General features: G+C 42.1%; 2 protein-coding genes across 8 annotated transcripts; both read left to right on the plus strand.

The window, feature by feature from the left end:
- The first annotated feature begins 2313 nt into the window (after window positions 1-2313).
- On the plus strand, window positions 2314-2903 carry LOC118557014 (protein myomixer-like). The gene has a single exon (XM_036125876.1). The coding sequence runs from the start codon at window positions 2663-2665 to the stop codon at window positions 2885-2887; it is 225 nt and encodes a 74-aa protein (XP_035981769.1). The 5' UTR covers window positions 2314-2662; the 3' UTR covers window positions 2888-2903.
- A 3-nt stretch (window positions 2904-2906) lies between these two features.
- Window positions 2907-60250, plus strand: LOC105916020 (spectrin beta chain, non-erythrocytic 1). 7 transcript variants are annotated; one of them, XM_036125868.1, is made up of 34 exons: window positions 2907-3517; window positions 4181-4267; window positions 11374-11511; window positions 15786-15932; window positions 17383-17574; window positions 20392-20478; window positions 20662-20780; window positions 21360-21474; window positions 21546-21623; window positions 21714-21829; window positions 23176-23338; window positions 31331-31476; window positions 31580-31673; window positions 33313-33462; window positions 33678-33827; window positions 34780-35036; window positions 36449-36584; window positions 36714-36905; window positions 38764-38916; window positions 39699-39916; window positions 40199-40370; window positions 40495-40650; window positions 42671-42994; window positions 43206-43325; window positions 49522-51483; window positions 53331-53450; window positions 53534-53608; window positions 53690-53776; window positions 53853-53944; window positions 54069-54160; window positions 57166-57229; window positions 57319-57509; window positions 57791-57949; window positions 58034-60250. In XM_036125868.1, the coding sequence occupies exons 1-34, from the start codon at window positions 3014-3016 to the stop codon at window positions 58297-58299; spliced, it is 7122 nt and encodes a 2373-aa protein (XP_035981761.1). In that variant the 5' UTR covers window positions 2907-3013; the 3' UTR covers window positions 58300-60250. The 7 variants fall into 7 exon arrangements, with proteins under 7 accessions (XP_035981761.1, XP_035981763.1, XP_035981765.1 ...); XM_036125870.1 differs by having other exon boundaries at window positions 54069-54154; XM_036125872.1 differs by having other exon boundaries at window positions 36714-36845.
- The last annotated feature ends 11839 nt before the right edge of the window (window positions 60251-72089 follow it).

A 72089-nucleotide genomic window follows, 5' to 3' on the forward strand; every position in this document is an offset into this window, starting at 1 on the left:
TTTGATGTACTTTGATGGGATATGGCGTGATAGACTAACAAAAAGCAGAGCTATGAAGTAGGCAAGGCAAGGCAAGGCAAGGCAAATTTATTTATAAAGCACAATTCAGTACAGAGACAATGCAAAGTGCTTTATATGATTAAAATATAGGAATAAAAGCAAGTAGGGATAGAATGTAGAAACAAAAAAGAACATTTAAAAACAGTAAAACAGTTTAACTGGAACATTCAAAGGCAATTTTAAACAAATGTGTTTTTAATCTCGATTTAAAGGAACTCAGGCTTTCCGCACTTTTACAGTTTTCCGGAAGTTTGTTACAGATAAGTGGAGCATAGGAACTAAATGCTGCTTCTCTGTGTTTGGTTCGTGTTCTAGGTATGCAGAGAAGGCTGGAGTAGTAGAAGTAGAAGTAGAAGTAGAAGTAGAAGTAGAAGTAGAAGTAGAAGGATGATGATTCATGATTCCTTCTAAAGGTTTTCCAAAAAAAAATAAAAAATCTTTTATTTGGAATCAGCCCCTTTTCCTCTGAAACACCAAAATAAAATCCTTCGCAAACCAACTGCCTTCAGAAGCCACCTAATTAGATAAAATAGAAGGAGAACAGCACAACTGTAGACCTACCAAGACATGGCTAGACCACCGAAACTGTAAAGCTGGACGAGGGCAACATTAATCAGAGAAGGAGGAGCTGCAGAGCTACTTTTACTATTTTCACTGTCTACTTGCAGAATGCCGTGTCTGAACGCACCATCTCGATGGCAACACATGGTGGTGGCAGCTCCATGCCGCGGGGGATGCTTTTCAATGGAAAATGGAGCTAAATAGAAGGAGATCCCAAAAGATAAACTATCAAAGGATACAAACGAATATGCTTCCAGAAGCGCAACGGACCCTACACACACAGCCAGAACCACAACAGAACGGTTCACATTAAAGCATACTCACACATTAGGGTGGTCCAGTCATTCTCACAGATCCTGCGCATCCAATCTGAGACGAAGCTTGGAACTATTTTACGGTAGAAGAATGGGGGGAATTTAGTCTGTGAGAGATGCAAAGCTGGTGGAGGCACGCCCTGAAAGGACAGAGAGATGTAATTGCCTTCCAGTGGTATTGACTCATGGGGAGTCAGCATGTGCGTGTCCTACGCTTAGGTTAACTTTTCATTCTAATAGTCAATAAATTTACACTAGAAGCACAATACGCACATGTAATGCGCATATTTACACTGCGCGGGCTAAATTAGATTGAAGTTCTACTTTCGGATGCGTATACACTCCTGTTAGGCAGGGAATAGACGGGAAAACAACATCCTGCGTCCAAGTTCACTTCCGAAAAGTGTCCCAAAAAAGTCGAGTCTCAGCTCGGCCACACGGTGGTAGAAGTCACCCTGTCGACGCCGCTGACTGATGCGATGCACCCGTTCCTGCTGAGCTCTTTGCCTTTCCTCTCGCAGCAGTTCGTCAACTGGAGGAAGGAAGGCCGAGGCGCGCCGTCGACTCGGTGCTCTTTCCATGTGGCGATGGCTCTTTTCAGAGCAGGAACACGCGGCTGTGGAGCGTACTTTGCAGCGTCTGGTGTACATTTACGCGCTAACGTTACGTGGCCTCCTTTAGACACAAAGGCCCGACAAAAAGGAACTGACGTGTGTGTTTGCAACGTGATAAAACGTGAAAACATGGAAGAAGCATTGATACCTTTGGTAATAAGTCAGCCTGCTGGGAGTTTTAGTTCACTCGCGCTGCTGCGAGACTTCTCAGGCCAGGTGCTGAGGTCAAGTCAGAGGGCAGCGGTGCCAAGAGTGAGAGTTCCTTTTAAGGGAAAAGGCTCTCACCAGGGGGAAGCACTTTGCTCCATCTGCTCCCTGCAAACATTTTCTCTGCTGTTTGCACCCCCCACCCCCCCACACCCCTTACACACACACTCATGATACTGTCAGTAGCAAACCTCCTCTGTTATTTCAATCAGTCAGCCCAACATTTGCTCCGCTGAGCCCAGCCACCGTGAAGGAGTGGTGGGTTTCATCATCTGCTGGTCCCCTCCTAGACAACCGGCCCACACTTGTCACGCCTAAGCCGCTACGCCTCGTTTCAGCTGTGACCTGCTCTGTGACAACTGCTCCTCTGCTCCGGGGGGGGTAAGGAGCAGGCTTGGAGTCGGGGTCCGTCACTCCCGGACCGACGGGGATACCGTGAGCCTCCGACGCGCGCTCCTCTCCGTTCGTCGCCTTTGTCGTGTGTGCTGCTGGCGCATGAGCCCGACACCTTCGGGGCTAGAACCTGTTCCTCGGGCACTTCAAAAGCGGAGGTAAGGGAGAGGCAGCGTGGGAAGTGTGTGCGTGATTCAGATGAGAGGCATTACCTCATGGAGGACAAGCTGAGACTGAAGGGGTCTAACCGAGGTGACTAGCGCTGACGCCGTTGCTCTCTGCCTTTTCTGCTCGGGTTCAGAGGGAAGTTTTGACAGCCAGGCTTTACAGCCCCCCCTCTCTCCGCTCCCCGTTCTGTCACTCCTGACAGAGAGAGAGAGAGAGAGAGAGAGAGAGAGAGAGAGAGTGAAGAGGTGGTGACTTCATCCCTTCTCCTGACAAACCCTTCTCTCCCCCTCCTTTCCCTTTTTTTTTTTCTTCTCCCAATACTTTTGCGCAGCGCAGTCAGGCAGCATGCCAGTCCTCCTCTTGCTGCGCTCCCTGGTTATCAGGCTCCTCAGCAGCCGACTGGCGGGCTCCCTGGCACAGTTCCTCAGGAGAAGCCTCTCGACAGGCGCTGCCCACCTCGGCACGGCGCTGCGGCACGTCTGGGAGCGCGTTCGATCCCAGGAGTCGAAGGAGGCCATCCTGGGCTGCGTCCTGTGCATTCTCAACATGCACAAGAAGGTGGAGAACTGATCTCCCCCTCCCTTTGCTCTCTGTTTCGGCTTCCTCGCAGCCGAGCAGAGGCCGGACAGCTGTTTCAGGAGAGAGTCCGAGAAGGGATCCTGTTTTGGACACGAGTGAGTTTGATTTTCCGCCGGGATGTCGGAGAGCATCGTGAGGAAGGTGCAGCCCTTCACCATCGGGACCAGGCTTTCCGTTCCTTCTGTGACCAAATGCCAGGAGTTGCCCCCGAGTTGTCTGCCCGGCGAGGCTCTGGATAATTGTGTTTTACAGCACAACTTGAACTCGCTCTACCTCAGCAGGTCCCAGGTCCGTGCACATGGCTCCCATCTTGTGTTGCCGATCGTTGACCAGGCAGCCCCCATGAAACTCAACCCGGAGCACGTGGCGGCGGAGGACCACCTGAACCAGAACGTCGCCTCTCCCTCCGCCGTCTCCAGATCCATTAAGAAGATCACGATATCTGCGAGCAAAGAACAATCGGACACCAAGACGGGTCTGGGACCGGCCACAGGCTCCTCGTCTGGAAACAACAACAACAATAACAACATCAGCAGCAGCAGCAGCAGCAGCACTCTAGATCAACATCTGCCAAGGATTGTGGGAGTGAGCTGTGAAAACAAGCCCCACTCTCAGTTTAAGGTACAAACGACGGTATTACTTGTACTCACTGATGTTCTACATTTTTCAGAAACAGATAAATCAGTACAATTTAATCTGAAAATATTCAATATTTATGTTAATACATAAAGAAAAGCAAGAATAAAGTAAGAACATTGAGAGAAAACATTTAGTTACCTTGAAATAAATGTTTATCCAAAATAAGACACAAAGATTTTGGAATTATCTTTTTAAAAATAGCCAATAAAAAAGTTTACATAGGTTTTATTTTGAAAAAATATCACAGACAATTTAAAAAAAAACTTCACATAAAAAGTAAAGTAATAAAAGTAACAACATTAACTTAAATCAATTATTAAAATTTGCTATACATTAACAAAACATAAATGAAATAATTGTTGACAAAAATTAATACCTATGATAATAATAATAATAAAAATGTTAAATTAATAATTGTGAGCTATAAATAAATATGTCATTGTATCATATAAATAAAAAGGAAACAATTTTACAAATGACAATCAAATATTACATTAATATAATAGATATATATATTATGATTATATAAAGCATTTGTCGTAACATGAGTGTAATGCAGTTTTGAGACTTTCTTTGTCTGTTTTACCCTCTTTTCTTTAACAGTGTGTTGAAAATTTTTACTCTTAACTCAAATTTGACTTTTAGGTTTTACTCAGCAAAGAGGGCAGTGATGAACTTCAGCCTGCGCAGGGACAAGCTTGGACAAAATTAAACAGAAAGAAATCAATCGAGGTACGTTCACTTTAATTTAACACATGCTAGAAAAACATTCATCTGTTTTAATTTAACAAATATGTGCGCAAAGTTCAAACAATGAAATATTCGGACTCCCACTGTGATTTTCTTGTTCTAAATTCAACATTTTTACACATGAAAAAAATATATATAGGATTTACCGAGCATAAACAGACATCAGAAAAGACAGCCATGGACTTTTTTAGGGGTTTTGTTTGTCAGTAAAGAATTTAAATCTCACACTGGAGACATATTTCTTGTGAAAGGTCTCATAAAGGCTGATTGATTTCATAAAACTGTGTCTTTGCCAACATTACAAAATCTCTTGGCGTATGTACTTTGAATATCCACAATAACATTTAACTTCTCCTGTCAAGTTGTAGTTCAATAAATGGACCTCTCACATTGGGAAAAAGACAAACCTGGCAGTGTGTTCTTTAAAGTGGCGTCAAAGTGCATGTTGAGAATGAAGTGCCCGGCTTCCACAGGTCTGGAAGAGGCAGGGCTTACTGGAAAACATGAAGTCAGGGAAGATGTTTCTAAAGAAAAAAAAAAAAAACTCACTGAGGTGTGTTAAAACAACATATATATATATCCTCAGCTATGGCATCATTTCCCTGTAATCTAACAGATCATTTTGTTTTCTCTCAGAGCAACTGGTGTGTTTTTCTTCCATTCTTGTGTTGTTCATAAAAAACTGTGAAGCAAAGAATTGCTTGTAAAAAAAAAAAAAAAACATTTTTTGTGTGTGTGTGTCTTCACACACATGATGAGTTTACATGAAACTGATCCGGAGCTGTTCGTTCCTGCTTCCTTCTTGTGCCCAGATGTTTCCTGAGGGGAGAGAAAGAATGCCCTAGCCGCCACTGTTACTGCGCCAGCCTCGCTCAATTCAATTCAATTCAATTCAATTCAATTTTATTTATATAGCGCCAAATCATGAAACATGTCATCTCAAGGCACTTTACAAAGTCAAGTTCAATCATATTATACAGATTGGGTCAGATTATACAGATTGGTCAAAAATGTCCTATATAAGGAAACCAGTTGATTGCATCAAAGTCCCGACAAGCAGCAGTCACTCCTGGGGAACCGTAGAGCCACAGGGAGAGTCGTCTGCATTGTACATGGCTTTGCTGCAATCCCTCATACTGAGCAAGCATGAAGCGACAGTGGGAAGAAAAACCACCCATTAACGGGAAGGAAAAACCTCCGGCAGAACCGGGCTCAGTATGAACGGTCATCTGCCTCGACCGACTGGGGTTACAGAAGACAGAACAGAGACACAACAAGACAGACAAACAAGCACAGAAGCACACATTGATCTAGTAATCTGTTCTACATTAGATGGTAGTAGCGGGTGAGCCGTCTTCTCTGGATGATGTCACAGTTAACAGAACGCCAGACCAGGTGTACCTACTTATGAAGAAAAAGAGAGAGAGCAAAAAGTTAAAAGCTGAAATGACGACAGTCATTTCAATGTAATACAATGCAAAACTGGAGAACAGTAGACTGAAGAACAGTAGAAATCAGTAGAGTGAGAAAATTAGACCCTGATGTCCTCCAGCAGCCTAGGCCTATCACAGCACAACTATAGAGATAGCTCAGGGTATGAGCCACTCTAACTATAAGCTTTGTCAAAAAGGAAAGTTTTAACATTAGTCTTAAAAATAGATAGGGTGTCTGCCTCACGGACCAAAACTGGGAGTTGGTTCCACAGGAGAGGAGCCTGATAGCTAAAGGATCTGCCTCCCATTCTACTTTTAGAGACTCTAGGAACCAGCAGCAGACCTGCAGTCTGAGAGCGAAGTGCTCTGTTAGGAACATACGGGGTAATCAGAGCTCTGATATATGGTGGAGCTTGATTATTAAGGGCTTTATACGTTAGAAGGAGAATTTTAAATTCTATTCTTGATTTAACAGGAAGCCAATGAAGGGAAGCTAAAATTGGAGAAATATGATCCCTCTTGTTGATTTTCATCAGAACTCTTGCCGCAGCATTTTGAATCAGCTGAAGACTTCGAACTGCATTTTGTGGACTTCCTGATAGTAAAGAATTACAATAGTCCAGCCTTGAAGTAACAAATGCATGGACTAGTTTTTCAGCATCACTCCTGGACAGAATGTTTCTAATTTTGGCGATATTCCGGAGGTGAAAAAAGGAAACTCTGGAAACCTGTTTAATATGGGATTTAAATGACATGTCTTGGTCGAAAACAACACCAAGATTTTTAACTTTATTACCAGAGGCCAAGTTAATGCCATCCAGATTAAGGGATTGATTAAGAACTTTATTTTTTGAAGACTCTGGCCCAAAGATTACAACTTCTGTCTTGTCAGAATTTAAATGCAGGAAATTTAAAGTCATCCAGCTTTTGATGTCATCAAGACATGACTGCAGTCGAAGTAACTGATTGGATTCATCAGGATTTATGGATAAATATAGCTGAGTGTCATCAGCATAACAGTGGAAATTAATCCCATGCTGTCTGATAATTTTGCCAATCGGAAGCATATATATAGTAAATAGAATTGGTCCAAGGACTGAACCCTGTGGTACTCCACAAGTGACCCTAGAGTTTGAGGAAGATTTATTATTAACATGAACAAACTGGAATCTGTCCGACAGATAAGATTTAAACCAGCCTAATGCTTTTCCCTTAATCCCTACAGTATGCTCAAGTCTTTGTAGGAGAATATTGTGATCAACTGTATCAAATGCAGCACTGAGATCTAACAGGACAAGTATAGACACAAGTCCATTATCTGAGGCCATGAGAATATCATTAGTGACCTTCACCAGAGCTGTTTCAGTGCTATGATGAGCTCTGAAGCCTGACTGAAACTCCTCAAGTAGGTCATTACTTTGTAAATGTTCACATAGTTGATTAGCAACTACTTTCTCAAGAATTTTAGATAAGAAAAGAAGATTAGATATAGGTCTGTAATTTACTAACTCATCTTGATCAAGAGATGGTTTCTTAAGTAAAGGTTTAATAACAGCTACTTTAAAAGCCTGTGGTACATATCCATTTACCAAGGATACATTAATCATGTCTAAAATAGGACCACTGATCAGAGGGAATACCTCCTTAAACAACTTGGTTGGGATTGGGTCTAACATACAGGTAGAAGGTTTAGATGAAGCTAAAATTTTAGATAGCTCAGAAAGCTCTACTGCTTTTAAACAGTTCAGACACTGCGCAGGTTCTAAGGATTCCTCCAATGCTGCCTCACTTACTGAGGATGAGGTAATCATGTTTGGGAGGATGCCAATTATTTTATTTTTAATGGAATCAATTTTATTTATGAAGAATCCCATAAAATCATCACTGCTAAGAGCTAAGGGAATGGATGGATCAACAGAGCTGTGGCTCTGAGTAAGTTTGGCAACTGTACTGAAGAGAAATCTAGGATTATTCTTATTCTCCTCAATTAATGATGAAAAATATGCTGCTCTAGCTCTGCGAAGGGTCTTGTTATACAACAATAGACTGTTCTTCCAGATTAGGTAGGATTCCTCTTGGTGTGTAGAGCGCCATTTTCTCTCCAATTTCCTAACATTGTGCTTCAAGGAACGCAGCTCTGAATTAAACCAAGGAGCCAGCTTCCTGTGAATAATCACCTTCTTTTTCAAGGGAGCTACATTGTCTAATGCAGAACGCAATGACGAAGTCATACCGTTTACAAAGACATCTATTTGTGAATTGGAAGAAACAACATTGCTGCTATCTGCAGGGCATTTCTGCAATACGGAGGATATTAAAAAGGGGACAGACTCTTTAAGTTTTGATACAGCATTATCCGATAAAGATCTACTATAATGGAACCCTCTTTTGGGGGTGGAGAACTCAGTTAGATTAAACTCAAATGTTATTAAAAAATGATCAGATAGGACAGGGTTGTGAGGAAATACTGTTAATTCTTCACAATCAATGCCATATGTCAGAACAAGGTCTAAAGTATGGAGCCGAGAGTGCGTCGGTTCATGCACATTTTGAGCAAAACCAATTGAATCTAGGATAGTTTTAAAGGCTACACTAAGGTTATCACATTCTGTGTCAACATGGATGTTAAAATCACCCACTATAATAGCCTTATCAGTATTTAACACCAAATCAGATAAGAAATCTGACAACTCATCCAAAAACTGAGTGTAAGGGCCTGGTGGACGATACAAAACAACAAACAGAAGAGGTTTTATTGCTTTGCAGCTTGGATGAGGGAAACTGAGGGTTAAATGTTCAAAAGAACTGTAGTTATTAATTGGCCTGGGACTAATTAATAAATCAGACTGAAAGATAGTTGCCACTCCTCCTCCTCTTCCCACAGATCTGGGAATGTGGAAATTTGAATAATTGGAGGGAGTTGACTCATTTATACTAACGTAGTCCTCTTGTAGCCAGGTTTCTGTGAGACAAAACAAATCAATCTGTTTATCAGAAATCAATTCATTAACTAACAAAGTCTTTGGAGGGAGAGACCTTATATTTAATAGACCACATTTAGTTGTTTTATTTTTAGGTTCAAGGTGAACCGTATTGATTTTTATTAGGTTTTTATGATTTGTTCCTTTTAGATAAGTTTTTGATCTGTTAAGTTTTGGCCGTGGGAAAGACACCGTCTCAATAGGATAATGGATGGGTAACAGTACAGAAGCTGCAGAGAGGTGTGTTAAACTACGGCTCTGCTTCCTGGTCTGGACCCTGGATTGTCAGCATTTAGGAGGACTAATAAATCCGGCCAGATTTCTAGAAAGAAGAGCTGCACCATCCAAAGTAGGATGGATGCCGTCTCTCCGGATCAGACCAGGTTTTCCCCAGAAAGTTCTCCAGTTATCAATGTAGCCCACGTCGTTTTCAGGACACCACCTAGACAACCAGCGGTTGAATGATGACATGCGGCTAAACATGTCATCACTGGTCAAATCAGGCAGGGGACCAGAGAAAATTACGGAGTCCGACATTGCTTTAGCAAACTCACACACCGAAGCAACACCAACTTTAGTGACCTCCGATCGGCGTGATCGGGTGTCATTACCGCCAGCGTGAATAACAATCTTACTGTATTTACGCTTATCCTTAGCCAGCAGTTTTAGGTAAGATTCTATGTCGCCCGTTCTGGCCCCTGGCAGGCATTTAACTATGGTCCCTGGTGTCTCTAGTGCCACGTTTCTGACTATTGAGCTCCCAATAACCAGGATCGGCTTCTCAGCGGGTGTGTCGCTGAGTGGGGAAAATTTATTTGAAACGCAGACGGGTCGGTGGTGAACTGGGGGCTGAAATCTAGAGCTATGCTTCCTACGAACTGTCACCCAGCCGGCCTGCTTACCCGGCTGCTCGGGTGCTTCTGGAGGACCACTAAGTGAACTAACGCTAGGTCTATGTGGCTCCGCGCTAGCAGAGGGGCGGCTATCAGCTGGTCTTTCCATAGCACGGAGCCGGGACTCTAATTCTGACACCCTCGCCTCCAAAGCTACAAAAACACTACATTTATTACAAGTACCATTATCACTAAAGGAGGCAGAGGAATAGCTAAACATCTGACACAGAGAGCAGGAGATAAGGGGAGACTTAGTCAGAGACGGAGAAGCTGAAGTAATAGTAGGAGAGGAAGCCATTGTGGAGCTAAGGCTAGGCTAGGCTAAAGCTAGGCTAGCGCCCTTCTACCACGCCAAGAGAGCAAACCGTGAAACACGAGGAGTTCCCAAGCGTGATGTGCAGCAACAGAAAATGTTTTAAAAGTGCTTATGTGTTAGAAACAGATGTTACAGCAAAGAGATTAAAGATAAAAGCGAGAGAATCTGGAGCAACAAACCGTTGCTCACGCAGTGAAAACAGGAAGTGATACAATACGCCTTACCGCAAACAGGAAGTGACGTCACAATACTCTCTGGCTGGTGCTGACAGTGGAGCTTTGTTTGGGGACAAACCCGCCACACGCTGCGATGTCTTTAGGACAGGGCCGGCCCAAGGCAGAACGGGGACCGAGGCAGACTCTGATTTGAGAGCAGTGTCGGTTCTTTTATGAAGCCCAGGCTGAGCGTGCCCCTACTTCTGCGCCCCTTATATGGTTTCTCCCCTCTAGCTAATGTAAATAAAGGTTCCGGATTTGTTGAAAAACTGTGAAACAGCCCTTTAGTTTAATGAAAATTGTGGCTAGCCATACTTTCAAAAAATGCTTAGACTGTCCGTGAAGCAGGGGCGCACAATCTTGGACATGCAAACGCTGTATCCAATAGAAAACTCGGGGTGCGCTTGGTGAAAAGGAGCCCTGGGCAGGGTTACTGTTCAAATGAGCTCACCAGAGTAATAGAAACAAAGAAAAAGAACTACAGACATATTTAGCAAACTATCATGAAACCCTTTTTGAATTGGTACACATTACACAGTCATCAATTTTATTTAAATCCATCATTCATATAAATGTTTTATTTGGTAATTTAGCTTAGCAAATCTGCTTTTTCGAAAACATCGATTTGCTCTTCTGTAAGTAAGTAAGTAAGTAAACTTTATTTCTATAGCACTTTTCACAGACCAGGGTCACAAAGTGCTGCACAAGTTTATAAAAAATAAATTAAAACAACATACAGAAACAGTAAAACACAGTATTGAGCTAAAAAAACAAGTCAATTTATACCTCCATTAAATCAATTTCCACTTCCCTCAGTTTCTTACCTTGAAACAAACCATTTCGTAATAACGCACCCAAACCATGACCTATCCAGCTTTACTTTTCACAGAATTTAATCATTTAAGAAAATGCTGAAGGGATATTGAAGGAAAACCTGAATTCTCGCTCAGAATGCAAGGGTTAAAAATCAGGCACTCTTTGTTGCCCCCTGCAGGGCTGGAGGCCCAATGCAATGCCTTATTTTGCTTATGGCTTCAGACTAGCTTTATTTTATATCAAAAAGGTATAATTATGTCAGATCATTATAAACATCCTGGTGTTTGAAAGTGGAAAGCAGGAAATAATTTCCACTCATATCAACAGGATGATTTATGTTCAGTTTTTTTCTGTTTGTTTTTTAGGTTTTTGTGTGTGTTTTTTTTTAAACTGTTGCTACAGTTTTAACAGCTGTGCATCTTGTGGTCATGCAGATTTCAGCACCTGACGTGCAGAAAAAAGAGGTTCTGAGGAGAGAATGCCATCAGCAGGATGAAGCGCTGGCAGCTGCTAAAGCTCACACTGAACGCTTCACTCAGCAAAACTCTCTCTTCAACAAAGAAGCACTGCAGGTAAAACATGTAAAGCAAACACGTATTATGAACTTTATATGCTTTTTGTTCTGTACCGAGCGCCTCTTAGAACGTTTGGATCTTTATGTGAAAAAATTCAGAAGATGTAAGGTTTATACAAGACATTCACTTCACGAAAGCCTTTTTATTAGCTTATCAGGATCTCTAATCTCCCCTGATGGAAAGAAGGTGCCGTAAGTTCATCTCAAAAACATGAAGTAATGCTTCTGAGATTAAATCAGAAAGGAAGCTGCCTTCCGCATGACCCACTAGTGGGAACAAAATATGTACTGGTTCTTATTTTGTCTCAAAGAACTGTGTGAGCCAGGCTCAGCCGAAGGAGGGAGGGGAAGCCGCCACAACCAATTATTTAGGGATGAGATCATTGTTTGGCTCCATCTCTTCACGCCTATGGCTGAGAGAAACTCAGCCAAGCAGCGCAACTGGTTGTGTTATCTCACTGCAGCATCCCCTTCAGAGCGCACACAAGATATTTTCATGGGGTTCGACACAGGGACCTTCTCTCCAGCGTTTCTCATCAGATCTCCGTCGAGCAACCGTTCAATCGATAGGCAGTTGACTCCCAAACGCAGGAATTTCATTTTAGACGTGTCAGCTGAAGGGAACATGAGGTATTGCTGTGCTGAAAGCAGCTCTGAAGCACATTGTTAACGTTAACAAGCTTGAGCAACTTCTTTTTTTTAGTGTATGTGCTTTTTATTTTGATGATGGGAGAACAGCTTGTTTTGCACTGTTTTAGATGAAAATGTTTTATTATTGCAGCGTCCCGTTGCTCTGAAAGTGGAAGTGAGATTTCCATTCAGAGACGTTTAAAGGCCCCTAATGGTTCACGCTAAGAGGGAAAAGCAGGTCACCCTAATGGACAAACGTATCCTTTTCTGCAGCTGCTCTGCAGAACATCTCGACTTTCACCGCATTACGTTTCCGCGATAGAAAACAGCGGAGAAACCTAAACTCCCACTTTAGTTTAAGCCAAGTCGTGTTACTTGACGGCTGAAAAATGTATGTAGTGTTAGACGTTTTTCAAGGGGAAAAGATTAAACTTGTTAAAGGGGATTTTTTTGTCCTGACTTTTTCCAAACAGAGATTTTCAACTGGGTTTGTACCTCTTGTCCACATCCAACCTGTTTCTTTTCTCAAAAAACATCTGAAAATTACAACAACAACAAAAAAAACAACCACCTTCCAAAGAGTTATTAAAAACTGGAGATCATGGCGGAGGCTGGAGAATGACGCCACACCTGAGTTAGTCTGAGTGACTGTGCTACCTTCTGTTAACGATGCAATCCAGCAAAAAATATTTTATCTCCAGTTTATGCATTCAAAAGTAAAGGAACGTGTTCGCAGACAGAACCTGCAGAGAACAATGTGGGCCTTCGGATTTCATGCAAAACATGACTTGAGAGATTAAAATCGTTCATCCATGTACATTTCAAACCATATAACCACAGCAGGAATACTCAATATGAACTCAGGGACAAAGGAATTAGTTGCAAGTTGGGAAACCTGTAGAAATTGCTAATTGTTTTAATGCTGACTACTGTTGCTCGGATGTCACTTCCCATTGTGCGCCCTGACTTCAGAGACAAATAAATAAATAAATAAATAAATAAATAAATAAATAAATAAATAAATAAATGAATAGTAGCTTTCACAACTTTTTAAATGCGAGGCATCTATGTTGTGTGTTGAACTTGCTTGAAGAATCACAGCTGTTCTGGTTGTTATTTATTCTATGCTGCGTTCTAACAGGAAGGAAGTGTTTATGTGAGCTTCCGATGAGTTGTTTCACAACAACCCGCTGGCACGCACAGAAAATCTACAACCTCTGGCTAGTAAGCATGTTTCTTCAGCGCAGAACGGGGAGATTTACTTTGTTGCCGGATGGGATTGTCAAGCATAACAATTAGCAACTCCCAGCATTAACCCACTCGTCTCTTGTGTAATGTCTTTAGCAGATATGAGCTCCAACAACTCATTAAAAAAATTTAAAGAATCAACACAGGAGAAAGAAACAACGATGCAGAGGCCCGCTTCACACATGCTACCGGTTGCTTCTGCTCAATAAACAAAACAATAATGAAGTTGTTTTTATAGGTTACTCGTCATCTGACTCGCTTTGTCCTGATCATCTTTTCATTGAACTTAAAAGTTCAGCTAAGGATTTAGGGCAAAGCGTAAACTATGTCAAAGACAACAAGAGCTGCATTGGTTTTGACAGAAACTTTAACGGCTCTAGGCTAATTCGTCCTCCGCCAATACGAACCCGAATTTTGTGACCTAAGTCATTTTGCTGTGTTCGACTTCTGTGTCCTACTCGTTAATCAAATCACTTCGTAACATAATAATCAAATATTCCATTTCAGCTCATTTCTCTTGGTAGCAACCAAATAAGCATTTTCAGGAATTATAGCGATAGATGAGAACAGTGCTTAAAAGAACAACACCCCTGATTAAATCTAAATAAATCTGTGCCACCTGCCGACTGTCTCTAACCACATTTGCCTACTGAAGTTTAGTTTAAATCATTGATCTGAAGTAAAAATGGGTATTAATCGATACATAGTTCCTACGAACTATGTTTTGACCGTTTCTTATCGTACACAAAAAGTGAGGTCTGAAGCGAAAGGCTACAAAATGACCAACACCAGTCTTTGTACTCGAAGTTCTGATTTTCCAAATTCATGTTCGGAAATACGACAAGCGTACATCCAGATTATTGGAATTTCAACAGGGAAAGTCGGAGCTCACGAATCAGCCTTGAGTTTTGCATCCAATATGGCTGCAGTGCAACTACAACACAGTGAAAGTTTCCTTTGTAAACTTTTTATTAGCGCCTCTGAAGGATTGTTTCTTATTAAAGCTGTTTTACACATGGCATACTACTGAGAACATGTTCCTTCAATGTTTGGACGCGTAAAATGGAGATAAATTTATTATCTGCTTGTATTATGACAAGTAGTTAGAGGAAATGTGGGATTTACTAATTGTTTTTAATGCTAAGTAGCGTTTAGAACCTGCTCAGTTCAGTTGTGACTTCACTCTCACATCTAAGATCTGCTCCTTTTCTTTTATATTATATTATATTATATTATATTATATTATATTATATTATATTATATTATATTATATTAAATTATATTATCACAGCGTGTTTTGATTGGTAGAGGCTGGCACGCTTTTTGGCAAACTGAGAAAAAAAGCATGGTGAACTAGGGCCTTTTTTTTTTATTGTGCTCAATGTTGTGAAACTTTCAGTTTGGCTAAAGTGTTTTCTCAAACATTTATTTTGGCGGTGATAATTCAAAGCAGACAACTTTGCTTTCCATTTCTTGTGACTAGAACCAAACCTAATTGCACATTTTGATAAACAGTCCATTGTTGCGGAGAGTGGAGAGGAAGAAACAAGCGAATCATAGACTTCCTGCATGAGGTCATTATAATGCCATGGGAACCATTGTGACCAGATATGGCCAAGCCTGTTTTGTCAAACTGCTTTCCCTCTGTTCAACACAGCAATATTTCTACTGCCTGGGGGGGCTTTGTAAAGTTAATAACCCCCTTTCTCTGGAGATGAGGAACATCACGCTTTTAATCATTCATGTGTGCACTGCTGATATCAGAACAAGGGTAAAATTGTCTCCTTGTTTGGTCCAAAGCTTTATGACTTAGTTATGACTTTAACCTGTATTTGACAATCTAAAGCGAGGTTCTGCTGACTTTATCGGTGTTAAGGTTCATGTCGGATCAGCCTGACAGGAACAAGAATCAAAGCTGATGTATCAGACTTTTGTGTGCATTTTGAGACTTAGGTGGCTCATTGACTTCCACGCCGGGTTCTCTTTGAGAAAATAAACAGGCTCTTTCAGACTTTTCACATTCTGGCCACCTAGTTTGGCGGCCTTCTGACTTTATACATAACGATAGAAAAAAGCCGCTTTTTTAAGACTAAGACTTATGCAACAGAGTCCGAGCTCGGGCCAAGACAAACCTCCGCTCCACGTAGCGTGACACTGGAGAACAAGAGGGTGTTTTTGATGTTCTCGAACGGTTGTAACAAAGCTGGGCGGAGAGTAAAAAAGAAACCTGGTGGATGGATTTGTAAAACAGGTGACGGTTATTTAAAATGGGCTGCAGTGGTAAAAAGTAATGGTCCTAAAGTGTTTCCTACCTAATGATAAATGAGTCACTGCATAGGCTATAATGAACATCTGAAACAGTTTTTTTTTTCTTCTGTCTGTTGTGTAATGTAGGCAGAAGCTTGGATCCAAAGCAAACTCCAGGACCTGAAAGATGGATGTAATGTTCAGTACTGCCCCCTGCAGGACTGGGAGGAAGCCTCGCAGACTCTTCAGAGAGACCTCAAAGATTTTGAGAACACCCTGATTCAGCTCAACCAGGTAACAAGCGGCGCGCTCCCGTTTTCAGTATGAGTTAACAGCACAGGAATAACATGTTCTGGTGGTCCGATTAAATGCATCAATGTGGTGTAACATGACAAAAAGATTGTAGAGCCTTGCAAAAGCATCCTTGAGTGTTTTTATTTGTATTTTCTCATTACGTATTATATATCCCAAACTTTATTGTATTTAACTAGGATTGTATCTGATAGATCAACACAAAGCAGCACCATTAGTAAGAGGAAGGTAAATTATACACATTATTATTTTTTTTTTTATCTTTGTTACACATATTTACTTCAAAGAATTTCATACATTTGTGTTTGGCGCCCTTTATTCAGATACAGATATTTAAAGCTGACCCAGCCAGCTGCCTTCAGAAGTCACATATTTAGGAAACAGTTCTCTGCATCCTAGTTTACACACACAGTGGCTGTCCACCTAAACTGACAGGCCGGGGAATTACAAAGAGAGACAGCCAAGAAGTTCTCGCTAGCTCTGGAGGAGCTGCAGAAATCAACAGCTCAGTTGGGAGAATCTCTTGACAAGAAAACTACAAACCGTCGTTGAAAGTACGCCTCCCGTTGTGGATGTCACGGAAAACACGTAGAAGAAGGAACTCTGATGGGAGTAGACCAAAACTTGACCTTTTGTTCTACATACAAAATACCATCGTTCAACAACACACTCTGCCCTTTATGAATCATGATGGTGGTATTATTGTCACAGTTGATGGGAAGATATATAGAGCTAAACACAGGACAGACATGGATGAAAATCTGCAGGAGGCAGGGGCAGAGGTTCTTTATCTAGCAGGATAAAAAGCCATCAACATAAAGCCAGATGCTTTATATTCCTGTGTGTCAGAGTGTGGAAAGGTCCAGACCTAAATCCTATTCAGAATCAGTAACTGGTCCTGAAATTGTCTGTTTTCTGACATGCTCAATAATAATAATAATAATAATAATAATAGGAAAAATGTCCCTAGATGTATAGAGTAAGTTGGGGCAAAAGGTATACTTACAGCACAATGTAGTTTTACACACTATTGAAACAGAGGGGCAGAATTTAAAGGCAGGTCGCATTTTTCCATAATTCAATTTGTAAAAATATTGAAACACATCTATCATTTTCAACCTACTCCACGTTTCTGCACTACTTTGTGTTTGTCTCGCCCTTAAAATCCCCCCAAGATACATTGAGGTTTGCGTAACTTATATTATATACATTCTATGGCCACCTCTACTCTTCTAGCTCCAGTGTGATGTTTGGAAAGTTTGAATTGTCACAATGAATCGTCCCTCCGTTGGTACACTGACCAGTTAACCGTTAAGCATGTATCAAAGGCACAAGTGGCAGGTTCACAGTGTTAAACGTGTCCTTTCACTTTCCAACGCTTGTGTTGCGGCCTCTACCTGCAAATCAAATAAACAGTCTTGTTTCTTAAAAGCTGGGCGAGCAGTTGATCTGCAAGCTGAACCCGACGTCTGAGCTGGTGAAGAAGCAGCTCAGCCACCTCCTGGATCAGTGGCAAAACCTGAAGCAGATGGCCGCAAATCAGACGCGTGCTCTAGGTGGAGCCAGGAGCCTGCAGGAATTCAACCAGAAGGTGGACAAGCTGGAAGCTTGGATTAAGGAGAAGGTAGAAAGTTGAGACCCATGTTGTTGTTGTGTTTTTTTTCTCTTTTCCTGCTTAATGACATATACACAAGGGCAACAGGACATGCAAATAATAGTGAACGAATAAAATGCCTGGTCTTTGTTTTATTTCTGGATGTTTGTTTTCTCACAAAGAATATTTGGCCTATTTTTTTCAAAAATTAAAATGTGTCATTTGTTGTACCGACCCGTTCCCCTCAACACAATCTTTCACTCTTGCCTTCCTGTTTTGCAATTTATCCAAACAGAGCAGAGTGGAAAGGCAGAGTTAATGAAGCACTTCAACTGTAGCCATTATAACAAAGGCACTGGGCCCACAGGCAGATCTTACTCCACACACAACCTAATCAACAGCTGTCAAGATAATTGGCACAAGAGCAGCTCTTGCTAATACAGGAAGTTAGCTCAGTATCCTGAAGACATTTCCTTTTTTTTTAATGTGTATACTCACCGTTTAAAACATCTGCCTGTAATTATATATAAGGAAAACCTTCATGCGGTACATTTTCGGCCCGTGTTTATCGCTCTGTTCCTGCCTGCGTCAGGCACGAGGGAGCGAGGGATGGATGATGAATCTGTGGGAATGTAACCAAGGAGATTAATTGTGAAAGCTATGAAACATTCACCCTGGAAATGGATGCATCCTCTTTTAAAAAAAAAAAAATACTCTCATCCTTCACTTCATCAATCAGATTTAGACTTTCTCCCCTTCGTTCTAAAAACAGTTCAGTTTTGAACTTTGCACGCTGCATTTGAGGTTTTTATTCATGCAGTTGAAGGAAATATTATTGGACATTCAACTTCAGTGATGTTTATCACACTGTTTTTTTTGCCATTCACGAGAGTTTGTAACAATTTTAACTCAATATTTGACAACTCATTTTGGAGATTTGATAGAGATAATATAAATGAGTGGGGTTCATTGCAAAGACCTACCTTTCACATATAGTTAAAGATTAATAGGGTTAAAGATCAGGGCCATTAAAAAGGCTTGATGTGAGCCTGCTTTCCATTCCAAAACCGGTTCTGAAGCTGAAGATGTTTCAGATCCTTGTCCTGTTGGAACAATCAGCTGCGGCCATGTTTCTGCTAACTTGAGGAAAAGTTATGGAACATGGATAGTGCTAATTCTAATATTCCCACAGCATGATCCTGCCACCGCTATGTTAAAACATTGGTAAACAGTCACTTTTAAATGTCTCACCTTGATTTCTCCCATCATAAATCTTCATTATTGTGGATCAAGGTTTGTCAAACGAACCGTTTTCCACAAGTCCTTTGATTTATCCAGGTGGAGAGCAACAAGTGTAATTAAAACTTCAGAGTGTCAGGCTTTGGAGCAGGGACTTCTTTCAGACTTCAGTCCCTCTCAGTTGATGATAATCTCACTTTGTTCAATTCAATACAATTCAGTTTTATTTATATAGCACCAATTCATGAAACATGTCATCTCAAAGCACTTTACAAAGTCAAAATCAATCATATTATACAGATTGGTCAAACATTTCCTATATAAGGGAATGTTGATTGCTTCAAAGTCCCGACAAGCAGCATTCACTCCTGGAGAAGCGTAGAGACACAGGGAGAGTCGTCTGCATTGCCCATGGCTTTGCAGCAATCCCTCATACTGAGCAAGCATGAAGCGACAGTGGAAAGAAAAACCACCCATTAGCGGGAAGGAAATGCCCTTACCTTGGGCATTGGTTTTACAGCAGCTCCTCGTTCAAGTCAAGGCTTAAGTCGTGCCGAAAATCAATTTCCTTTTATCTAATGTGGCGGTTTGGGTCAGACGGACAGAGTCAATGGTCAAGGAAAATACCAAAAATACATCCCAACTGGTTTTGGAAAGGATGAAACTGGTTAATATTGTGTGTCTGAAATGGCATCACCCTTATCAACAAGAAACCAACCAATTGAAATGAACTCTACCAAATCAGCCAAGAAGATTGATCAAATGTCCAGACCCAATTGGGCAAAAGGTTTGCTAATGATTACAAAAGGAGCGAAGCCGGGGCGCGACTTGCTAAGGAACCGTTAACCAAGTAATAATGGGGGTGTATGTATATATTTGATCCTTTGTGGACTGGAAGAAAATCTACAATAAATTAAAACTAATCAATATATTGCCTGTTTTGTTGAAGATGGACATTGTGTGATCTTTAAGCCCCAGAAAAAAATGCTACATATCAATCAGATAAAGACACATTTACCCCATAAAAAGAAAGTCACGCGGTTTCTTACGTTTTCTGAAGCCAGTTGTTTTTGTGGAAGAAGAAAAAACTTACTCTTTGCTCAGCAGCAGCAATGGTAGAGCAGTCATTCTTTCTTTGAAAATGTTTGCTTAAATATTAAGGCAAGTCTAATAAATGGATGCACTCAAGTCGGCTTTTGAGTAAACTACTTCATCTATTTAGTGGCCCTGTGATTTTGAAACAAATATATAAAAATAAAAAAGAGAAATATATTGTTTTAGTTCTAAGAAGATTTGAATTTGTCAGTAAAGATCTCACCCTAAAAGATTGTGAGAAAGCGACCATGTGCATTAACTGCATGTGCTGATGAGTCAAATGTGCACGAGATCCATCTAATGGCCGCTAATGGCCCCCAGGCTGCACATTAAAAGCCCTAAAACTAACGGCACGTCCATGTCTGGCATGACTGAATGTGAAACTATAGAACCCTGTTTCATCTCTTTCTTGCTGCAGAAGTCATTTTTTTTGTCACTGTGTGTTGGAAAATAAATGATTGCTGGGTTTCTTTCCAAAGCCACATCTATAAACAGTGACGTTTTGTGTGACAGAAGGAAGAGGAGCAGTCTTTGCTGAGTGTCCTGGGAGGAAATGTTGACAAAATGCAGCTCACCAGGAGGATCCTTGATCTCAAACAGGTCAGTATTGTAAAAAAAAAAAAAAGACAATTTAAAACAGTGTATAACTTGCACTGACTAAAGCTTCATGCCAATGCCTTCTGAACTGGTAACGGCTTTGGTCATAGTTGTTGCACTTTGTAATGTTTCCGTCCGTGTCTGATTGTAAGCAGAGCCAATGCCACTGCTGTTTCTCTTCTTCAGGATGAGCAGCTCCACCGGAACCTGCACGAGGAGATCAACAACCTGGCCCTGAAGCTGGAGAAAGTCGGGAAGGCGGATGGCAAAAACATCACCGTCAGGAAGAAGCACATCAACAAAATGTAGGTTTGTGCCTCGTGCGAAACACAAATGCTTCCTGTAACCCAGGGGTGTCAAACCCATTTCTAAATCGGGCCACTTTGGCATCATGAAGTCATTAAAAGGGCCGGTTGCACGTGTATAGATGATGCATTTGATTTCAGAATTTAATTTCTCTTCACATAGAAGTATAAAAAATGCACAGTAACATAAAAGTAGCACCCTTATGCCCAGTTTATACAGTTTATCTACAAAAAAGGTTGATATTGGGATCAGTTGCACTTTAAACTCATCATTCTGCATCGTTTTTTTTCTCTTTTTGGACATTTCGGGGGTTTTTAATGTGTTGTGGGAAAACTTACATCTGGTGGCAGGATGCTGTAACTACAAAAACATTTGCTACAGGAGGCATAATTTTAGCCACTTTATACACTTTAAAAGTATATATGCCTCTACTTTATGACATGCTATGCCTTTTTTGGCTCTGGGAGGGCCGGATAAATTGCCTCGATGGGCCAGATTCGGCCCAGGGGCCTTGAGTTTGACACATGTGCTGTAACCTATTCAGCCTAAACGCTGAGGGCTTAATGTTCGTTTTGCAGGTGGCTGAAGGTCCAGTCCTATCTGAAGAACTGCCACGAACATCTTCAGGTGGCGCTGGAGATGTCCTCTTTTTACCAGCAGGCTGATAACACCTTGGATGCCATAAACAACATGGTAAACCGGCAGAAAGCCTAAATCTTGATTACGATCTGAGACCCACTTACTGACCGCGTTCTCGGTTTTAGAGGAGAAGCGTGCTCGCCTCCAAGGAGCTGGACGGCTTTGGTGACAGAGAGGTGCGCGACATCGCCAGCCAAGTCATGGTAAGAACAGAGTTTTCCGTTTTCTTCGGCACGTACCGGATCGTGGCGCCGAGGCCTTCTCTGACTAACCTGCAGGCCTGTGTGTGGCAGATGCTGGACGTGAGCGTCTCACAGCTGCCCGCCCTCCACCCCGCCGTGGCGGCCAGCGTCACAAAGAAGCAGGCTGAGGTGAAAGACTGCTGGGCGCTCCTCCAGAGGGAGCTGAGGTACGCCAGCGCTGACGATGAAGCTTTTTTGTGTTTTTTTGCACTTTGGGGTGTAAAGCTACACATTTCTGTAACGACTTAGAGTATTACGTCAACTCTGCTACTCTGATTGGCTTTCCTTTTTTTTTTTCTTCTTACCATTAAAACGATGACATCATCTCAGTCAGTCGGTTTTGTTGAATCTGTGATGAAAAAAAAAACATTTTAAGAGGAATATAGTGTAACTTGGTGGAACTAATGTTAGTTTAATAGCATAAAGTAGAGTATTCAGACAATTAAATCACCGGGAATTTTAGCCCAGTCAGAAAAAAAATCTCTGTTTAAAGCATCTAATCACTGCGCCGTCTTAAACCAACCTATAGAAACGACTCTCCGTTTATTATCTGCCACGTGAACTGGAATCTGTTACAAATGTGATGCAAAAGAATGATAAAAAGAAGCAGTTTCTCTCCAAATAGATCCAGTGTTCCAAAAAAAAGTAAAAACAAAGCAACTGGACTTGTTTTCCGTAGTGAAGACGTTTCGCTTCCTCTCCAGGAAGCTTTCTCAATTCAAAAAGTCTGGAGTAACGTGGAGTAACAAGCTTTACTCCAGACTACTCCAGACTTTTTGAATTGAGAAAGCTTCCTGGAGAGGAAGCGAAACGTCTTCAACTACGGAAAACAAGTCCAGTTGCTTTGTTTTTACTTTTTTTTTGGAATGACCATGACCTGGATGACTGAGAATCTTCACCAGCATAGATCCAGTGTTGTTTATCGGAGCTAAACAAGATGGACAAAGTGGACAGACTGTTGGATCGGGCTTTCTGTCGGCATAAAATAAAATAAAATGGCAGCGAGGGAAGAAAGGTAGACCTGGATATGAGAACAGAGGAAAGAAAAGGGGAAAATGCGAGAAAAGCAAAGAAAGGCAAGAAAAGGAAGTACAATGACAAGAAAGGAGGCAGAAGAAAAGAAATGGAGCAAATAGGAAAGGGAGCAGTTGAACTGAAATGGGACAAAGGCAAAAGAAATGGAGCAGATGAAGGAAAAATAACTAAAGCAAAGAAAAGGGAGCGAATAACATCAAAGCAAAGGGAGAAATAATGAGTTACTTTTTATTGACAAATGAGGGTTTTGAGAGATTCTTGACATCCTGCCTTCCAAACATTTCTCAGAGTGAGAGCCTCTCACGAGAGCGGCCTATCTTTAGCTTCCCAACGCGACATCATTTCAGCCGTTCTATCAGCTTTTTTTTGAGAGGAAACAAAATAAACAAGGGTAGAAGACCTTAACTGGAGCTCCCCGCCGGTCTCTGAGGCCCCCCGACTGTCAGCGCCGCAGTAACCCTCCCCGCTCCTCCTGCAGGAGCGACAGGACGGCACACTCCCCCGGCGGTTCCACTTTCACCAGGGAAGACGGCGACCTCCCGACCCCGGCCCGAGAGGCCCGATGCATCACGGGAGCCGAGACACACGGGATGATGGGAAAAGAGGTGAAAGAGGAGCAGAACCGGCTGAAAGGCTGCAGAGTGAGTAGTGCTTGTGTTTTTTAGCGCGGCTCATGAGGGAAGAGAGCTGAGCTCCATCAGAGCTGGCAGGAGATAAGATCTGCCTCCTCGCTTCAAAGTCTGTGGCTGCAGCAAATGGCTCACTTTGTCTATTTGTTTGGAAAATGCCCCCGATTTACAGCCCAGGGAGTTTTTTTTTTTTTTTTTTTTTTTCCAAAATAAGGTTTGACAAATGAGCTGTGGAGCTGTGACTTCTGGTTTTTGGCAACAAACACACGCCGCTGGTTTTCCATCCTCTCCAGGAACTTAATTGCACTTAAAGGCATCATGTGATGTCCCGGTTTAGAGGCTTCCCTTCGTCATCCAGTCGGGATAAATTCCCCCTTTGGCTCTGAAGCGGCGCAGAGCACGGCTGCATGTTGTGGAGCACCGTGTAATTTTACTCGACCTCTGCTAGTCTTCGCCCTAATCTGACAAATAAAACCCAAGTCTGGAACTGTCACTAACGCTGCCCCGTAAAAGTCCTAGGAAGAGCCTTTAGAGGGGTTATTTATCCTGGCACAGGAATACCTCAAGTTTCCACTGAAAATATCAAGTTGTGCCTTTTTCTGTATGGTTAAACAGAGGGCCGGGGATAAATGGGTTGTTCTGTTAGGCCCCAAATTCTGTTTAAAGGTTAATATATATATATATAAATATATCCCTTCTGTCTTAAAACAGTCATTTATTAATACCGTATGAATAACATTTCTGCGAGTCGCCCACTTTCAAGGCATGATTTACTGAAACTTTATTGAACATGAGGGTGCTCCTACAGTAACCCCAGAGCTGCCCATAAACCTACAAGGAAGTACTCTTGGCCTCTTTTGAAAAAATAAGTATCGGAAAAGTATGTGGTATGTTAAAAACCAGTAATTATGAGTATTTTTAGTCTTTCACATTTGCCATTTAAGATGCTTTATAATTTGCAGCAGAAAGGGAAAGAGAGCATTTGTGTCCAAGACAAAGTTATCCCCCTTAGTGCACTTCTTTAAAGCTGGCAGCTGTTTGTTGCATTTATTCTGGGAGAAGATTATTTTGGGTATTGCACAGGTCTGGATAAGTTTGGAAAAATCTTTGTGTTTCCAGACATTGTATCCTCCTCACTTTTTTCTAAAAGTTGGACATATCTGTCTGTCTGTTTAACAATCTGTCGGTCCATGTGTATCTGTCTGTTTGTCCCTCCAGTTATTCATCCATCCATCCATTTTTTATCCATCCATTTGGGCTTTTAGCTGTCTTTCATCTGTCCTAGCATCTGTTTTTTGTCCAATCAGTTGAATTGGAATCAGTTGGCCCATCCATCCATCCATCCATCCATCCATCCATCCATCCATCCATCCATGAATCAGATGGCCCATCCATCCATCCATCCACCCATCCACCCATCCATCCATCCATTCATCCATCCATCCATCCATCCATCCATCCATCCATCCATGAATCAGTTGGCCCATCCATCCATCCATCCATCCATCCATCCATCCATCCATCCATCCATCCATCCATCCATCTATCCATCAGTTGGCCTATCCATCCATCCATCCATCCATCCATCCATCCATCCATCCATCTATCCATCAGTTGGCCTATCCATCTATCCATCCATCCATCCATCAGTTGGCCTATCCATCCATCCATCCATCCATCAGTTGGCCTATCCATCCATCCATCCATCCATCCATCTATCCATCAGTTGGCCTATCCATCCATCCATCCATCCATCCATCCATCCATCCATCCATCTATCCATCAGTTGGCCTATCCATCCATCCATCCATCCATCAGTTGGCCTATCCATCCATCCATCCATCCATCCATCAATTGGCCTATCCATCCATCCATCCATCCATCTATCCATCAGTTGGCCTATCCATCCATCCATCCATCCATCCATCCATCCATCCATCCATCCATCTATCCATCAGTTGGCCTATCCATCCATCCATCCATCCATCAGTTGGCCTATCCATCCATCCATCCATCCATCCATCCATCAATTGGCCTATCCATCCATCCATCCATCCATCAATTGGCCTATCCATCCATCCATCCATCCATCCATCCATCCATCCATCCATCCATCCATCCATCCATCCATCCAGCCATCCATCGTGTTTTCCCTTGTTTCTCTGTCAAAAACATATTGCTAAGCGAGTATCAATGGGTGCAATGTCTCAAAGGAACTGTTTGAAACTTCATATTTCTTGCCTAAAGCGTGAGGAATTCACACCTTTGTTTGCCAAAAATACATTCAGCCCATTAGATGATGTCACATTCCAGTAGATGCCCGCACCTTAGGCCGTGGGCCAGAATCTGTACGGTGACTTTTCGTATGAACTGTCAGGGGGCAACTTTCTTGCACCGGGATAAGTTGCTACACATAGCAGTGATCTCAAAACACCAATGTTCCCACGTTTTCACTTGCACATTAAGAAGTTATAGCCGATAAAAAATCTAAACTGTGGCGCTCCAGTCCAATAAGTCACGTGATTCGATTTTTGCTGCTCAGCCAATCCGATCGCTGTATTGTCAGCTGAGCGAGTTTACCACGTCATCATGGCTGCGCCCGTAAGATGGTTGTTTCTGTTGTGTCTGTTTCCAGACGAAGAAAGCCCAATAATAGCATTTTGTGGCGCCACCTGGCAGAGATCTTGATGGCAAGAAAAAAATAAATAGCCCAGACCATCCATCCATTCATCCATCCATCCATCCATTTTCTAACACGCTTATCCCTGCGTTCGCGAGGTGCCGGTCCCTATCTCCAGCTGTCAATGGGCGAGAGGCGTTGTATAAACTGGACAGGTCACCAGTCCATCGCAGGGCAGAAATAGTCCAGACTTTTGCCCAATTTACTGTGATATCACCAAGACCTGCTGCGCTAGGATAGCACAGGTGTCGTTGTGCCAAACGACTTATCCCCGCCAGAATTTGTATTCCCTGCACCAAGAGCGCATTCAGCTGGAAGAATGAATCTAGTCAACTCCGCCTCATTTCCAACCTATTAGGCGTGGAAATGAGGATGTTTTACTTTTCTTAACGAAATATAGCAATGGTGTCGTTACATTATCGTTCATCCATCCATCCAGTATAATACGTTATGAGAAAGAAAACGGTCATTTCCAGATGTGTCACGAAAATATTAGCTTTATGTTATTAGATTGTCGAATGTCTGTCTGCTGAAACCAAAATCCACCTTCCTAAGTCCATCACAGCTGTCTGCTGGTTCTCTTTTTTTCTTTTTTGGTAGCTAAACCCGCATGAATAGATTATATAAAGCGGATTTCACGTGTGATCAAATGAACACTGAATAAAGGCACAGACAAAATTATCAGATTTAATAAGATTTTAATTCAACCAAGAACCTTATCGAGATATTAACCGTATTAAAAAAACGAGATATGTCTCTTTTAAAAATAGAACAACGTATTAGGAGTTTAAAAAAAATAAATTTCATTTTACTAGAATGTGATGTTTAAAATATTTAGACTTCACAAAGCTGGAGGTTAAAACTTTTATTGATTTCAAAAATACAATACAAAATTCTACAAATTCCGAAGGGGATAACTCGTTTGGCACAACGAGTTTATACAACGCGTCTCACCCATTGACAGCTGGAGCTCGGCACCAGCACCTCGCAAACCCAGCGGGGATAAGCGTGTTAGAAAATGGATGGATGGATGGATGGATGGACAGATGGTCTGGGCTATTTATTTTTTTCTTGCCATCAAGATCTCTGCCAGCTGGCGCCAGAAAATGCTATTATTGGGCTTTCTTCATCTGGAAACAAATGCATACAAACATCTTACGAGCGCAGCCATGATGAACTGATGAACGCGCACAGCTGACAATACAGCGATCTGATTGGCTGAGCAGCAAAAATCGAATCACGTGACCTCTTGGACCGGAGCGCCACAGTTTAGATTTTTTATCGGCTATAACTTATTAATGTGCAAGCGAAAACGTGGGAACATTGGTGTTTTGAGATCACTGCTATGTGTAGCAACTTATCCTGGTGGAAGAAAGTTGCCCCCTGACAGTTCATACGAAACTTCTTAAGGAAGCGTCCTACAGATTCTGGCCCACGGCCTACCTCACGTAGATGGTAATCCTAGACATGCTAGAGGTCATAGAGAGAGTTTAAAGAATCACAATGACACATGAGGGAGAGGGGAGACGGTAAAATATGGATTTATCACAACTTCAGTTTTCCTCCCATGATTTTCTGATACAGTCCAGCCCAAGTGTCTGTGACATTTTCCACTCCTATCCCCCCCCCCCCCCCTCCCCTAAACCTGGTCTGGCTCGAAAGATGAATGCTAAACTGTCCCAGTCTTATCATCCGTGTACCTATGAGAACATGCCTCACTCAGTAGTCCATGCATCAGTGTCTCTGTGATAGCAGTAGTTAAGGCCTCTTGTTTCTGCAGGTAAACATGGCTATCGTCTGTTACTCTGGCTAATTGTGGCCAGATGCTGCGGCTGCAGACCAGATGGGCTTGGCGCTAAATGATAGTTCTTGGCTGACATCACCTCAGAGTAAAGAACAGCAAGGCGCGCTCTGGGGTAGAAAGGATGAGCAGAAAACAGATAAGAAACTACATTTGCAGAGTGAGGAGAAAGTGAGCTTTAATGAGACATGGTCAGGTTTAATGTTACATAACAGCATCACTGTAATGCAGACCACTTAACACCAAATCACTCATTTTTGAGCAGGAGCCATTGTGAACGAGGCAAGAAAGAAGCAAACATATTAGGTTGGGAAACAAACTGTTAAAATCAATTAAAATATACTAATTTCTGGCTCGCTCTGCAAATAAATGGGCTGACAACATCCTACTGGGAGATTCAGGTATATATTTTTGGTCTTATTTAGGAAGGTATTGCCCTTAGTGAATCTTCCAATCAGTTTTTTGTTTTCAGAAAATTGCAGTTTATATCAAAGGTCCTTGATGAACCAACAATTTTGTCTGTGTTGTATGTAGGTTGTTGTTTCAGTTCAGATTTCATTCATGTCTCTTTACTATCTGTGCATAGCAACATATTGGTTAGCTTAGACTGAATTAAAACCTCTTTAATAGGTTTAAAATGCTTCCAAAATTAAAATTGTTGATTAAACATGTTGCTTTCAGAAGTATAACTGTTTTAAACAAAAATAAAAAAAAAAAAGAGTTTACTAAAATACACCCATGAGCAAAATATGATAATAAATAATAACTTTAAGAAGTTGTGAATCTATTTTTGCATTAGTTGTTTTCAGAGTAGACTGTAAAAAGGCTGCTTGGATGCAGAAATCCTCACAGCTGCACTTTCTCAGATTCATGACGGTGCAAACAAGCCGGTCTCTGTGGCTTTCTTACAGCGCAACCTTTACCAGGGAAAATCATGAAGTTAAGTCTTAATTCGTTTGGTTTTCCAGATTAAATGACCAATAGGTTATGAAAAAGGTGTTTAGGTAAAAGAGTTGTGGATTCTGTCTTATTCATACAATGCATCGTTAAGTAAAGGAAATGCTTTGTACAAGAAAATCACTCACCCTTGTTGTTCAAAAATGTATTAATGTTATATTTAAAAGTGGGGGAGCCCATGTCAAAAATACAAAATCGGAAAACTCTAAACATTTTTAAGATGCATTAAATAGTTTTTGTTTTCTTCAAATAGTTTACTTAATTTATAAACAATATATTGTTCATTTACGATGAAACTAATTAATTTTAACTAATTAATTTTACTGAAATAAATACAGATTCACTATTTTGCAATGATGGAAGTGTATCTTTATAATTTTTTAATCAAGGATTTTTATCAGTCACAATAATAGATTTTTATAGATAATTTGTGTAGGTAATGTATTGATACATTTGTGTTGCTATATTTTATAACCTGTTACTATCTTAATTTACTTATTTAAAATGTACAAATAATTGCAAATCTTTGATTGCTTAATATTGTCACAGTATGTATTTTACATTACATACTGTCACTACATACGTATTACTATTATAAATATTCTATTTGGTGTATTTGCGCAATATGTTTATTTAATGTGTATTTTATTGTGGCAGCTTTATCTAGCACAAATTTCCCATACGGGGACAATAAAGTATCTCACCATTTATCTCTACCTAGTACTGCCACTCACAGAAATAAGGTTCTTGGTTCAAATTCCTCTCAGGATTGGGGGATTTGCATGATCTTTCAGTTCCAGTTTCTTCCCACGGGTCGTGCGTGTTAGTTTGACCGGCCAATCCAGTGTGCATGAATGGTTGTTTGGGTGTGTGTTGATGCAGCGACAGCCTGGCGAGCTGCCCAAAGCGTGCCTTGCCTCTATCCCATTGACTGCTGGGAATAGACACCAGCAACCTGAATAGGACAACTATAGAAAACCATTACAGCTAATTTAGTTTGTGGAATCATTTTAAATAATTTTATCAGGTTACCTTTTTTTTTTAGTAAAATAAATAAACAACTTCCTGCCACAACAGATCACCACATGTATGACCACAGCTGCTTTAATGGTGAGGGCTGGGCAGAGGGAATTAAAAATGGTTATTTTTCACAGACAATGTCTCTTTTACATCATCAGAGCAGCATTTAATTCATTATGTAATTTTTAAAACAGTATGAATTCAGTCGTCACTCAGTACCAGCGTCTTCACAAACATATAGAGCTATAAATGTGTTGATGTACTGCGCTGTCTGTATTGTGAAACAGGTGCTATATGGCCTAAAGGAGAGCCCTGCAGAGGATAGTGAGGGGAACTGGGAAGGTCATTGTAGCATTTACTATGCTGCACAGCTTTCAGCAACATTATGACATTTTACCTTTCCAGTTAGAAACACATCCCTGAGACTTTGGGAGGAAACCGTCTTCCTAATATGAGATATTGTCGAAGCATCCGGTAATCATTTTGTGGAATGCGGACAGACTTATACAGCAGCTGCAAAAAAAGGAATGTTCCCCTTACACGTTTCCTCTTTTTTTTTTTTTGCTTTTTAACCATACCCTATTGTTCCAGATCAAACACATTTTATTATCAGACAAAGATAACTTGGATGAACACAAAATTCAATACTCAAATTCTGGTTTCATTTGTTAAAGGGAAAAAGCTATCCAAACCAACCTGACCCTATGTGGAAAATAATGACCGGCCTAAACCTCATAACTACTGGTACCATCTTTGTTCACCACCAACAATATTAGTGTTTTTGTATTAATTAATGAGTCTTTTGTATCACTGAGTGAAATTTGGCCCATTTTTATTTACAGATTTGTTTTAATTCAGCCACATCGGAGGATTTACAGGCATCAAAAGCTAGATTTATGACCAGACTTTGACTAGACCACTTCAAAGTCTTCATTTACTTCTTTTTTTATATATATATATATATATATATATATAATTCAAGGCCGGACTAGCTGGTGTGCTTCAAATCTTGCTGTATGAAACAATTATATTCGCTTTGTCACAAAATGATGGTCAAGCGAATGCTCCTCCAGGATTTTTAGGTAGGCAGCAGAAATCATTGTTCCATAATCCTTTTGTAACAGTTTGCAGACTGATAGATGTCATGATTTTTTTTTAGATTAGGGCATGATGTGTTGCTTTTTGAGTTGTTCTTTGCCTCTTCTTCATGTAGCCAGACAGGTTCCATTTAAGGTATTCACTGATTCAACAGTTCAGGCAGTAATCGGGCCTGGGCGAGGCTGGTGACAAACCATTTTTAATAAATTTTTTCCTGTGTTGCAAATGTTTTCTTTATTTTCCACACTTTGGGACAATACAGGATTATCTTTTTCTGTTGTATTAAGGTGAAGTTTTTAAAAATATTAAAATGTGACAACAAATGCAATAGCAGAAGAAATCTGTAAACGGGCAATTGTTTTTTTCACAGCACTGTATGTCATGTGATCAATATCAACTACGTTGCTCATGTGCATGGTAACAGAAAGTTTGACTCTTTTGTCTACAGAGTATTACTGACTGCAACAGCGGTGGCCAAACTCAGAGCAAGCAACGAGAGGAACACCAATCAGTGAACCACAGTTCTTCACCAGAGGGAGATGACTCACTCGGCATAAACGAAGCCATCAGCAGACATGAGCTGAAGGGGGAAAGGTGACTGCTCAGCCTGACTTCTCCCCTTATGACATAGAAGAAAAGATCTTTATGTAAAGTTAGCCATAAGTGGAGTCACATGTCTGTGTTTTCTTTGCAGTGGAAAGCCGAGAGCCGAGCCCGGGCTTCCTGCCGGCCATCGTGGCCACCCACAGCTTCACCTACAGCTCCAGAAGTTCACGTTGTCTGCAGACAAGGTGATCACATTTCTCTCAGATACAGCTAAAAATTAGTTATTAAAACAATAGAAGCACAGCATTTCCACTCTTTGATCAGTTGTCATGCATGCATAAAATAAAAAAGTTGCTTCAGAATAATCTCTTATCTTGAATTCTTGTCTCAACTACTGAAAATATATTCAAATATCTAACAATAACTTTGCATAACATTAGTTTGATCATTGCTTGATTCTCTGGCCATGTGATCCACTCAGCCTTAACACATTTATCTCTGGGATATTCGATCAATTATTCAGATTTTATTTTTTAGAGATCTTTTAATTCAATCTAATTAAACCGAGAGCACTTTTACATTAAATAAAATATGAAATAAGCAGACAAACAACTAATCAGAGCAAGAATTGCTAAGTTAATAAAATAGTGATTATCACACAGCAAGAATAAAATGTCAGAAAGTGTAGAGCTGAGGAGAGACATTTGCAACAGAAAACACTAGAGACAAATGTAAACAACATTAAATAGTAACAGTCTGGAATCCTAAGTACACTCAAGAAGTTTATCCATAAGAACTGAATAATATTTAATTTACTATGAAATCAAAATACTGCTGAAAACAACATAACTGTAATAAATACATTTTTAAAATGTCTTAAAGGTGAAGGCTGTATGGTTGTACTCTTAGCTTTGAGGACAGATATAGGGGCTTTCTAAAAGATCTGAAGCGCTTTTACAGTAAAATAATAAAAAAAGAATAGATCAGGTAAATAAGTTGGACTAAAACCATTAATCATCTTAAAAACCAATAAAAGCACCTTAAAATCAGTCAAAATGCAGAACTTTTCATTTGTAATGGACACAAACACAGAGGATGACACTGCTATAAGTTAATAAAGATAAGTTAATGGGGAACCACAGTGAGAACAGGACATGGAGCACGGGCAGCATAACGAGAGGAACCAGTAAAGAACAATGAAAACTAGTGATCTTATATACTGAGGTAAGGGTGGAGAATTACTACCTAAAAGAGATTATCTTAGTCAGAGAGATTTGAAATAGCTGTGGAGGACAGCAAGACAGGGACAAAGGGAATGGGGATGATAAAAACAAAAGGAAAACAAAGTCAACACAGAGGAGCTACAAACCAAGACAATACTAAGATGAGAGAAGTAGCCGAAAAATAGAGGAAAACAACAAATAAGACAAAACTAAACCCAAAGGAATAAACTCATATGGCAAGACCCAAACTTTAGACTTTTGACAGCTTTATTTGTCATTTTGTATGCACAAAGTGCTTACAGAACAAAATTTCGTTTGCATACAGCTTGAAAAATCACAGTAAATTGCACTAATTTTCAGGATAAAGATGCAGATGCAAACAGCAAACAAAACAAATAACTAACAATCAAAACTCAAACACCTGAGAGAATGACACAGGTAGGGAATGCGGAGCTCCATATTAGTCATTCACACCATTAACACCATGTGTACGTAGCCGTGTTTAGCTCTAATCGTTTCGCAGGACAGGTGTAAAAGCCAAAAAGACCAAATTGCATCTGGATCGGTTTCTGTTGTTTTGGTAACCAGGTTACCTTTCTGTGTCGTTTTTTTTTTTTCTTTTCTAAGCATTCAACCATTTTTTCTCTCCTTTCCTTCTCAGACGTTGTCCTGGCTGAAAGACAACGTTTCCATGGCAACACAGGTGTGTTTGATGGCAAGCTCCGAGGGGCTGGAGGCAGCCAGAAAATGTCAGCAGACCCTTGAACAAGAAATCCTCAACAACAGAGCCAGGATAGAGGTGGTCAAAAGGGTAAACGGAGGCACCGTCATCACATTCCAAGTTTAAAACACCAGCTGCCGTTGAATAGAAATGTGCAGAATCCTTACAGGCGTTACGTAATCTAGATGCTGAGCGGACATTCTGACAAAAAAAAAAAAAAACACACACTCTTGGATACATTTCAGAATCTAGATTCCATTTTTGAGTTATCACATGCATTCATCTGTTGAACGTGAAAACCTCAGGAGGGTCACGGGCTGGTCCGTGCACAGCACCCAGGCAGCGCAAAGATTGAGGAGTTCCTCAGCCAGCTGGAGGTCCTGTGGGAAGAACTGAGGAGGAGGCACCAGAGGAATGCTGTGTTTCTGCAGGCCTCCGAGAAGCTGGGCTTTAGAGTAAGATTCATTTTTTTTTTTTTTAAAGAAAAAAAAAAATCCCTGAACAGATTGTTCTCTGAGGTCATACTGTTCCAGTAAGATTTATGGTTATGACAGAATATTCTGGATCCGTTCTATCACTATCAGAACTAGCATAAGAATGCATTAAGAATTGCTATCATAGCTAGCAATGCACAATCTTTGATATTTTAATGCCTTGACTTGCAAAGAAGAATGCATACAACAATTTATGTAGTAAAAAAAAAAAGTATTTCTACCCAGTGTCAGCAGGTGATAGAAAATATATGATATATTGGTGGTGGGGGTAGTTGTCTGTCCACAGTCGCTTGCACTCTGAATTTAAGAGCCATCGCCACTGTGAGGTGGCCGGGGAGCTTGGCCACCACTCCCCACATAAGTAGATGTAGATACTTTTGCCAGCCACTCTAATTCCTTTAGGGGTTAAAAAAGGCCACACATCTGATTTAAGGCCTTGTTTCAAACCAGGAGCTTGCTATTTTGAAGCACGTCTTTAATGCCGCTGTTGTTATCTTCTTGCTCTCTGACTTTGTTCTTATTTCATTGTGCACTGCAAAAACGGATCTAAAAATAAATAAAATATTCTTCAAGTTAGCGTATTTATGCTTGATTTGAGCAGGTAAGTAAGATCATCTGCCAATGGAATGAGTATTTTGACCCCTAAAATGAGATAATTAGACATACTGCGCTTGAAATAAGATGATGGAGATGAATTGTTCCTGTTTTAAGTCCAAAAATCTTATTCCATTGGCAAATCATCTTATTTACCTGCTCAAATCAAGGACAAATACACTAACTTTAAGAACATTTGACTTATTTCTAGTTCTGTTTTTGCAGTGTGCTCTAGGTCTCGTAAAAGTTCAAGAAGCCTCTACATCTCTGCAAATACTCTTCTGCACGCCCACGTTTTCTCTGCTTCTGTTGTGCATAGGTGGTGAAAGTGCTGCAGGCCCTGGGCAGCCTGGAGGCTTGGCTGGAGTCCGTGGAGCTTTCCATGAAGGCGTCTGCGTTAGCCGGTGACCCTGAGACCATGAGCAGGGCCGAGAGGGAGAGCTGTCTGCTCGAGAAAGAGGTGGCAGCACGCGGTCTGGAGCTCAGCGTCCTGAGGCAGGAGGTGGAGCGACTTCACGGCCACAGTCACCCCCACACGAGGGGATTGGCGGCACGCATGGAGGCGTTGGAGAGAAAGTACGTTTCACAGAGAACGAGGTCGGGGTTAGCTGCCCGATTGTTGTCATCATGGAAGAATCATGTTATGGATTTGAACCCATCAAGGGGAATGACGCTGGCAGTTTCTTCCAGTCACAAAATACAACGCGTCACCATTTTCCAAGACATCACAGGTTTGGGTTTGCCATGTTTGCAGTTCAACATGGAAGGATTTATTCATCAAAGTTCAAACGCAAGACAAATAATGTTACCCTATAAACCAAAAAAATCTATAAATACCCACAGATCTCATGAGTTTAAATTCCAACCAAACTGAAAAAAAAAAAAAAACATTCTCCGTGCTCTCATTAATCACTCAGAGTGTATCAAGTAGCATGTTGGAAAACTCAGCTTCACCTTGTCTTTATAAATCCACCATGACTAGACGCCGTACTCTCTGGCATGCGTTTGAAAGACTAGCCGTAGTCATTGCGACTCACAGTATTACCTAATTATGTTGACAGGTTTACTGGATGTACCTGTGGCTATAAACTGAAGGTCAGACTCTGGAAAAGAGAGCACTAAACTGACCAAAGAAAATAAAGACATGGAAATGTCTCAGTTTAGGTGTTCCCAGGGTGGGGGTGTTGGATTGGGCAGAGATTACCGCTTGTGTAGTCCAAAAGGCCATTGGTGCAGATTTAGGACTAGCTACACTTATTGGGTTAAAGGCCTGGGTTAAAGCGTGTAAGAGCCTTTAAAATTAATTAATCTTTCATTGCGGCAACATTATCTCATGCTGAAATACTTTTAAATAAATGGTCAAGTGGGTAAAAGAAATCGTGCATTAAGAAGTAACTGTTTCATCATAACTATTTGCGGGGATATAGAAAATCTGACCAAATGAACCTACGGTGCACCAGACGTATGATGTTATAAATCCACAGAGCTGGATCATGTCGAAATGACAAGAATGATCAAAACGATTGCATAGGAAAGGACTGTGGATGATCTAGAGAGATTGTTCAGAGAAAATGAAATTAACTATTCACAGCAGGGTGTTTATAATTGTAGTACACACGAGTATGTAAAAATGTTATTTATTCAGTGTACAATTACGCTGTGCAGTAAAATAAGAGTGAAGAAGACACTCAACGAGCAGCTGTAGGACACTTGGAATGATGTTGATGTTAAAAAAAGAAGATATTTAAGGCACTCCTTTAAAATAAATCATAATTGCACATGTAAACTCTGCACGGATAAGGTCCTCCGGGCCCTATGGTGCAGGATGCACTCGCATGATGCATGAGCTATGATAATGTAAGCATTGCTGGAGCATGGAAACGATCGGCGCATAAACTGTGTCTTTTATGTGGTTCCTCTGAATGTTTTTGACAGTGTAGCTGTAGCATGAAGTTAACGCCGCATTGCTACCGTTTGTGTTTTCCCAGGTATCACTGTGTGCTGAGTGCCCTGACCCAGCAGAGCTCAGAGCTGCAGGACACGCGCATGCTGACTGAGTTTCTGGAGCATCTGGAGCTGGAGGAGAGCCAGGAGCTCGCTGGGCGACAATATAATCTCGACCAGGTAAAAAAAAAAAAAAAAAATCGTCTTACAAGAGGCAGATCTGAAATTCTCAGGTTTATCTTCAGCCACAAGCCCACGGTGAAATATTTCCCAGGTCACTCTTCTCAGTTTTTCGTTTGTGTCCAACAGCCTCTCTGTAGTGACTTTTCCTCAGTCCCGTTGCTTGGACTCCAAAGCGGTGGAGTGGGAGAGCCCCTGATAGAAACTATGGGGGACCCTGTGGAAGAACTGCGAGAGGCTGTGGAGATGCTGAACGACACGGTGAGGGAAAGAGGGCGATCACAAAGCCACGATCACGCCATCCAGGAACTGCTGAGCAAGGTTAGAGGAGGGCTGGTGTTTAAATTGGGAAGTTGCATCCAAAGTTTATGTTTTAGGAGGTTAAAACCCTTTTGATTAGATCCAAATGTTGTAGCAATAAAGTTTAAACGGTGTTGAACAATTTTCAAGTTCCATGATCTTTAATTGAACCACTGTTTAAAGCACACTGCACCTTAAAATAAGTTTTTTTTGTTCGAATTAAGTTATTTTTGGCATGTGTATAAAAGTATCACGTTCACAGATGCCAGGAGGAGAAGCCATGACATCATTTAGCAGGGATTTGCAAAAGTATTCATACCCCTGGAAGTTTTAAACAGTTTGACTTGTTGTCACAACAAACTTCGTTATATTTAACTGGGATTTTACGTAACAGAGAAACACAAAAAGAATGTTTAAAACAATTTAACAAACAAAAATGTAAAAGGTTTTTCATGCATTTGTTCAATTTATTAGAGGGTGTTTGCAATAGTACGTCAGCGAACGGAGGAATACTCACACAGGAGTACTGGAGGGACGGGAAAGCAATTTTTTTTGTCTTTTTTTGTGCAAATTACCATTTTCAGCTGTTGTAAAATGTGACAATGAGAGATAAAGAGATGAGAGGAAGAATGTTGCCATTAAGTATCATTATTGCTAGCCCGTGCTGCACTAATTGTTGAAAGAAAACCAAAAACTAAGTCCCATCTACAGTGTTGACACAAGCCGAGTAGGGGACACAGCAATCGTGGAGAAAAGGGCACTCTGGTTGGAAGAGAGCGAAAAGTTTGGCCCGTATGAAAAAAAAAAAAATTGTTAATGAAAAATAGCAGCAGCTCACCCTGGGCACACCAGCCCCACTGTGAAACACAGTGGTGGCAGCATCATGCTGTGGGGATGCTTTTCTTGTGACTCCAATCAAGTGGATGTGAAAAGATTGGGAAACTGATGTTCACAGACTTTCTCCAGGCAGTCCAACTGAGCTCGAGACATCCTGAAAAGACTAGCAGCAAAAGGTAGCGCTACAAAATTTATACATGAATATATTGGCTGAATATTGGACCAATGTCCAAAGTCTGTGGTTGTAATGTGAAAAAAAATATACTTCAGCGAGACATTGTAAAGGCTGTTTTATTTATATTTTATTTATATAGCACCAATTCATAACACATGTCATCTCAAGGCACTTTACAAAGTCAAATTCAATCAAATCCAGACAGATTGGTCAAAAGATTTCCTATCTAAGGAAACCCAGAAGATTGCATCAAGTCTTAACAAGCAGCATTCACTCCTCCTGAAATAGCGTAGAGCCACAGGGAGAGTCGTCTGCATTGTCCATGGCTTTGCAGCAATCCCTCATACTGAGCATGCATGAAGCGACAGTGGAGAGGAAAACTCCCTTTTAACAGGGAGGAAAAACCTCCAGCAGTACCAGGCTCACTGTGAATGCTCATCTGCCTTGACCCACTGGGGCTTAGCAGAGCAGAGACACAGAAAGCACAGAAGCTTACATTAACCCAGGAATTTGACCCAGGAATTCTAGCAATATAAATGCTGCCGAACCTTTATTTTCTAAATGCATTTTTGCCCAAATGCCTTTCTGCACCATCATTTCTGCACATACAAATGGTTTAAATATTCTCCTGTACACTGTGATCGCACACTGTTTCTTTCTCCTGCATTGTTTACATTTCAATTGTTTACTTTTTAGTCACTGCTGCACTTTATACTGTAATTTACAAGCTGTATGCGACGCAATTTCGTTCTGTACGCACTCTGTACATACAAAATGACAAATAAAGTTGTCTAAGTCTAAGGAACTGTCCATGACTTTGCAGCAATCCCTTTAGTCTTATCTGACGACGGGTTCTCGCCTCTCCAGCATGCCCGCCTTGCAGTGCGTGTGGAGGAGTGCTTGTGCAGCAGCAAGGAGCTGAGCCTGGACATCCTGGAGAAGGAGACGGACATGGCCGTGCAATGCGAGCCGGAGCACTGCGGCTTCGAGCCTCTGCGGGACAGAGTGAGCCACCTGGAGGTGAGGAGGAAGACGCTTGCCTGCCAATTCTGTTCGATTCTGATGAAAAGAACTGAAATGATACTGATACGAACCAGAATTTAGTTTTGGAAAAAAGCAGCTTCGCTTTCTTCTTGGGTCCCCATTTGCAGCACCTGGTGCTATGTTTAGTTTTTCCCCATCAGCGGCGGAGCGTATTGTCCACACACTGAGCGTGCAAAGATTTAATAAAAGCATTTATTTGTTTGTTCTTGAGTGAGTCATTGTGCTGTTAACTCTAAAAGCGTGTGTGTGTGTGTGTGTTTTGGGGGCAAATCTGGTCGGCTGTGCTGAGGTTCAGACAGCGATGGTAGGGCTTTGCGTGACTCATGGGTTGGCCGACGCTGTGTTTATCACACATGCAAAACAAACACACATGCATTCAGCTGTCAGGACCTGATTTGATTGAAGAGCAGAAATGACCTAATCCCCCCCAAACATAAATGGCCGTTGCATCAGCAGACTGGCACGCAGCAACTCCGTGTCGGTGAAGCTTACTGTAGCTGAGAACCTTGGTGAAGCATTGCTCCCAGAGAGCCTCGAACACCGTGAATTACTCCGGTCGTCAGAAAAAGGGAGAAAAAAGGTGGTCAAGACTGCAAGCTTGCTATAACGGTGGAGGCCCACATGGTCTGCATATGGGCCTCTAACAGAATCATATGCATAAAGCTATGAAGATGAGGTCATAGTCAGAGGAGCAATCAATCCGGGGTGTTTAAATGATGGGAAGATTCATGATGGATTCTCGCTGTGATTGTCTTCAGGCCGACTGTGAAATCATCCGGGAGGAGGTGAAGGAGATGGAGAACCAGGCTTCTTGTCTGAGGGAGCTGTGTCTGGAGAAGGCGCACGTGTTCGACCTGAAAGTCCAGTCGATGCTGCGGGCCTGGAGCGAGCTGGGGAGGAGCGTGACGGAGAACAGATCCCGTCTGCAGGAGTTCGTGGCGCTCCAGGGCTTCTTCAGGAGCTACCTCGCCCTGATGTAAGCAGGATGTGGGGATCTTTGCCGCAGATCCACTTTTTTTTGGGAACATTAGCTTACGGCAATCCCTTTCAGGGAAAGCACAGGATGTTCTCACTGTGAATCGCGTGGCCCCAGGGTGGGGGGTTGGGGGGGGGCCTGGAATTCAGGAATAAAGCAGGTTTCCTGGGTGTGACAGGCTGATGAATGCGTTTCCTGTCAGGGGAGGGTCTGTTTATTCTCAGGCTTACTGGTCCTAGTCTCCTAACACCACCTCATCTTCCTCCTCATCCCTCTGAGCAGCTCATGGACCGAAGACACCAGGTCGTGCATTTTCTCAGACGCCGCCCTGCACCCCCGGAGAGAAGGCCAGCGGCCGCTGGACGTCCAGATAGAACAAAGGTTTAACGAGTTCGACGAGCTGGCGTCCACGGCCAAGACCCTTTTAGACAGAGAACACCACCTCACCCAGATGGTGAGCAGATACACACACATACACACACACACACACACACACACACACACACACACACGACCAGCTCACTCACACGAGCAGGAGACGACGCCGGCGTGACTCTGAACGGAAAAATGTGTTGCAGGTGAAAGAACGCATGGAGGAACTGAGGAGCATGCTCGGGTGGATCTCGGTGCACTGGAGAGCCCAGAAGCAGCAGCGGCTTCGCAAACAGAACAGAGAGGAACCCTCGCGTGATAACATTTACTCAGAGGCCACGATGTGGAGCTCGTTTAAAGAGGTAAAGTAGCAGTTTGGTGTAAGGTTTGTCCACATGAAGGCAAAAATACCTCCTCAATTTCTATGACTAAACCCAAACAAGTGCAGATGCTGACGATCTATAAGGGCCTCAATCAGTGGGTGTCAAACTCCAGTCCTCACGGGGCGGATGTCCGGCAGCTTTCCGACGTGTCGCTGGACCAGACAGACATGAATCAAAGGCTTGAATGACCTCAGCATGCAGCGAGGTCCTGCTAATAATCCGATTGTTTAACTGTTTAATCCATTGAAAGATTAAATACCATCCATTAAATACAATATATCCATTCTGCAAACTAGTTGTCCTGCAATTAGATGAAAATATATACTGTATATAAAACGAAAAATCTTCAGTTCTTTGTAGTGCAGAAATAAAAAGCTAAATTAAAAAAGCTCGTTCATGGTGACGTGTTTGTTACCAATGAATCCGAGTCTAGGCAGGTCTGTGAGCTTGTTTTTTTTCCTCACTGGTTTCTTTGAAGCCAAACTGAGTGCTTCTAGCATAATTATAATCATCTTTTATCAGTCACGGCATTTAATCCATTCCTTAGGAAGCAGTGGGCTGCCACTGTGTGGAACCCCAGATGCATTCTGGGGCTGAGAGACAGAGTTGCAGTCTGTGGGATTTGAACCGGCAGCCTTCACATGGCGCAGGTGTCCTGCTGTAAGCACTGGGCCGCGGCTCCCCACACCGGCGCTCATGTGACAGAACCACGCCTTCCACACATCTGTCAGAACCTTTTGGGTCAAAGGACTGCTATTAAAGTAGAATAAAAATGTTGAGCTTGTCCCACAAAAAGTATCTCCGTGGACTTAAGAATAACCTGTAAAGTTTATTACCAAATCCACTAAAACAGAAAGATATCGCACAACATAAATTTCACAGCTCGGCATCATTCTGAGAAATGATTTTATTATCGCACAATAAATAACCACGCGCGTCAGACACATGGGAACATACTACGCTATTTTGGGGTTTTTTCGGCTCTCTGTACCAGTTTTTTTTCACTGGAACTGAAAAAGGCTATACGGAATTAAAAGCAAGTAAATATTTCTTGTAATTAGTGTATTTTTCCTTGATTTGAGCAGGTAAATAAGACTATCTGCCAATGGAAGGAGTATATTTACCCCTAAAATAAAATAACTAGATAGCCTGCGCCTGAAATAAGATGAATGCAAAAATCTTATTCCGTTGGCAAAAAGTCTTATTTACTTGGTCAAATCAATTAAAAACACAAGGATTTCAAGAAAATTTTACTCATTTCTAGTTCCCTTTTTACAGTGTACTTCACAGCTCCTTTTTTTTCTCCTGCTCTGGCTTTGCTGCTGTTATCTAACCAAATGATGATTCCAAAAAAAGTAAAAAACAAAGCAACTGGAATTGTTTTCCGTAGTTGAAGATGTTTCGCTTCCTCTCCAGGAAGCTTTCTCAATTCAGAAATTGAGTTGCTTTGTTTTTTACTTTTTTGGAAGGACCATGACCTGGATGACTGAGAATCTTCACCAGCATAACCAAATGATGAGTTAATTGTATCGGCCTTTTTTTGTTGTGCTATGGTGTAATTTCTGTGTTAAAAGTGGGATCACGACTTCTTTCAAACCTGTATTTCGTCTTCCATCAGCAGTCAAAAAAGTCCCATATTTTCCTACTCAGTTAAACACATTAACACGTTAATGCTGGCAGATTGCAATTCCTTAACCTTCATCAGCTGCACACAAAGCTCTGCTGGGTACCAGCAGTTTCATTGGCTGAAGTGATTCTCTAACCAAGTTGACAGTTGTTGAACTTTGTTCTTTCTGTCATCAAACGACCAAACATCACACAAAGCGCAACGGGAAACAGTCAAAAGGGCTGACAATTCCCACTCTGAAGGTGCTGAAGGCCACTCAGGAGGTCCACTCCTGGCACTGCTAACCCGTCTGAGTCTGGAGGAGATGTAGAACGTTTGCTTCCAGCAGTGTGAGCATTTTTGTTCATCTTTTGTCTCCGCCTTGCCACACAGAGTTCGGTTCCCGAGCTGGAGGCCCTCCACCAGTCCCACGCCGTCAAGACCTCCGAGGACGCAGCAAAGGCAGCTGACTGGAACGAAGAGAGCGGGGGCGAGCAGTCCGACGACGGCTACGAAATCATGAACAGGATCGGCCCGCGCGGCGACTCTCCCACACCCAACGTTACGGCGGGGAAGGAGAGCCGCAGCCCACCTGCGGGGGGCGCCGTGAACCTCATCCTTAGCTTTGGGAACGCGGGGGACAGCCAGGTGCAGGTGCTGGACCTGCCCGGTGGGCCCGATGAGACGCCACTGGAGACCTCTGAGCCTGTTCACAGGGTGAGGAGCGCAGTCGCCTCGACACATCACCCCCAACACCAGTTGACTCTTTATAAGAAAAAGAGGAAAGTTTGATGTTTTCATGCTGGGATGATCACTTTTCTACACTAACACCGCACAGGATCTCCCTGTCTGACTCCCGCAGGTCATTCCTCTCTAGTTTGGCACTCACCACTCTCCGTTTCCCCCCCCCCCTCACTCTCTCCCTCAGCTCGCCGCGCCTCAGCCGTCTGCCTGTAAAACCTTTTGGAGGCGCTGCCAGGGGATTTTGGAAAACACTTTTGGTAGTTTAAAGCGAAAGAGAAAGATTTATCGGCAGAGCGCCGATGAGGTAATTTGCGCGGTGTGAACTGAGACGGCATGCAGCGTCTCCAAGTGTGCCGAGACCGCATGCGGCGTGCAGCTGTTTCCTGAGGGTAGCATGTTTTTTGTTTTTTTTGTTCTAACCTGGTCGTAGGTCCAGATCTTCCTCGCCACCCTGGTGTTGTTGCCTCCTCTGCAAGTCGAATGTGAAAGGAAAGACAATAACTAATGTTTACAGTCGCTGGGACAAGAAACCGTATAAGCAAGTGAATTTACAACAGGGTGATTTACTTTTAAACTTGCTGTTTAAAAGTAAAAACAAAACAGAATTAAACAGAGGTGAATTTAGGTGGGATTTTTTTTAAGTAAAAGGGCAACTTTCCCTATTAATTTAAAATAACACCTTTTAGAATAACATAAAACAAAACAAAAAAATCCTCTAATTTGTAAGCTTTGTGTGTTTATTCATTCTCTGGTGATGATAATTGTGCCTTTTTACTGGGGATTTATTTTGAAAACTAAACGGAGCTTCAATTAGTTAATTAAAAAAAGAATAACACTTTATATGAAGGGGTCTACATAAGACTGACATTACACTGTTATAAACATGACATAACACCTGTTATGAACATAAATGACTCTATGAATGTTTAGGACTGTTGTCATTAATTGTCATTCGGTAAATTATGACACTATTAAAGCAAAGTTGACATTGTCTAAAATGTCTCTGTTATGACAAGCCCTTAAATTAACAAAATCCCAAATCCTTAATTTAACCTAATCCCAAATCAAGCCCTAAATTTAACCTAATCCCAAATCAAGCCCTAAACTTAACCTTGTCTCTGTTAATGTCAAGTTGTCATAACAAAGACAAAGACAAAGACTTCAAATAAAGTGTAACCAAAAAAAGGCACTAACGATAAATCCTCACCTTAGGCTAAAGTAAACAAACAGAAAGTTTTGAGACCATAATAATGTTTTAAATAAACTTTACATCTTCTGTGTCGTTACGTTTAATTTTTATGCTGCAGCACAATAACAAACATCTCATGATTTTTACAGGCTTACATTCAGAGGGTTATACAAGGCGTCTGAGAAAAGCGTGTTGACCTTTCTTTTTTTAAGGATTTGTGCAGTTCCCCCCTTCTTCTGCTTTCTTCAGCTTCTGGCACCAAATCCTGACTGATGGTGACCTATTCTTGCTTTGTTAGCCGTCTTTTGTCACGGGATCCCAGTGGGATTAACATGTGTTGAGTTTCCTGACAAAATGTCAATGTTTTGATCTTTGTGACATTTAGCTATCATCTTCGCCTCGTGACCCTGTGCTCAATCATGCTGGACAAAAACTTTATTCTCCAGCTCCTGCAGGGTTCATGCTGGCCTCCAAATGAAAGTTAGGTCTTAAAAGTCTTGAATATCTGCAGATTTTGCTGACTTTGCGTAGGTCCTGCATTTAAATCCGAGTGGTTTTGCAAAAGTCTTAATTTTGTGACGTTTACATCCAGCTTTTCCAGACGTTTGTGGTCAGGGTCCGAAATTAACACTCGCCAGTCGCCAAATGCGAGTAAATTTCCAGTTTGGCGAGTGAATTTCAGAGGGCTAGCTGCCACATGGCGAGTAAATGTTTGTACCAAATAAAATAAAAGTAACCTAAAAATAACAAAACCCATACGATCCGTTCACAGCTCTGTCCATCCAGAGCTCAGTCTAGACCCGCCTTCTGCGGTGCTGGTTCAGCTTCTTTCACATTCAGAACCAGTCATGGCTGCACGCTGGATCAGAAAACAGATCTGCTAACCAGATACAGTCTAAAACGCCAATTAGTCTGTTTATAAGTTTCGTTCTTATTTATTCTGATTTTTTTTAACTACCTGCGCTGCGGTTCTGTGCTTCATCGCTCTTACTGCGCCTCCCCCGCCCCCTCTCGGAGCAAGGTGCTTTTATCAGCGGCCAGCCTTCAAAACGTGAATCGCTACGTTTAATGTCCTTCCACTCGTACAAAAATGTCCCAATTAAAGTCAGTAGGAGAGTCGGTAACTGTTTTTCATGCTCTTTTGTTTTTAACGACACAGAACCAGCGGTGCTTCGGTGGACGTGGTGCGTTGCGCTTGAATTCAGGTGCGCAAAATTACGTCACATGTAACCTGTAACATCGGGGGCGCAGCGCACGAGGGTAAAATCCAGCAGCGAGATCAGCGTAAAGACGCAGCGTGAACCCTGAGTGCTTTAAGTGTTGCAGCTGAGGGGAAAATTTTGAACCATACACAGGGGCGGTTCTGAACAGGGGCCAACAGGGGCCTATGCCCATGTAGAACTGTTCCTGGCCCCTGTTATGGCCCCTGTACTAAAAACATGATGTTACATTTCTTAGGATGATAAATGCTGACAAAGATGACGTGACTGACTGGTCATTTGGATCAGTTGCATTTTTTTCGTTTATGGTTTTACCCAATAATAAAATAACAAAATAATTAAAAAATAAATACAAAAAAAATAACAATAATTAAAATCAAGCTGTTTCACGTTAAGCTCCCGCTGTATTGAGAAAAGATCAGGGGTCTGCAACCTGCAGTTCCAGAGCCACAATTGGCTCTTTGGCTTACTTAATATATTAAACGATGAAATGTTGACCTGTTAAGTTCCCCCCCCCCCACCCCCCCAATCTTTTGTTCTGTGCCCCTGTGAAAAAACACTGGCCCCACCCTGACCCACCCTGCTAAATTTGGTCTAGAACCCCCACTGACCGTACAGGCTTGATGAAACTCTGCCTCATTCACAAATAAGGCCAACATGGATAGAATAATGATAATCTGTAGTGTTTTTTATCGGCTGGATGTGAATCTGATAATTCATATTGTGTCTTTTATGATCAACTACAATATATACATATTTTTTAATTCAGGAAACAAAGATTTCTCTTCCAGGTTCCAGTCAGCCACGCCCCCAACCACGCCCCCCATAATTAACATAATTTCACTCTTAATTTTTATAAAAGTTGAGGTCTGGTCAAAATTAATATTTTGGCCGGTAAAAAATATGCCTGGCCGGTTGATTTTTACATCTACCGGCCAACTTGGCCGGTGAATAACAAAGTTAATTTCGGACACTGTTTGTGGTCCAACACACCTGAAGCGATAGGATTAAAGGCCTTCTCAGTGCAGTCGACTCCTTCAGAGCGGCGCTGATGATCTAATTATTTGATTCAGGCGTGTTGAAGCAGGGACACATCTGAAGAAGCCTTTAAGGGACGGAGAAGACAAAAATAGCTTTGTTGCTGCCTCTCCTCACCGTAGACAATAAAAATACTCCCCCCCTCCCTGCTGCCATTCCTAGACACGCTGAGAATCAGGTGGCGACCCGATTCCCTCGGTTGAATCCTCTTTAGAAGACGCTCCTGGAAGCTGCGTGGCTTTCTTGGATGTCCTGAACCTCTCTTCACAGGCGCTGGACTGTTTTCTTGTTAAATTAGGCGGTTTATATTGGCTGAATATTACAAGCAGCAAGATCCGTGCCTGTGTTTCTCTTTTGATGCAAAGCAGCAGTGCCTGCACACGTTTCCTTGGACATAACCATGGCTGATAAAATAAGCATGACTTCCTGGTTGCTCTCCATTTTTAACAAACCAAGCTCTCCTAATGAAAAATAAGCTCCCCCTATTAACACTCTTCCCCTACAACTAATTATAATTATGCCAGCATTTTTGCAGCAAAAACACACAGCATTTTAGTTGTTTAAAAAAAAGATTGACATCTAATTTAATTTACTATGCAATAATTGCCGAGTCCTGTTCAGGAGATCTTTTTATCCTGCGTACCTTTCCCTACACACAGCAAAAACAGAACTAGAAATAAGTAAAATGTTCTTAAAATTTGTGTATTTGTCCTTGATTTGAGCAGGTAAATAAGACTATTTGCCAATGGATTAAGATTTTTGCACTTAAAATAGGAACAATTCATCTCCATTATCTTATTTCAAGTGCAGGATGTCTAATTATCTTATTTTAGGGGCCAAAACACTCATTCCATTGGCAGATAATCTTATTTACCTGCTCAAATCAAGGGTAAATACACTAACTTTAAGAACTTTTTACTTATTTTTAGATCCATTTTTGCAGTGCATACCTGAATCAAATAAAGTGTTTGTTACCAGACCTCTGCAGAGCTGGATGACTGACTTGATTCACATATGCTAGAGCAGGGAGTGTAGTTTTCAATTTGAGTTAGGGACCCCTTATCTGATGCAAACAAAGTTTGCATTGGATCTCAGGGCGAGATCCAAACCTTAAAAAGCGACGGCCACTGAAACAGGAGTGGGTGGGGTGACGAGGGAGAAAAGCACACGCGGTCTTCTCCCCGCTGGGACTGTTGACAGGAACTCTCTCTCGTCTCTTGCTGAGCCTGATGTAAACCCGGTCCCGCTTTGTGTGAGACGAGTGACTTCATCCTCGGTTCCAATGAGAACTTGCGCTCCAAAATGTCTCCCCGGTATAGGAGAGTGTCCCACACGCTGGCGGAGCCGCGGTCATGAGACAAGACAAACCAGTGATGAACCTTTGGGAAAGGCCCCAGACTGGCCTACATGATTTATTGTCTGCAGCTTATGCAGCTACAAGAGATTAGTCACAGAGTTGAAGGGTCAGGGCATTACAGCTGCGCATGACGACATGTACAGACGCCATATGACTCTGATTAAATCCTGCGAGTCGGCCGCTGGGCTCATGTTCGCTTCCTTTCTTCTGTCATGTGTTTTTTATACATTTTAATTTTTTGTGTGCCTCACAAATGTTACTTAATCCAGTGTTTTCTGGGACGTGTCAAAGGATTGTTTCTTGTTTTTTTCTTCTGACTGGACTCTGCAATTCCTCAGCCTGCTGAAAGCTGTAACCGCTCACGGTCTCTTGTGAAACTACTCCTCTCCTCTTGGACATACTTTTTTTTAACTACATGTTGTCACTTTTAGAACCACAATGATTTTATGTGACTGAAGAAAAAGTCGGGACGTGTGAACATTAATTTTCACTTCTCGCCCCGGATTCACAATTTAATTTAGGCCTTGACTTTAATTGTGCTGTGGGTGTGCTTTGATCTAAACCTCGTCAGTGTCACCTTGAGATTTTTCATTGTCATGACAGAAGGTGAGCTTGCACCTCAGTCCTTTTTTGCAGCCTTTAACGGGTTTTCTTCCAGGTTTGCCCTGCTGTTAGCTCCATAGCCCAAAAAAGGTTAAACTTTGGTCTCCTCTGCCCAGAGCACCCTCCTCCACAATTAGCCCAGGGTACCTACTGGACTGGTTTTAATGGTCTAGCCCCGTGCTACTTATGTCATCTTCTTAATATACACACCTTTGAGAGTACGCCAGTTTCTCCTTCATGATCAAAGTTAAAACGAAGAGGTGATTGAGCATTCACTATAGAATAGCTCATCTCCAGATGTCAGCACTGGTCAGACCATAACATCCTTTAAATCTTTGTTAAGAACTCATCTCATTTCCTTGGCCTTTGTTGACCATGAGAAACCAAAAAGTCTTAGTCCCTCTGTACTATTATTATTATTATTATTATTATTATTATTATTATTATTATTATTATTATTATTATTATTATTATTATAATAATCCATTTGCAAATTTACAACTGTGAAATTGTGAAGCATTTGGTCAACTGTTCTCTGATTAATGCTTTCCTTGCTTGGCTTGTTAGTTTCAGGTGGACGATGTTTATAACCTACAGATGAGAAAATACCTTCTTGGCTAACTCTGGCTTTTTTAACTTTGCCTTGTGTTTTGTAAATCACACCGCCCCCTTTCAAATCAACCAATCAACGATTCCTAATCCAATCCTACTTTGAACTTCTCCACCACTTTAACCCTTCCCCATCCGTTGGTCTTTTCTGCTAATGTTTTCTTTAACAAAGCGCCGAGGCCATCACAGGATAGCTGTATTTCCTAAGAGACATAGTCTATTTATCAGACAGATGACTTCTGATGGTAGTCGGGTGCACTGTTTTTTTTTTTTTTTCAGGTGAGGAGTCTGAATATAAAAGCCACATGCCACATTTTCAGATTTGTTTTATACTAACACGTTTTTTTTCTTTGCGCTTCACGGTTTTGTGTTGTATTATACGTTGAAGTTTGACTCTCTTCTTTTGCAAAAAACTGTAGCAAGCGCAGCTTACCTAGAATCTCTGTTCATCCTCGTCCATTTACCCTATTCTGTCTTTTCGCAGGTAAGTACCTACCTGCATGTTAAGGATAACAACCCGGCCGTGGCCCCGGTGTACGAGAGCATCACCCTTCCCCGCCTAAAGAGCCGTTCTGCAGCCTCAGACTCCCCTACGCTGTGGCCGTCCTCCTCCTCCTCCTGCGCCTCGCGGTCTTCCTCCGGCTCTGAGCCGCAGGCGGCCAACGTCAGCTTCCACCCTTCGACGGGAAGCTGCAGCAGCAGCAGCTCCATCTTCTGCAGCCTCAAACGGATGAGCAAGAAGAGGAAACGGAAGCGGGGCGAGCGCCGCCACACGATACAGAGGATCATGGGAGTGGAGGAGCAGACCGGCGGCGTGCACCGCTGTGACTCTGACATGCTCACGCATTGCACTCAAACGTGGCCGCTGAAGGAGGGTCAGAGGAGGAAGAGGTTACAGAAGGGCGGGAACGTTGCAGACGCGTTGGCCTACATGAAAAATCCTCTGCTGAGAGACATCGATTCGGAGTGCGCGGGAGAAAACAGCATCACTCCGTACGCCGTGTCGTCAGGACCGACCCGCTCTCCCTCAGGAGGTGCGGGGGGAAACCACTGCAGAGTCCTCCGTTTGGGCTCCGTGCTGAGCTTCGACCTGCCGAAGGACATGACGCTCATCCCCAGCATCCAGGACATCATCACCATCGCCCCTCCGGAGTCTAGAAAAGCCGGCGGCACCGACGCCGACCCTCTCTCTCAGAGAAACCCGGTTCTGAGCTCCTTCAGACAGACCCACGTCCTGTCGGCCTTCCCAGGAAGCTCGGCTGAAATCAGCTCCCCTGAAACGCAGCGGTCAGCGGCTGGCGACCCGCCGGAGCAGGAGACGAGTTCACAAACACCTTCCTTGGAGGAACCTCTGACGGCACCGCGTGATGACAGCGCTCAAATACGAACCAGTCACCATGAGAGGGCAGAGGACAGGGACCAAAGCCCATCAGAAATTAAATCCACAATAAATGAAGTAAACAGGCCCTTAAAGCTGCCTATTTACATGAACCAAGTCCATAACTGCGCCTCAGTCCCTCATAAGCACGACTGCCTCAGTGTCCATACGCTCATTCGGGACCTGAACGGACACCAGTACCACAGGTGCACCGGATCCCAGGGAGAGCGTGAAAGAGGCCCTCGGCTGAAGTCGAGCCAAGCTCCTCGCGTGAGAGTGAACCTGAAGTCGACGATGAGCGTCAGCGTTCGACAGGACTCCGCAGACTCTGGCATCTCCGCCTCCAGCGGCTTCAGGCTCCGCACCGACGCTCCGTGTCCGGCTCAGCCGCGGCCCAAAGGGGTGGTGGGAAAGCTCGTTTCCCTCGAGGTGGAGGGCATAGACCCGGCTACGACGCGACAAAACCCGGCAGCATCCTCCGGTCCGTCGCCAGGCCCTGCGGGTACGAACGCCGACCCGGTCCACGTCGACCACCAGCAGTTCGAAGAGGAAGAAGAAGAACTGGAGGACATCTGGAATCGGACCACAAACTACAGGCAGAGCATCTGCTCGGACATAATGTACCAGCCCAACCAGGAGCTCCTCACGGACCCGACCGGAGAGCCGCTCTCCAGCTCACCTCCTGCCGCAAACCCGCCTCCTCTCTACAGAAACCTGGTCACCGCCTCAGCACCAAACCTCCTCGTAGCCGAGTTCAAACTCCCCTCCCACGTCCAGGGCGGCCCGGGTCACGACAAGCTGCAGCGCTCCAGAGATCACCTCCCTCCTCTGGCCACGGGGGACAGGAGGTCCTGGGCAGCTTTCCCCAACAGGGAAGCAGCCGGCAAGACGGCGGTGGCGGTGAACGAGACGGCGTCCGATCCGGTGAAGCTTCCAGACGTCGGCGACAATCCGAGATACGTTTACCAATACAGGGAGGAGGAGGAGGAAGAGGACGGGGAGGGGGAGGGGGAGCAAGAGGAGGCGAAGGTGGGGGAGGAGGTGGAGGAGCTACCCGGTTGCTCACAGGTAAGGTTGCTGTTTGAAGTGTGGTGAAGGCACCACCCTAATGCAACAACCCTTTTGTTGTCGGGTTGCCAACTTTGGGCAGAGTTGAACTGCACTGGCAAACAAGTCCAGATAAAACAACTGTGCATTTTACTGTTAATAAGTTCCCAGATTACTAAAATAAATATATATTGTAAAGCCATCAAAGTTGGGTCATGTCCCTCTGACACTAGAGTCAACATTCATTATCAGGGTAGATCGTTAATAATTCTGCCTGCAGCGGTTTCTAAATAATTTATTAGAGTAGCTGTGAGCTTCAGTTCTGATCACATTTATCAGTAATGTAAAAAAGCAGCAGCATAATCTCATACTGTTATATCTAGAGAACACTGACCTTTAATTTGTGTCAAGGGATGTCAAGCTTTTAGTTGTTTTTACAAAAAAAATCACTCTTGACACAACTATAGATTATTTTTTTCTGCCAACAGAACAGGTCATAGTCTTCTACTATAACAAGGTTGGAGCGTACAGAGACGTCTGATCATTACTCTGCAAAATCCCTACATCCTATTGCGTTTCCTCTTTTCAGCTCCCCCCACAGCCTTTATATAGATTAGATTAGATTAGATTCGACTTTATTGTCATTACACAGGTACAGGTACAAGGCAACAAAATACAGTTTAGGTCTAACCAGAAGTGCAATAGCAGGTGGATATTACTGTGAATAGAGTTTTACAGATATGTACAATAGCATAATATACAGATGGTTGTTATACAGAGTTTACATGTACTATGAATATATGTACAGATGGCTATTACTATAGGCAGAATTGTGAGCATGATATACTGGTAGCTATTACTATAAAATGAATAATTAGAGTTTGGACAGCAGCAGTGGAAGGTAATTGCATATTACAGTTAAAGTACGGTATTGCAAATATACATTTGCAATACCGTAAGGTAATGAATGACCTTACCTTATAGGGGTAAGGTCATTTAAAAAGAAGGGTGGATTTGGTTCTGGTGAATCATTTCTTTGTTGATTTGGCCATTTTGGATCATCATCTGGCTGAACGACCATTTGAAGGTTTCTGTCAGAGTCACTGAGGATTTTATTTAGGTGTTTTAAAGAGTCCAAGCACTCTAACGAGGTTATCCGAGAATCAGACCTACAGCACTCCATATCCCCAAACATCGAGATGACTAGTAGATAGCGTCTAACGGTTTTTACGGGGACTTTAAGCCTGTAGATGATCGTTTTTGCTGCAGTTCTCTAACAGGGAGCTTCAGGAAATTTCATTGTGTATGGTGAGCCTAGTTTTACACTAAATTATCCCTCTGACTGGAGAAAATGACCCGTTTTTTTCTTCTTGTTCTGTTGTGACATCCAAAGATCAACGCACGTCTATCTTAAAGGACACGTTCACCCATCTTTCCCATTTTGATGAGTGGCTCAGATAAAAGGGTATCCGTGTCACATCATGTTTACACCCCAGGGAAACAGAAAGCGACGGATAACTAATTAGTTCCTGGAGACTCTGGTCAACTTACAAAATAAAGCCTTGAACCAGAATGCTTCAGCTAAACATATTTCATTAGGTCTGTTAGTGGTAGCTACCAGTACCTGCTGCATCTTTTAGAGTAGAATAATCCTTTATTGTCCTATCCTGGGGAGATTCAGGTGTATCAGCAGCAAGTAAAGCATAAGGAAAACAATTATTTCAGGGTTTTTTTGCCTCCCAGCTGAATAACCTCAAAGATTACATTTTTTCACGTGGTTCTGCTCTCATCACCGTGTCAGAATGATTAGGCTTAAGTGATTGTTTTGGTCACTAGTCCGGACTGTGTGTTCTTCTCTTCCTGAACAGAACCAGTCCCGGAGTCTACTTTCAGTCCACATGGGTTTGAACGGAGCCTGCCAGCAAAGCCCTGAAGACCCGGCAAAGCCTCAGGAACGCGTGGCCACAGGAGGGCGCTGTTTCATCCTAGTAAGACTGAAAGCTGTGCGCCAGCCCAGACAGATTGGCCGTTCTGATGTTGGTTGATCCGTTATTAATTCCCACCCATGCAGAGTGGAAAACCAGAGCTGCAGTCTATGGAGGGAACCCTGGAGAGGAAGCACAAGCTGCAGCTGGGAGGAAAGAAAGTAAGGAATGTTTAGGCCTACACAGTCAGCAGATGGAAAGCCCACAGTCAGCAGCATGTGGACCTTATCTTATTTTCACAGGCGGCCTCCAGAGGCTGGAGCTCCTACCACGCCGTCCTATACAGACACACCTTGTGCTTCTTCCAGGACAGAAAGGATACGCTGCGCGTAAGCAGAAGGCTGCAAGATGTAATGTCTGTAAAGCTGTTGGCATGCGGCGAGTAATGATGAGTTTGTGCTGCAGAGCTCTGCGTGTGGCCTGCCGCTGAACCTCGGGGGAGCTGAGTGTTCGCCTGCCCCGGACTACACCAAAAAACCCAACTGCTTTCGGCTACGGTAATGCTGGGCAAGCGACCAAGTTGTTACTGGGAATTGCAGACATGAATGCAAAAAAAAAAAAAAAGAGAGAGAGATGCATTTGTTGCTATTTTTTTCCGTACCTTGTGTCGTTTGTTTTCAGGCTCCGCGATGGGTCTGAATATCTGTTTAATACCGCCTCACGCTTTATGATGAAGAAGTGGATCATGAAGATACAAGCGAGCACAGGTGAATGTGAGCAAAGTCTGCGTAATTTTGCATACCTTTGGATTTTTTTTCACATTTTGTCACACGTTGCAACTACATACTGTAACGCATTGTTTTGGGATGTTGTGTGACAGACCTCCACAGAATACCACATAATTGTAACGTAGCTAGAAAAAAAAATCAGATTTAAAAGGTGGTGCGTGCATATATATTACACACACCTGAGTAAACGCAGCTACAGATCTTTTGGGGTATGTTTCTACCCGCTTTATACATCTAAACCGGGCCAGCTCGACTGATAATGTGAAGCTCTCTCCATTCTGCACATCTTCAATCTGGGACTGCTCCCATCGAATCCGTTCAGGGAAAGGAAGGACATTCAGCAGAACTCTCTAAGCTGATTGGGTGAAGGGACACCTAATGCCCGCCTGCCAAAGGTTGGTTTTAGCCAATCACGGTCAAATGAAAATGCAAGCAGCAGACATCATGAGAAACCAGAGGAAGTTAAGCTAGTAAAGGCGCTTCCTGCTGTTCTTCTTTCAAAGAGGAAATCGTGGATTCTGACAAAACAGGAGTGATAGCAGCAGCTACGCGTAGGTCCTCCTGCTCTGCCATGTTTGTTCTGGTTCGGCTCTGGGCTTGGCAGCTCTTGCTTTCGTCAGAGCTGGTATGTCCCGCCTTAAACCATAACACTACAACGTGATTTGGGCTTGAACCGAAAACAGTTTGGGATCAAACGATTGAGATTGGAGCAGGACAAGACTGATTCTTGTGTGTTCGTGAACGCACAAATACCACGAGAATTCAGCTTGCAGCTAACAAACTTCAGAGGAGGATCCACAATAAAGGTGCGTTCACGCTGAACATGAATTCGGCGACAATGTCCCCACTTTAGCGATTCCGGCAATGGCTGACGTCCCCACGACAGCAAGTGTACAGCGGGCGACAAGCCAGAAATACAGCAGTACAATGATGCTATTTAGCGACGCTTTCACTTAACAGCTACTCCAGTCTCCTCACGCACTTTTCTCCAGGCTTGGTCCTTTCTGGACTTGTCTCGTTAGTAGTAATTGGTTGAGTCATAGAACTCAGGCCGACCGCAGACCACCACTATCAGCTTTTCTTCCAGAATGAATGAAAACTTCTTCGTCTCCACTGCAGTCCTTCGCCCCACGTCACAGCAACATCCATTTCCTGATTGGTTGTTGCGGTGGGACAATAGGAAAAAGTTCAGATTTTTCAACTCCAGCCACCGTCTCTTCACATCCATCGCAGGTGTCGTGTCGCTCTGGCTTCACTTTAATCGCCAAAATAGCGCCTTTTTAGGCAGACTGTTGACTTACTGGGTGAGGACTCAATATTTTGAACTGGATCTTATTTAGGAGACTGAATACAAATGAAAACCACAACTTTCCGATTTTTGTTTTAATAGATCATTCTGAAATACATCATATTCAGATTCACTTTATTAGCCATTTGCAGTTTTACCTGCATTGGAAAAAAATGTGCAAGTAGCTCAGAGTGCAAAGTCAACGTAAACACATCAGAGGACACAACATAGAAAACAGACAAACAAAGCCACATGAAGCCTCAATATTACATGCAGCGCCCTGCCAAAGTGTTCACACCGCTTGGCATTTTTCATGTTTTGTTGCCTCTAAACAGGATTGTTGATCAAACAATCCTGTTCTAAACACAGATTCTCAATTGGATTGAGGTCTGGACTTTGACTAGGCCATTCCAACACATATAAATGATATCCTTTAAACCACTTGAGTGATGCTTTAGGGTCATTGTCCTGCTGGAAGGTGAACCTCCATCCCAGTCTTGCATCACAGGCAGACTAACACAAGTTTTGTTCAAGAATATCCAGGTATTTAGCACCATTCGACTCAGGCCAGTTTTCCAGTCCCTGTTGCTGAACAACATCCCCACAGCATGATGCTGCCACCACCATGTTTCACTGTAGAGATGGTGTTCTTGGGGTGATGGGATGTGTTGAGTTTGCACCAGATGAAGAAAAGTTACATTTTAGTCTCATCTGACCAGAGCTCCTTCCTTCATACATCTGGGGAGTCAGTCCACGCGCCTTTTGGCAAACTCAGAACTTGCCTTCATATTTTTAAGACTAAGCAGTGGCTTTTTTTTCTGGCCACTCTTCCATAAAGCCTAGCTCTATAGAGTGCACAGCCTATTGTGGTCCTATTGTCAGATCCTTTCATCTCTACTGTGGAGCTGTGCAGCTCCTCCAGGGTGGCCTTTGGTCTCTGTGCTGCCTCTCTGATTAATGCCCTCCCGGTCCGGTCTGTGACTTCTGGTGGGCGGTCCTCTCTTGGCAGATATGTTGTGGTACCAGGCGCTTTTCATTTGAAGATGATGGATCTGATGGTGTTCTGGGGGAAAATCAAACATTTTTCCTAACCCCACCCTGACTTGCTCTTCTCAACAACTCTTCTTGGTGTGATGCCTCTTTCTTAGTGGTGCTGCAGCCTCTGGGGCCTTTCAGAAAAGGTGTGTTTACACTGACAGGTCGTGTGACGCTGATTGCACACAGATGGACTCAATTTCCCTAGTTATGTGAGTTTTTGAAGGTAATTAGTTGCACCAGAACTACTTAAGGGCTTCACAACAAAGGGCCTGGGTTCATGTGCACAATTTTCAGTTTTTTATTTTCCATTGTTTTTAAAATATGTTTCCTAATTATGACTGACTATTTTATGTAGATCCATTACAAAAAAATGAGATTGAAAAACAATTCAGGTACAGGCTGGACTGTAACAAATTCAGTTTAAAGGCACAGGGTTCGAATGCTTTTGTAAGGCACTGTATAGAATAATCCTTCCACTTACACAATTATACAATATTTATTGTTAGTCTGTGACATTAGATCTTAACAAATGCATGCCATTTGTGGTTGGAAAGTGACAAAATGTGAAAAAAGTTGTGGTTAAACTTTTTTTCTAATAAATATTTCAAAGTTCAGCTGTGTCTGTGTTGAATAAATGTGACGCTACCTATTTCTTCTGTCAAAGGTCAAAGTGAGCTCGTGTTTTCACCAACAAATGTTCCTGCTGATCAAGCCTCTCCCATCTCTTTGTAAGATAACGATCAAGCAACTTATACAAAATCCTTCCACTTTGTAGAGCTTTACTTTACGCACGCCGTTACCCATTCCTGTGCTTCAGAGGCCAAGATCAAGCCGGCGGTCTCTGCCCCTCTCAGCACCAGGCCACCCACACATTCCCCAGGTTGAAACGACAGAGCGGCAATCAAACCAAAGAAATTGTCGTGCTCACCAGAGAGCAGAGTCACACGCTCCATGGCCAAAGAGGGGATGACAAGTCAGCGGTCCCATCATTGAATCCAGGCTGCTACGGTAAGATTGGGGAACATCTGCACAACATTCATGCTCTGCAGAAGGCATGAGCTCCATCTCCCAGCCAAGTGACGGTGGTGGTAAATCTCTAAAGCTCTAATAAAAAGACTGACTGATGCAGGTATATCAGGCACCACTAGGTGGAGCCCAAGCATCACCTTACTGCACATTAAACAACTGCTGCATCAGATGACTGCAAAGAGGGCTGCTGCTTTTTTTTTTTTTTTTTTACTGTAAATGTTTCATCTCTTGTTGCTAAGCTTTCCATTTGACCCCTTTAGATAAAGATGATGATGATGATGATGATGAACGCAGCTTAACGCAGACAGTGACTCACAGACTTTCTTCAGACAACACTTCTCCATCCTCCTCCAACTCCCCTGCATCCAGCAGCCAGAGCTGGCTCAGCAGCAAGCAGCGCTCCCACTCTTTTACGTCTGGTTAGTTTGCAGCGGCTCACCTGAATTTGATCGTTTATCCGCCTTCATTCGGGCCAGAACTCATTTTTTTATTCTACATTTCAGCAACGTACCAGAAGATTAAACCCACGCTGAACTCCCCAGGAGGAGGGGGAGTGGAAAAGGGATCCAGCTACTGTGTGACTCTGGTAGTTGGGGGCAGTTCGACAGACAGCTCGTCAATAAGAAGAAGCCTGGAGCCTGCGGTGCTGCCCTTCCCTTCACGGCAGCCAGACATGTATAAGGACTCTGCTCTGAAGAGCTACTCCAGCCTCCCGCGACCTCGCAACAAATCTGTCTTCAAAAAGTTCTTTGGGAAAAAAGAGCCCTGAGCGTATACATGTTGTTGATTTTTTACAGATTGTTTCAAACGTGCAGTGCACATGTAAAACAGAACCACGCTACTACTGACCGTATTTATGAGCAAAAACACTTATATGTGTGACCTGTTTGAGATAAATCACTTCAGAGCCCCCTTAAGCATCCTCATGAGTAACCTGTTTTGCAAGTGTCTCTTTTTTCACGTTTATAGGTCAGATAAAACTAACACAACTGTTAGCGTGCACTGTGTGCATACGGTCATCATGGGTGTGAATGTCATATTCATTAAGAGTATAAAGGACTTGTTTGAACAGTTTGCTGTTTCAAGGTGAAATGCCAGCGCAGTTTTTAAATTAAATTTAGTTAAAAATGAAGGATTGGATGCACAAATTTGTAAAATTGTGTGTAATTGATACAGAGTCAAAAATACCCAAAGAACCAAGGAACACTGTACCGACTTTCTATCATGGAGGTGGTAGCATCATTCTATGTGTCTGGTACCCTGTTGGTAGGATATTAAAGCAGGAAAGGACCTCCAAATTCATTAACCTCAAGCTTATGAATGCATACATACACCCCTATCACTATTTCGTTGAATTTTCCTATCATACATTCATCACTGGTATGTATGTCATATTATCTTTGGCTTTTATTGTGTTTGGACTCTTTGTTCAGGGTGGAATGATCATGCATCAAAGACCTGATTGTGTTGCTTTTCGGATCGACACTTTCTCAAAATCAAATATGCATCCTCACTAATATTCTGCGAAATGTTCCTCGCTAGGTTGCGGAGAAACAACACAATGTGCGTCTAATCTCCATCTAAATGAGTTGCTTTGGGTAGTATCTGGCTTTCATACAAATTCCCACTTTTCTTTGCAGAGTTGAGGTTGCCACATCAGCTAGGCCCTCCCAAAAGCTGAAAGTTAGCCTGATTATTTTTTTTTTCAAACCAATTTTGATATAACTTGCCTTTAAATATGAGTTAAAAGTTAAATAATTTGTCGACAATCATTTGTCTTCAATGTCCCCACCAGGTTGTGTAATGCACCGGTACAAGTGGCAGTGAAACAAAGCCCCGCCACCAAGCTTGAGACTGGCACTATTTTCTAAGGTCTGAAAGCTTCACCTTGACCTTTCCAAATATACTTGTCTTAGTATATAAGCTCAGTCTTTTCCTCATCTGTCCATAAAACTTTATCAGAGGACGTTTGGATTGGCTTGAAGGTGTCAATTTTTCGATCATGTACTTCTTTAGTCAGCACCCTCTGAATCCCTGATGCCTAAAAAGGTGTCACTGTGGTCAGTAACCCCACCGTTGCAGTATCTTCCATTTTGGTGCTTCCAAAGTTCATTTTTGACCATTAAAATATTTATTTTATTTTGAATTAACAGTTTGGGCCAGACAGATTAGGCTCTGACAGAGTTGGGTCTCCCTATTGGACAATGATCCAAAAGCCGCCTTAATGTTTTCAGAAAAGTCTCAAATTCAACCATATGTATAACACTGGGCCTGTGTGGCTCAGAGCAAATTCTCAATAATTTTAAGCTTCTTTATCGAGTCTTACAACTGTTGGTGATTAAAGTCAATGACATTCATGCTCATGATGAGTGTATGTAAACTTCTGCCTGTTACTACATATGTAGATTTTGATTGTTTTGGGTCAGCAGTTTTGTATATGTTATTTTTCTGTTTTTGGATCAGCCGTTCCCTAACGTTTTATGACCAAGTATTAACTAAAAGCTGAGCTCTCAGTGCCTTTGGCTGCATTACATTAAAACCGGTCCTCACCTATGAACTCACAGTTTGATACTGTTTGATCTTGTATGATTTAACCGTTTTCTTTTTTCCACCTTCTGTGGCAAAGACTAAATACATGATAAAAAAAAACCTTAAACGAGGTTTTTGCTTTTGCTGTGATTAAACATTCAATTGTCAACACGACTGGTGGTTCAAAAAAATTTTTTTTTTTTTTTCGTCATGTCTAGAGTATTTTGAGAAGGAAGGCGAGGAGATGAAAGGAGAGATTAAAGGTCGGCAAGGCTAAGAACATCTCAACATTATTTTCTTTTTGCATATTAAAATCTGACCCCATTCAGAGATGTGATGTAAACATACATAATCAGCCCTTCATTTAAAGCGGAGGAACCAGACGCTCTCTGTGGACATGGTTGCATAATGAATTCGACTCATGAAACGTTTGCAAACCCATGCTGCTTAGCATTGCAAAAATATTCAAGTGTCTATGTCTGCATCTGACTAGTTATAGCAGAAAAGAAAATTATTCTAAAAAGGTTTTAATGTTTACTGTGGAAAAAACACAGAAGGAAATTGGTGTAAGCCGTTTACTGCTTTGGGTGTGTGGTGCTGTTTGTACAACCAGGGTTTGAACAATGACTACCACTGAAAAGTGTTTGAACTCTAAAGGCTTAAACGCCATGAATGAGTTTACTTTAATTTCACGCCATGTAGCCGTATTTGTCACTTGTATGCAAACAAAGTGGTCGAAAGTGTTTTGGGGAAGTAAAAGACGAACACAGCAGACAGGTCAGTTTTTGGGGCAGTGAAACTTAACTGTCTTCCGTTTTCTGGTGGTGGTGTTTGAAAGCTGACAGCAGCACAAATGTTAGAATATTAGATGAGGAGGATTAGAATAGAAAATAAATAAATTATGTCATGATTTTCTGTAAGCCTGCAGATATTAGGGAGGATTTAAGAAGTGCACCTGGAAGCACTTATCACAGGCTTGTGCAAAGTAGCGCAATCACCGATGTACCAAAGACTTCGTAATGTTTGCATGGTGCTGCCTGTCAGGGTGACGTCATTTAAAACGTGGGATACACTCCATCAGCAACACACACTTTGAACTTCATGTTCCTCCCTTAGTTTATGTTATTTGAAAAAACAAATATGTTGAGTCAAGGATTACGAAAAAACATGGGTAAAAAATAGGTATGAAGTTCACTTATAAAAATTAAACTGTGTTAACACCGGTTTTTATTTTACCATATATGATGGTGGTTTGAAAAACATGTTCTGTGGGTTTTAACATAAGAACATGAAGTCCGGTGACCTCTGTGCGTAGCTTTTGATGGACTCTTGTTCTGAAATGGGGCCTGTACACCGAGATTGGATCTGTCCTTCTGCGTCATCACATGGTAGCCCCGCTTGCAGCCACTGCCCCCGTTTTTAAATATATATTAAAAGATCAACTGGCATTTAGAAATTAATATTTAATGCTGAATGAGTTCTCCCAATTGGTCAGATTATTAAGTCTGCACTCAGACTGTTCTCTGATGTAGGATTTAATCTAGAGGGGTGAATGTGGCCTAGTCTTTAAAAGTAACTTGATGATTTCTTAATCTGCTGGTCCAAACTGGTCAGCTATCAGATTCCGAAACACAGAGGGAGACTGTTTAATTTTCCGACAGTGCAGTGTTGCCAGTGGCCTTCAGGAGGCATTAAACCTGTAAATTACAGGTCTAGTAACTAAATGTTACACTGCACCGAATTAAGTAGTGTTATTACTGGGTCATCGTTGTGATATTTGAGTCTCATTTGGGTTGATTCTGCAGAAGTACTGCAAATGTGTGGTTGACATACGAGAGCTTGGGTGCTAATGAGGTCGATTTTTTAGGATGTCTAAATAATTGGCGGCAGGAAGCCTTACGTTTATCTTTGTGTCTGCTACAGTGTTAAATGCAAAAGAAAGTGGTGTGCAAGTGCTACTGTCCTATGTTACCATGTCTTCAACGCCATTGAAACAAAAGGCTGACAGAATGTAATAGAACAGATATTTCCTTAATTGTAAATCAGAGGGGAAATATGTGTGTATTAGCAGCAAAGTGAAAGACAAGTGGGGGCATACAGATTCACTTAAAGGGAAATAAAATAAAAAGTAAAAGTAAAGTAAGGGTAAATTTACACCATAAGAAAAAAATACTGTATAGTAGCATTCTCAGATTGAAAGAAATGTGCAACTGAGTTTTCATCTTATCTGTGTTAGCAGGTTGTTTTCAGATCAATAGCTGACCGTTTTTTTTTTTATCTCTGCTCTGTATGCTGATTTGTTGTTGATCAGTTCTGTAATGGTGACAAACTTCAATATGATGTTGGAGTTGAAGGTGAAGATGCTGTTGTGACTGAAAAGGGAACACAGGATAGGGCTAAGTACTCATCCCTGTGCTGTGCCGGTACTGAGGGTTATGGTTTAGGATGTGTGCTGGTTGAGTGTCACTACCTCAGGGCACTCCATCAGGAAGTCCTGGGTTCAATTGCAGAGTGATGGACTCAATTCCAAATGATGCGGTTGTGAGGTCAGATTTCAGGGGATCACAGTGGCAACCTGCAGTCCACAAGTAGCATCCTCACATCCTGCCCCTACAGGTGAGTGCAGAATGAAGAGCTAGGGGGATGGTGTCCTTTGTAGATCTGTTCTTTTTCTATGCAAACTGATGCGGGTCGAGTGTCACAGAGATACATTTTTAAATGTGAGGCAATTTCAGTTTCTCAAAGTGCTTCATTATTGTTGTTGTTCGAATTTTCCTTGTCGAAGTCATTCAAGGAGGTTATGTTGTTATTCTTTGGTACCTGTACAATGGTGGAAGATTTCAGCCACACAGGGACTGTTGTGAGAGAAAGATAAGTTTAAAATGGTGAGGGTGAGTTTCTGTAGTTTCTATGACCTGTTATACCTTCCTACAAGGGTCTGGTGTCAGCACTGTTGTAAGGCTCTTCTATACATTGTTTAGCTTTTTTAATACCTTTTCTGAGATTGTGTTTGACAGTACTGAACGCCACCGGATTTAAAAACTTTGTCTTTGAGTAATTCCTATACTCCTTTGTTCATCCACTGCGTCTGAGTAGCATACTTCTTTGTGTCTTTCTTCTCTGTCACATTTCCCATACAGCTGTTGACCTAGACCAGGGGTCTGCAACCTGTGGCTCTTATGGACCTTCCACAATCGCTCTTAATAACTTTGGCTAAAAACGATGACTAACCATATTATGTTATTTTAATATAGATATGATAACACAAGTTTTTCTTTTTCTAATGGAAATGGTGTGGAATTGAATTTCCACACCAGAATGAACAGTTTTTATTGTCGTTTGGTTGGAAACAGCATCTTTTTTAATAAATAAATAAATAAATAAATGTTTAAACATCATTTTCCACAGATAAACATCCATAGCCCTAGCGGAAAGTGTATCCAGACTCTTTTTTTGCAAAGATGTTATGATTTTTCTTTATTTTCCAATCTAAAAATAGAAATAAAACAGTGGTTCTTTAAAAATGGCAACAACTTTCCTGTAGAAGATATTTGTCAAAAAAAAATAAATATATATATATATACTTTTCTAAAGGTCATGGAACATTAGTGGCTCTAAAAGAGTTTTATTTAGATTGTAAAGGTTGCAGACCCTTGACCCAGACGAATACAGCGGCTGTATGCTCCTCTAAGTCCAGCTCTGTTCAATTAGTAGCTACTTCTGCAAACTGCCCATAATATGTAGAGTCTAAACGGTCTAGCAACTGTGCTACGGCTTCCTCGGGTCAGATTCTGACCATTTGTATGATGGGCTTTGATTTATGGCTTAGAGGTCTGTACTCATGGTAAGACTGTCCAAGAGAGGGGGTGGGGAAAGGTCGGAACAGGTCTTTAATATTAGTGTAAACATGGTCCAGATATTGATACCTCTGGTGGAATATTGTATATGTTGGTGAAATTGATGTAATAACGTTTGAAGGTCGGCATGGTTAAAGGCCCCTGCCAGCAGAACTCTCTCTGGGTGAGGTCCCTGCTGATCACTGAGTGAAACTGTGCGAGCTTAGTTCAGGATTAGTGGTGGGATGTAAACAGCCGTGATGAAAGCAACAGAGAGTTGATAGAATGGGCTGCATTTCAAAGGTAAATATTCCAAATTGGCGCAGCAGTTCTTGTTAATCTACGCACAACATCCCCCCCTCCTGCTTGATACAGCAACCGGCCACCCAGTTCTACGGCTTCGTCTGCGAACATTGATGAGAAATACGCAAGGAAAGAGGGTCTGTTAAAGGAATTTCTTAGCCTAACTTGCACTCTGGCCCTTTGCTTTTTCTCTCTGCAGCACCTGCATCATCTTTCTCTCGTTATGGCAATCCAATGATGCGTTTGTGGGTCTAGTTAGCTCTACATGGGTATCACTAAAGTTGTTGGTAAACGTTTTTCAGTATGTTCTCCAGATTTTAGTAGTGCCTTGCATTCATGCATGAAAGCCGTGGCATGTGCCACACTCCATGCATGTGACAAAAAAGTGTATAAAATAAAAAGGGCAAAACTAGATTTGTTTACAGCGCACTAGGCAGCTGTATTTGAATGAACCACTGCCAAAATATCCCAAGCTAGCACTTGAATAGAATAGAATACAATAGAATACAATAGAATACAATAGAATAGACAGAACGTCTTTCCCAGATGGTGAAAGAAATATTTATTTGACAGAGCTCCAACAACAGCCTTACACACACAAAACATGTTAAAACACGCAAAAGGGGACTGTTAAAAACAATATTTTAGGAATGTGTAAAACTGTAGTTTATATTTTAAAGTGTTCAAGGTGGACATTTATGCCCTAATGGCATAAATGACTTTTTTTGGGACCAGCTTTTATCTTATATAGAGCATTATCTACATTTTAGCTGCATGCTTTTAGCTTTTTTCAACTAGGCATGGGACGGTTCTGGCATCAAGGTTTTCCAAAGTTTTAAAAAAGTAATTATTTCGAAATGATGAAAAAATAAATTGTATGTCTTGTTCACTTTGTAGAAAGTCTTTTTATTAAACTGCAAGAGAAAGAAGAGTGACCAGTGTTCTCCAGCTGCAAGGAGCACGCAGTAACGCGGCACTGCTCCTCCCCCACATGTTGCCAATAACTCAGCATTGACAGCACGTCTATAAAGTATTTATGCTCTTTATAATGCTTCAATTATTCACTAATTGAGTGTTTATGGATATGAAAGGTGTGAATTTCATTCAAGATCGGGTACTTTTACATGTCTTCTTTTTTCCCCCCATTCTTAATAATCACCTGACCTTCTTGGGCTGAAAGTTCAGGTGTGTATTCACAGTTTGTGTCTCCCCAATTGCCCAAGTAATTATGGTCTGAATTAATAAAAAAAAGAGGTCCTTGCCAATTTAAGTGTGCAGACAGAGTGTTATATAGCCCAGAATAACATCTGGAAAAATTATTATTGCATGACTGGCACAAACGTTTGCTTTTAAATTTAGTGGTACCCATGTGCTGTAAGTTGCATCGTTCATGCTATAGAACTCCTCAACATGTACAATACACCCGTGATAGCTTGGCTTAGCTGTATGCTGCAGTATGTATATGCAGGGGATGCTGGTGTCTTATCAAATTAAAGTTGTATACCGTTATAGAAAACACAAGGCACACATGCAATAGTGCGGAGGGGTATAATGAGCCACAGTGACATCAAGGAAATGACTGATACAATTAGTCACTGCATTCACATATGGAAGCCATTCCTTTGGTATGCACCGACTACCATACTAAAGACATTTCTATGTGTTTCTTTTCCCTCTCCGTCACGTTTGCAACGACAGCCGTATCCTTTAAGGACCCTGAGGGATGCATCACCAGCCAATCGATTGATCACCGTGTCCCAGATCTTTGTGTCCTCTCCCACCCTCTGACCTCTATACAATTCGCTGACAGCTCCTGGTGCTCTCGTCACAGCTGTGTGGGGGGGTTGGAGCGCTCCCATGCAGACACAGCAAACAGCTCACTATGCTTGCGTGTCAGCACACTCGGAACGATTTCTCTTTAAGCGCGGGGGTCATGTAGTGCAAATACATGTGCTGGACGTGACACTTGCACAAAACAACCATGCGCTGCACTCCTTTTTGCTGCCTCCACCCCCCGTCTAACCTCTAAAGACTAACCACGTGAAATGTCCTCCCCAAAGGTGGGGTGATGTCCATGCTGTGTTTTAGACCTCAGTGACCCAAAGGGGTTGCCTGTGTCTGTCAAAGAGACCAGGAGATCAGAAGGAGTCATGAGCACGGTGTAACAGGAGAAAGATGTCCTCAGGCCCTGACCCCCTCCCCTGCTGTTGATGCAAAATGGTGCTTATACCTCTGGAGAGATGCATGATGCTTAACAAACGACAGATTCCCACAGGGATGGGGAGTTCGTTGCTTCATGCGTGAGCAACTTGACGGAAATACAGGGAAAAGACAGCAGAATTCGGGGTATAAAAGAGAATAGATTTATGTTTTGTTGAACATATAAAAGATTATTTGGGATCTCCTTTTCTTTCAAAACGCCGAGCTTTCAACTTGCAGGCTTCCAAATGTTATGTACTGCCGTTTAGCGGGCTTTGAAAGCCAACTCTGCAGGCCACAGGCAGCCTTGGGAAGCCTTTGAAAGTGATGTAATGGGAACAGCGGGTTTGGGAACTATCTGTGCTGGGCGGCAGGGTAAAATACGGGATCAAATGGCCTTTCCATTTCCTTTCCTTTGGATCCTGTTTCACTTTAATTAACCACTTGTTAACATCTGCTGTTACATTGCTGTTTAATAACTCCGAGTGGAGGAATGGTTTTGATTTGTTGTACTACTAAGGGACATTTGTAAACTTGGATGTAAATGTATTTCTTTTTTAAATTTCTGCTAGCATTTTCCAATACAGATATATACATTTCAGCATAGTATCTATAGGTGTCAAGGAGATGTGAAAGTGCACGTAACAAACTCAGTACATACCAATGGCTAGCATTTCAGATGAGCAGCATATATCACTGAAAGTCCTGTCTACAAGACATACATCTTCAACTGCGTTTAATTCTGGGTCTTTTTCAAAAACGTAACTAGTTTGACGGGTTTGGGATCATGGGGGGGAGAAACATACCATTATGTTGCTACCACTTTGCTTGATTGGCTGGTGTTCTCAGATATGAGTCTACGTTTTCTGGGAATGGATTTCCAAAAGCCTTGCAATGATTTTGAAACACAACCAAAAAGTATTGAGCGGAGATTGAATTTATTGGTGTCTTTGTTACATCTACACAGCAACAACAGTATACATGCAGGCTACAAATCATATGTACATCCCCAAAAGTATTTGGTTATATGTCCCTCGTCAAGTTGCAGAGACCAAATGCTTTTTGCAGCCATCAGCTACAAGCTTCTATCCACAGGTGGATTGTAACTATTCAAAAAAAATTATTTATATAGCACCAACTCACAACACGTGTCATCTCAAGATGCTTTACAAAGTCAAATTGAATTAAATCATACAGACAGATTGGTCAAAAAGTTTCCTATCTAAAGAAACCCAACAGAATACATCGAGTCAGCATTTACTGTTTAAATAAACAATGCAAATTGGAGAACAGTATGAGAATTCAGCAGTGTGAAATAAATTGATTTTGATTTCTGTCCAGCATAAGCTGCTGGACAGATATATATATATATATATATATATATATATATATATATATATATATATATATATATATATATATATATATATATATATATATATATATATATATTTGTGTGTGTGTGTGTGTGTGCGTGCGTGTGTGTGTTTGTGTAACCCGAGCACCGAACCCTGTGGTACTCCACAAGTGCCCTGGAGCTAGAAGAAGATTTATCATTTACATGAACAAACTGGAAACTGTCAGACAGATAAGATTTAAATCAGCCTAATGTTTTCCCCTGGATCCCTACAGCACGTTACTCTTAGTTGAGTATTTTTGATTGTGTCCTTTTTTACTTCTACTTGAGTAAAATATATGTTGTAGTAAGGGTACTCTTACTAGAGTATATACTCTTACTGGAAGTTATATTTAGGATACTTTCCCCATCTCTGCTTATATATCATTATATGTGATCCCTCTTCTTAAGAGGACTGGTAGAGTTTGTTTAAATTGGATGCTTTGCTGGCACAGACATGGCAGGAACATGGCATATACATTTTGAAAGGCTTGCGATTGGGGCTAATACAGAATCCTAATGTTTTACCTGTTCCAGAATCAGTTTTGATGCTCGTTTGGGATCATTGTCCTGTTTGAACTCCCAGTTGAGTTCAAGTTTCACCTACTAAGTCAGCTGATTTAAATTGTACAAAGTGTATGTAGTCTTCCCAATACTGACCTTTTGTATTTATCCCACCCCACAAACCAAACAAACATTTAATGAAAAAAATATTTGCTGTTTTTTTTTCTCACAAGATAAATTAAGGTTCGATTTTAGCTTCATAGAGAATCTATCTGTGCCCGCAGTGCCTGGCTGTCGTTTGCACAGTTGCACTCAGGGCCTGGCAGGAATTGTTGGAGTGCTCAAACCAGCTTGACACTGAGACATGACCTTGATTTCAGGGAGTATTTCTACAAACTCGCCATATGCAGGCTTCTCCATTGACAGGGTGGGCATTGCAGAAGATAAGTAGTTTATTTAGCTCAACATCTCAGTGTGTGTTATATGTTTTTCGGAGGAAATAGTCAATTTCGTGGGCCGCTTTCGGAAGGCTTGGGCAGGCTGTTGTGTAACAATATGTCAGATTTTTATCAGCTGTGTTTGGCCTTTTAGCCGAGGGCTTCCCGGACCATACATCACCCCCCCCCCCCCACACACACACACACACCCACCCCTCCTTTCTGTCTGCAGCTGTCAGTGTGCCTCCTGGGCTAGGACCACAAAGAGCAATAACTGGAGAGAACTCTCCACATCTAAGCACCCCCCATCAAATCTCACTCCCCTTCCCACCCTCTCACCAAACAGCCAAATCCCCTTTGTCCTGAATTGTCGGTAAGCTCCTTGCATTGCTGTACCCTCTGTGGGATGGAAGGATAAAGGGTTCAGGGTGCGGCTTAACAACATGGCCCAGAGGTTCAGAGCAAATGGGTCTACGTCTGTTGCGAAATGGACATCGATTAACTTAGGCCTGTGTGAATATGAAGGTAATCAACTGTATGCATGTACTTTTCAGGCAGCACTTGCTTAGTACACATTAATAAGTTCAAGTTTTAAGTGTAATAACCTTAGGTAAGTGTTGTGTAAACAGCTTTAAAATAAATCATATTTTGCAGCAGCATGATCTCATTGAAAAACTTTAGAAACCTCAAACATTCAATTTGGTTTGAGGACATTTAATATTATGTGTGCGTGTGTGTGTGTGTGTGTGTGTGTGTGTGTGTGTACTTGTTTGTGTATCGTTGTGCGGTCCAAAACTTGACAGTAGACCAACGTTGTGTGGACAATTGCCATTGAGGGGACATTTTCCAAGGTCCACACAATGCAAACTGGGCTAGGTTTAGGGTCAGGGTTTGTGTGTGAGGGGGCACTTGTCAATTTCTACAGTCAGAGCAATGATTATTATGTTTAAGTCAAATTATATTATGAGAAGGAAGGCTGGATGAGGACTGTAGTTTATCCACCACATACAGTGTTAAGGTAAGGATAGTGCCTCATGACATCTATATTAAGTACAGCAGAGCATGTATGATGCTTTGGGGCTGTTTCTCTTCCAAAAGCCCCAGAAACCTCAGTAGGGTGCTTAGTATTATGAATCTTCTCGAAATACAGGAACATTTGAAACATAAACCTAGTAGCCTCTGCAAGAAAATAGATCATGATCCAAAACATATGACCAAATTAAAAAGGAAAGTCTGTTTACACCTCTTTGCCAAAACCAGTTATTAAAATAAAATCCATTGTTTATGTTTCATATATGTAATTTTTATGTTCTACTACAATTCCTTGTGTTCCTCAGCGGCTAAACACGTGGCGTTCATGTGCTACGGATGAGCTCAAGGCCGTGGCCACGTCAAATGTCACAAGCTGGGGTTGACTAGTAAATAGGCACATATAATGACAACATGGACTGTATGGATGCTAATTACATTATAAAGCATCAGATGCGTCCATATGTGTGTACATCCTCTCCATTTGGCAGAACTGGCAAGGTCTCTGTCGCTGTTACGTAACCCATCTGGTACCCTGCTGCAGGGAGCCGCGGATCACCAATCCACAGAGAAATCTCCCTGCAGCAGCGCCGCTCGGGGCTTACTGGTTACCTAGCGGTCCGCACCTAAAACAACGATGCGATGCGTCGTACTTCCACGTTATATCGAAAAGGAAAATGCTACTTTAAAGCGTGGGGAGGGGGTTGCCAGCTGATCCAGTTGTGCGCCGGTCATCCGAGGCCAGGGAGCAGATGCTTGCGCAGCGGCTCGTCTGACGCAGATCGCAGCTGGCAGCTCTTTCTGCAGCCAGCCTGACAGGTCACATCAGTTACACAAGCAGGCGCTGCAAAACAAGCCAAAAAAGCCTCCCCTCTTTTCTTTTTTTTTTCTGTATCACTTTGAAACGACCTGAAGGTATTTCGATGCTGGAAAAAAAAAAAGAAATAAATAAATCAAACAAAGCTGTTTGCCAGAGGGTGCTGGCTATTTAAAGCTTCAACACAGCTGTCAGAGTCGGAGCTCTCGCGGAATCAAGAGTTGCACTTGTAGCGAGTCGATACGATCAACAGACCGCGGGTCGCAAAGAGATGACCTTTACTGCAGGTTGGACCACAAATTCTCCTCTGTGGCTTTAAACCCTCCACTTAGCTCTGCTGCAAATCCTTTACAAAAGCGCTCCGACGTTGAAAAAAAAAAATTTAATAAATCCTTAATTCACTGTTACTGTTTATCCTACGGTGTAATCTGGTGGAACATGGAAACAAATTTCCAGGGGGGCAACACAAAATCCCCACAACTACAGTTAAGCTTATTTCTTTGTCGCACGGCATGATGTGAAAGCAACGATAAGGTTTATCATGTGGATGACAACCTTTGCATGACCAAAAACGGCTCCTAAAATGGAATACCAGAGAAACGCTGATTGCTGAGAGAAAATATGTGTTCACAGTTCATTGGAAAACATACTTACACCCCTTCAACTTTTCGAAATTGTCATGTTTTCAGCCTTTAAGTGAATCCTAAATGATAGAACAAAAAGTACTGCAGAGCTGTGAAACTGGAATAAATATACATGTTTTTTTTTTGTTTTTTTAATCACCCTCCTTTACTCTGACCCCCCCCCCCCCCAATTACCCTGTACTGAGTTTTATACCCATTAATGGGTTAGATTATAAGAAAAAAAAACGAACTAACACTGCATATTACCATGAACACACCATACCCATGCTGAAGCATGGCAGTGGGAGCCTCATGAAGTGGGACCGTTTTTTTTGTTTTTGTTTTTTACAAGTCTGATGGGAAGATGGATGGCAGGAATGCAATTACTGAATTACTTGCAAAAAGAAAGAAGAGCCACGCATAATTTTTAAGCACTTTATAATTATCAGTAATGGTCTACCTTGTGTCGGACATAAATTTCCAATAGGGCTGCATGATATCATGAATGATATATCATATATAATAGTGTCGCATCAGCATCTCAGCCACTAGAAATATACCATGTGGGGATCGAGGGCAGTTCAATTCTATCCAACAAAACTAAAATGTTACTAGTCAGCAAAATTTTAATGCACGGCACTTAAAATCGCAGAAAGATTGTATGCAAGCAGTCCTTTGCAACAGCGATTTATCACCTCTTTGATACCAGGATGATTGTGATTCCCCATATTGTGTAGCTCCATTTTCCAGTAACGTGATTTCAAATTTGTTGCGGTAATGTGATAAAAAGTGAAAATGTGCAGGGGGTATATACATATTTTTGGCAAGGTGCTGCATTTTTTTCCTTTTATTTCTTTGCCGTAGCGGGTGAATGAACCCATGAAAA

The sequence above is a fragment of the Fundulus heteroclitus genome, chromosome 22, assembly GCF_011125445.2.
Source record: "Fundulus heteroclitus isolate FHET01 chromosome 22, MU-UCD_Fhet_4.1, whole genome shotgun sequence".
In the NCBI taxonomy this organism is placed as follows: domain Eukaryota; kingdom Metazoa; phylum Chordata; class Actinopteri; order Cyprinodontiformes; family Fundulidae; genus Fundulus; species Fundulus heteroclitus.

Coding starts and splice junctions, on each gene's coding strand:
- LOC118557014 (XM_036125876.1), top strand. CDS start 2,663: ATGCCAGTCCTCCTCTTGCTGCGCTCCCTGGTTATCAGGCTCCTCAGC.
- LOC105916020 (XM_036125868.1), top strand. CDS start 3,014: ATGTCGGAGAGCATCGTGAGGAAGGTGCAGCCCTTCACCATCGGGACC. Junction 23,339..31,330: donor ACCGGCTGAAAGGCTGCAGA/GTGAGTAGTGCT, acceptor TTTTGTCTACAG/AGTATTACTGACTGCAACAG. Junction 57,950..58,033: donor CTCCCACTCTTTTACGTCTG/GTTAGTTTGCAG, acceptor TCTACATTTCAG/CAACGTACCAGAAGATTAAA.